Source organism: Thermobia domestica, chromosome 15 (assembly GCF_964235325.1).
Source record: "Thermobia domestica chromosome 15, izTheDome1.hap1.1, whole genome shotgun sequence".
Lineage (NCBI taxonomy): Eukaryota > Metazoa > Arthropoda > Insecta > Zygentoma > Lepismatidae > Thermobia > Thermobia domestica.
Genome location: NC_137468.1, coordinates 89,164,306 through 89,236,394, shown reverse-complemented (window position 1 = coordinate 89,236,394; position 72,089 = coordinate 89,164,306). Strand labels below are relative to the sequence as shown.

At 36.9% G+C, this 72,089-nt stretch overlaps 1 long non-coding RNA gene across 1 annotated transcript; it reads left to right on the top strand.

The window, feature by feature from the left end:
* Positions 1 to 41,299: 41,299 nt before the first annotated feature.
* LOC145671876 (uncharacterized) lies at positions 41,300 to 69,680 on the top strand. Its single transcript, XR_014128546.1, has 3 exons — positions 41,300 to 41,425; positions 53,422 to 53,547; positions 69,363 to 69,680. It is a non-coding gene; the product is annotated as an uncharacterized LOC145671876 (long non-coding RNA).
* Positions 69,681 to 72,089: the final 2,409 nt, after the last annotated feature.

Genomic DNA, 72,089 nt, shown 5'->3' with positions numbered 1-72,089 from the left:
GTAATGCTCCCGGAAGTACGTTTTTCGCGCGCTACTCTAGCCAGCTGGTTTACGCGCTATCCTAGCCAGTTGTTTTAAGTTGCTCACAAAATGTATATCATGGAGTACAAGGGGAACAAAACGAGCCCTATATCATGGAGTACAAGGAAAACAAAACGAGCCCTGCGGGGCTTCTAACCCGTTCCCACTACTACTACTACTTATCTACACAAAAGTAATTAAATTACTTTTGAGTATTATTTTCATATTATTTTAATTTAAAAAGTGTTATAAAAATGTACAAAAAACTTTTCTCGGGCCGGGTTTGAACTCACGCCAAAAGAGATTTTCGTTATTAGCATATAGCGCTAGTCCACTCGTCCACGAAGACCGACAGCAGCAATCGTTTGATTTCTGCTATTTGAATGCAATGTGGAAAGAAATGGATAACACCAACCAATCGGGATTGTGTTTTTCGTTCCCACTTCCGGGAGCATTACTTTCCTGAGCTAATCCTTTATACTTACTTTGGGCAATATAGTCAGCTATTCCCAGAGCAGCGTTGCCAGTTCATGATGTTGCGAAAATATCCTTTTTCATTTTTTTCTTTTTTTGTAATTCAACCCTTGAAAGGTTCCTGATTTTCCACTCTGCTTTATACTTTTGTTAATACTGAAGTATTCAGCTAAATTGAAATCTCAAATGATGCCATAACTTGAAATTAAATGATAATATACATTTTAAAGCCCGTTGTTTTCCATATAAAATATACAGGACCGGATTAACACCATTAGGGGCTCTGGAGCGGGGAATACAAGCGGACCTCACCAAAACTTTTATGATGGGCCCGCTCTCAACGTGTTCAAAAGGGTCCATGAATTATATAGGAGTAGCTCATGTTTTTTTAACTTTTATGCTGAAAATGTTTCCTGTGATTTTTAAAATTTTTGGGGTCCTTTTGGTCGCTGTCAATGAGAGGCGTAGCTAGAGATTTCGGCGCCCGGGACGAAGTAAAATTCGGCGATCTCCTCCCTTGCACTCACCTCATTAAGCTTTTCTTTTTATACATATAAAAGAAGCAGCTTTTGTCGTTATGCTACGATAAGTTTTTATAAACCTGCTTGGACAAACCATTGTAACACACAAAAGCGATCATTAGTATTCTTTTCAAATAAGAGCTTTTTTCAAGAGGCTTATATTAGTTACCTTTGGTTGTATACAAATCCATTTGAGGAACAGTTATGGAAACGTATAACTGTTTATCGATATAAACCGATAACAAATGAAATTTCAATGCATTAGAAACTATGTGCTTTTTAAAATGTTCGAAATGATTGACAGGATTAATTTTCAGTAAGAATTGTAAAATTTTAAAATTTTATTCTGTATGTGACCAAACAAATAGCATTTTAAATTTCGATTCTTTTACAGTAAAAATTATTTTGTGAAATGTATCGGAAATTCAGAAGAAGCCTTCTTTGTAAATTTCTCAATATTGATCGATGGAGATCAAAAATATATATATATAATGTTTCTCTTTAAAATCCAAATACAGTTTGGTTACTACATATGTTTGAAATTATAGTAATTACTTAATTTCAAAATGGGGCAGCGGTGGCTCAGTGGTAGAGCATTCACCTCTGGTGCTTGTTTTCCCGAGTTCGATCCCAGCCCCCGCCAAGTGAACTTTATGGTGGACAAACACCGTGTGCGTGGGTTTTCTCAGGGTTCTCCCGTTTCCTCCCACTTTCTTCATTCCACCATTTCATTCATTACTCATCGTCACCGTCTCCTTTAGCCTAGCCGGCATAACCGTGGGACGTAAAACTCAAAGATTTCATTTTTAATTTCTTAATGAATGAAAGTTCTGAATAACTAACATATTGAAAATACAGTAACATATACAGATGGTGATCAGAAAAATGGAAACACCTGTAGTTGGCAACACGTCAGATGTATGGGATGGCAGTGTTGTCGTGGCGACCGCAGCGCCGGACCGCTGGTGGTGGTGTGTTAGGTCGGTCTCCATACTACGTCAGGCGCAGTGGAACAGCAGTGTCCAGTTGCTGCAGCAGACGGAAGTAGTGTAAAATGGGAGACCTCTCAGATTTTCAAAGAGGGCAAATTGTTGGTGCGCGGTTATGTGGAGTGAGTAATACGGCAGTGGCTACTGTGTTAGGTGTGTCGCGTGGGACAGTGTCGAAGATGATGACGGTCTACACAACACACGGGAAAACCACATCGGGGAAGCGGAACAGTGGGCGTAAGAAAATCATGAGTGACAGGTCACACCGGGTATTAAAGCGCATTGTCACGCAGAACCGTCGTGCCACTGCGAAGCAAGTGACGGAGGAACTCAATCAGCACCTCCCCCACCCTGATTCGACAATCACAGTCCGCTGCGAACTATATGACATGAACTTACGGTGTCGTGTTGCACGGGCTAAACCGCTCATCAGGGACCATAACGCTCTCGCACGCCGCAAATGGTGCCGCGACCATGCAACTTGGACCGTTGAGGACTGGAAACGTGTTATATGGTCGTATGAGTCATCCTTCACCCTATTCCCAACCACGGGCCGTGTTTATGTGTGGAGAACGCCCAAAGAAGCTTATGATCTGCAGTGTCTCCGCCAAACTGTGAAACATGGCGGCGGCTCGGTGATGCTGTGGGCCGCAATATCATGGTTTCCATTGGGTCCTGTGGTCACACTTAGCAGACGAATCACTGCCAATGATTATGTCGCAATTTTAGGAGACCACTTCCATCCTATGGTCCGGATGTTGTTCCCGGACAATGACGCCATCTTCTAGGATGATAATGCACCCATTCACACCCTGGCGTTGTTGCAGCGTGGTTTGAGGAACATCGGGATGAAGTTCAACACCTCCCTTGGCCCGCCCAATCCCCAGATCTCAACATAGTTGAACATCTGTGGTCCGTCTTGGAAACACGACTCCGGCGACGATTTCCACCTCCATCCTCTCTCACAGAACTGGCTGATGCCCTGCACGAGGAATGGTGTAAAATTCCACTTGCTACCATTCGACCTCTATGCCTCCATCCCACGTCGCATCAAGGGTGTTCTGAAGGCGAAAGGTGGCCCGAGACCATATTAATCTGGTAAGTTGCAATTTCGTTCAGGTGTTTCCATTTTTCTGATCACCATCTGTATATACACATGTTAATATATATATTAACATGCGTATATTATATATAATGTGTGTATATGATTATATGCATTAGATGGATAAAAATATCACACAACTGGATACGTATGCACAAAAAAATATCCTGGCGAGTAGTTGATGGTGAAATTATCCTAATAAATTCCTTCAAATTGGAAGCATTTCATGCCAATGGAATAAAAAAAATCACTGGTAGTGATCAGTCTTTGAAAAAGACGAAATTCGTTAGGTTAAATTCTGACCTCTTAAGCCTAAAATATAGCTGTTTTCAACGAACAAACTACGTTTATAACATACAATCACTTTGTGTCCGTGGGTTTTCTCGGGGTTCCTTCAACTTTCTTCAGTTCACCATTTTTTCAAAGATACTACCTTATTACCGACTAATTTATTAGGAACCCTTAAATATAATTCCCGAGTATGTATTTTCATAATCGTTTAAATCCTATTTGAGGTTTTCTCGGGGTTCTATCGTTTCCTTCCACTTTCTTTAGTTCCCTATTTCATTTATTTCTGAAAAACTGCAACTTATTACTGCATAAGTGTATGCTAGCGCTGGTTTCAACAAACTAGGTTTGTACTAAATAATTACATTATAACCATAAGTTTTTCTCGGTGTTCTCCCATTTCCTCTCACGTTCTCATTCTACTATTTTTCAAAGATTATAACTTATTAGTTCGTAAGTGTGTGCTAACGCAGTTCTCAACAAACTAGGTTTGTACTAAATAATTACATTATGCCAGTGAGTTTTTTCGGGGTTGTACCATTTCCTCCCATTTTTTCATCCCACCACTTTTTCAAAGACTGCAACTTATTACTACCTAAACCCTATCTCAAACTAGTTGATAGGAAAACAAGAAAACTCCCCTACTCTCCTCCTCTTTCTCGCCGCAAGAGGGGAAAGCAGGTATACCACCTCTGACAGGGAAGGAAACGTTTGAGACATTCAGTATTGTTTAAAATCTAAATTTTCCACTCCACTACGCGCGCGCTTTCTGTCAATGTGAAGGAGTTTGCTGTTCCATTGCCGGACAACTTCAATTAATATGGTTAGTTTAAGAAAAGGATATAGCATTGTTTATGTATTTTATAGGACTAATAAATATTGATTTGACCATTTTTTTAAAAAAAGTATAACAACAGTTATTTATAAACCAAATTTATGCTGATTCTTTTATTTGGTGTTAGAAGGGGGGAGAGAGCTATGAGGAATGGTTGACATAGAAATAAAATATGTTCCCACTGTAAAGAAAGAAACAAAAATAGTTGTATATTCGATTGGACATCGAATACGTGGAATATCGCTGTGAAGATTGTATGAATTTAGCGTATGTGAACTTTGTAGTGTTTGAAAATACTGTAGTGCTTGTATATAGTAGGGAGTATATTAGTGGATATATGTGTAATACATACAAAATATATTTATTTATGTGTAACGTGTTTTTAGTGTGTGTGTGTGTTAAGCAAGATTCCAGAATGTCTTCCAGTTCCGTGATAAAACATAAACGCGGAAAAGCTTTGAGAAGTGGTGAGAGGCACTGCGTTTTGAATGTGCTTAATTCTTTGAGAGAACATCATCCTTATTTAAATGTAGAACAATTGGCCGACATGACTGCAAAACAGACAGGGGTGGGACAAGCAACTCTGTACAGAATCCGACGGGAGGCCAAATTTAATCTTCTATCAATACTTCCTTATCATTCATTTTCAATAATCATAGTCTCCTTTAATCTATATGGCATGCGTGCGAGACGTTAACTAAATATGTCCTTTCATTTTTTTATGCATATATTGGTGTATTAACAAAAAATAAACCTGATAAAATCATTGTGGCAACACAATAAATTGTGTGCAAGGTCCAACACTGCCATCAGTTGTAATGCGCACTCGAGTAGCAGACATAGTCAGCTATTCCAACGCTTCTGCACACCCCCGCCGTTTAAAATAATGAGCATACTAAAATTGAGTTGACAGTTACTTGTTAACCCGTTTTGGTTATTCCGTTTAATGTGTTAAGAACCAAGAAGTACGTACACTAGAACATGAGAGTTTCAATTCGTTGTTTACACACTGTTTTTTAAAAATATCTACATAGCAGCGAATGGGGGCTTGTATTGCTAAAGAGAACAGCAACACAACCCCCGTCTCAAACAGTAGCCAGCTAGCAGGTAGGTGGTGGGGATAGAAGTTCCTATCAACTTGTCTGAGATAGATTTTAGGTAAATCTTGAGTCAATTCTTGGTATGTATCCATATCTTAAAAAAGTAAGAAACTACAAAAAAAAAACTTAAATGTATCTTGTAACGCGGGGGAAAATTAAAGTTCAAATAAGCAATCATAGGAGAACAAAACAACACAGCAATCTGTAACACAGAATACTATCACATATTGGGATAAGGTAAATGTTAAAATTTATGTATCATTTTATTAAGAACAGGGCAGATCATTCATCCAACATCATTTAAAATTTTCTCTGCAAAAATGCATAAACGATTTCATACAAAATTGACAAGAACATGGCATTTTGGAATATTGCAATGTAGTTCTTTTTATTAAGATTTTAATGCATAAAGGAGGGAGGAATTTTATATCTTGATAAAAGCATTTAGATATTCACTTAAATTTTCAAGATGCGATCTACATAGGTTTTGGAATATTCCAGACTTGTATTTCAATTATTGGAATTGCGATTCGCAGATAGAGTGATTCTTCAGCCCGTACACTGACATTTCATTAAGATGGTATCACAATATGACCACAACAGCTGATAATGATATATACTGTAATTTGCTAATGCATTTAAGAAAAAATTATGTTCATCTAGTTTCAACGGACAATTTTCAATCAATCTCGTTCATCTCTTTATGAACAGGAAAGTTCCTCAGAACAGAGTGGAAAAGTATGTGAGCCACAAAAAAGAGAGGGGGAAGGAATAGGAGGAGTAACTATCTGCCTGGTCGCACCGTCGCTTTCTTCTAATTCGTACATCACATACTGTTAACAAGAAGACAGGGGGAAGCTGTCTGCATGCTCGCATCATAGTCGCTTTCTCCTTCTTCATTTTCACATCGCCCAGTTCAACCACACACACACACACATACAAGGAGAGAGAGAGGAAGCTGTCTGACCACTAGCGCCACCATCACCTTCTCCTTGGTGGACAGGGGATCATTTTTTACATTGGGGACCCAGGAGGGTCCTGATACCGTTGGAAAACATATTTCATGCTTGCATAAACCATTTGGGAAAACAGGGCCCATTCTTTCCTTCTGTGGGAACAAAGAGGGGTCCTAGAAGGGTCCTGGGAACCACTTTAACAATTAGTTTTTCATAGAGTACCTAGAACTGAAAATGGAAACTCAGGGAACAAGGCCTACTTTTTTATTACATTCACACATACTGTCCAAGTAAAAAAGAATCTTGTGGTAACCACAACGGGAGGGTTCTGAACGATACAGAATCACAGGGGCACTTTTCAGGGACCCTTCTCAAGCCAGGGACCACGCTCCTGCTGGCCACAGCAAGCATCAAAGGTCAATATCCACCATCAAATGTCATTGACACCTTTTAGAAATCGTTAACTACTTTTACTTATGTGGCAATTAACACGACATTGTTACCTTACACTTTAGTGTAATGTAACATGGTCCGAGAATTTGGAACATCCTATATATATTCGCAAGATTTTTATTAGTAGAGGTTCAAAATATATGTTTCAATTTATTGTAGAAATATATAAGTGAGTCGCAAAATTTGCGTAAATTCTGCCCCAAACAATAATATTCATTTACATTCCATAAAAATATATATGTAGTATTATGATTATGAGATAAATAATTTCATTTATTTAATCAAAAATATTGCATTATTTTAGGAAGTAAGAGTATATTTGATAGTTTTCGTGGGTTTTTAGTTTATTTTCAATGATATCTTGAAGTAAGGAATCCTCCAAAAAAATCAAAATTTTTATTTCGTATATTCTTCAAAAGTTTTAGTTCAGAAAAGTCAACCATAATGTCTTCTTGACACATCTCTTTGTTTCAGTCAGAATTATCTTTCATTGGATCATCCGCAATCACAGCTGCGTTTGAGATTGTGCGGTTCTTTTTATGTCTAGTAGGAAAACTAGCGTCCTATAGTTACGTCATAAAAAATATCCAATTAGGAATCTTTTCCCTATTATTTTGGTCTTTTACCAGAAGCTGTGTTGAAAGTTGGACGTGAAGCTAGCTTCGTCCGTATAAAAACGTAAGAGAATATAGATTTTGAAGAGTGACAACACAAAATAAGTTTAGGCTTTTCACATCTTTGAACAGTATAGGAATGCAGTGAATAGTTGTTGTGCTCAATGGACGGTGGATTTTCTGCACTGAGAGCAAACTTTCATGTCAGAACGTGAGCGGTTGACATAAGCCACTTTTTTGTGCATATCCAAGTTGTGTGGCCTAGAAGCAGTGGCCAGAAAATTTTATTTTTGGGAACACCGAACTAGCCAATCCGAGGATTGGTGGTGTAGTATATTTCTTTAAGAAGCTCTGCAGTGACTGACATGATAATCACTAAGTGAATATCTATTTTTCTTGGAAGATTTCAACAAGTCAGTGACGTAGAGGTAGTACAACCAAAATTTTCTTCAGGCAATTAAGCCTCCAAAATTATTGATGTTTTGACAGTGAATATGGTGTTCGTTGAGGAAGAATTTAATTGAATTATGTGGCACTAAGCTCCGTAGTTTTACTCAGAATTGTCCATATATAGATCCACAATGTGAATGTCTTGGGGGGGAAGGAGAAAATTTGTCATAGCGTCAGCAGCGATTATCATTAGAATAACAAATGTATGCACAGCTCTGTACATATATTTACCCAAAACATAAAGAAATTTTAGTTTATAATTGGAAATTAAAAAAAAAAAAACCTCGAAAGTACTGCTCGTAATGTGATTTAATTCTCTTTTTCTTTGCTTACATGTAAGAAACATAACCACTTCCGTTTAGGATTTCCCCGGCTCAAGTAGACAATATGGGTGTATTTCTTTGCTACCGGTAACATGAGATTTTCGTCAGTAGTTCGAATCTCAATCTGTATCTTGATACACATCCGAAGTTTTAGAATTTATTGAATAATAATAATTTATCGGAAATTTCAAATTAGAAAACACTAATAGTAATCAAAACTGATAACGAAATGTCCTTGTACGATAACCGAGAACAAATATTGTGATGTCATAAAATGGAAAATATTAGTGTATTTGTGCTTGTTGTCGTAGGTTAAGTTAGTTTAGCTAAGGTAGGTTAGTTTAGGTTAAGATAGGTTAGGTATGTTAGGTTACAAGTATGATGTTTATTGTTTTTCTTAACCCATTATCAGCCATTGTCCCTTTTTTGGGACGGTTTATTTTACTATTTTTTGAAAGTTTGGAAAGATATTCTTCCAATATTTCATTTCCTCTCATTTGTTCACAGTCTCTTCTGCATGATACAGAATTCACCTATTAAATTCCCTGCTTTTAGTCGACTTTATATCTCAAACAGTTATGAATAAACACATTTTATGACATTAACAACGATACAAGTGTTTGGCTGGTAATGGGTTAAGCAAGTTTGTAAAGTAAATGTCAGTGCGAGTCATAACATGGTAGGTTGAGAAGACCGTGTTGAAGCAAGAGGTAGCTAAGTAGGGCGTAAAATCCTCTGACCGGTCATCACCATGTAGAACTGACATCAATAGTAGAAAGTAATGAGAATGCGTAGAAATAGACTACCAGGAAATAAGAAAGAAAATGTATTAGGATTCAACTGTTATTGAAGTGTTGCAACCTCGATGCGATTTTATTTTCAAATGTTATATTTTGTCATTGTCGATTAATAAGATTAATATAGGTGGATTAAGTAAATGTGTTGAAAGTATCTTCTCAAACATTATTAATCTATATCGGAATGAAACTGTTCAAACCAGAGAAAAGTTTAATAATAATAATAATTTGTGATGTTGAATTCTAATGGGTATAATAATTAATGATATGTCAGATTGTTTTTAGACAACCATTTTCCTGAAAACTTTGTTATGAAAATTTCTACTGACTATAGAAATAAAGTGTATGAGCCGTGGATAGAATATTTGATTTTTCTTTCAAACAGAGAAACATTTTATTTAAGTTAAGTAATTGAGAATAGAGTAATGTGCAATGTGTATGAAATATTAATGAGGTTCAGAGCAGTACATGAACAATACACTCTCTACTAAAATTGAATAGTACAGCTGTGAAGAAAACAATTATTGAAGAAATTAATTATTTCAGTTTATAATCATTTTTCCTTTTTCCATAATTTCAGTTTGGAATATTTTTTTCGTTGCGCTAAATTCAGTTTGAGATTGTATTGAAAGTATTTTATTTTGTCTGGTAGGGCCATTACAGACTAAATTCAAGATTTCCATAGTCCTCATTGCCAACTCCACTGGGAGGTAGACTTCCTGTGTCGGTAGTTTGTGGTTCGCAACCTTTTTCTCGAAGGGTCGCGGATGACGGACTGGAGGCCTGGATGCCGAGCTGCGAGTTGAGATGGAAGAGGACCTGAAATGATATTCTTTGGGCAAAATTTGAGTTCTATTTTCCGGAGACAACTGGATCGGTGATTGTTGGTGGCATACCTGCACCGGGCCCAGTAGGTTCGCGGCCACCAGTCAGTGGTACATTTACGCAGTCCACAGTCCAAAGGAAAGGGAACATCATACACAGAATAAAAATACACATTATTCATTGCTTTCATTTAATTTATTTTAATTTTTTAAAAGTAAAAACATCACTTTCTCTACCTTCTAAACAGCTCCAAACCCATTACAAGTACCAAATTTTGCAAGAGCGGTTTTTTGTTTGATGTATAGAATCACGATTATTCCTATTAATAAGTTTTCAATAGTATGACAGTAGTACTTGCGGCAGATAAAAGTAGTACTTGCGAAAATACCGGTATTCCAGATTGAACAGGATCGAAAGTACATCCTGGGAGTAAAATGTCCGATTGGTCACTCCCTGAAATCATTATTGACTGCAGAACACGAAAACTATAATTTTATTTTATTTTATTTTATTTTATTTTATTCGAGCCTAAAATCTTTTTGTAGCTTCGCGTGATATATATCATAAATACAACATTTGTCCCTTTATATGCATAATTTAAAATCTATAAACTGGATAATATTGTTAACATGTATAACAATAGATATATTAAATAATTAATTAATATATACTGTATATATCGTTACCTAGTAATTTTCTTCAATTATCAGTTTGTTTACCCTACCTTTGCTATCATTCTCGGTACTTCGGGTCTTGGTTTGTCATACAACTTTGGTTTTGTCTGGTATTTAGCTTTGGTGTATTTCGGCGTACAAAACAGCATAGAAATGTAAGTAACTAAATTTGTGTATAGTAAATAAGTGTAATACTTCTACTACTACTACTTCTTCTTCTTCTTCCTCTTATTATTATTACTATTATTTGGTGAGCTTTTGTACCGCACAATGTGCAAGGATCATACTAAAAATAATGAGCAACAGTTTTTCACCATCTAAACTTTGATTTTATAAAACATTATACTGCATCTTATTCTACAGAATGCTCTTTAGTTTTGAAGTCTCTATTTCTTTGCACGTATTTCTCTTGGTTTTTCTTTTACCATACTTTCTATGTGTTAGCTGGGGTACAATTTCTTCTTCAACAATGTAGCACTATCTTATAACTTATTTCCCGTCTCCCTTAGCCTAAAACGGCATAATCATGGGATGTTAAACTGAAAGATGTCATGCCTTATTACGTATTTTTAGGTATATTCTTTTACCCCTATCATTATCAATATCCCTCATTGGTTTATCGTTCCAAGTTTTAACGTTTTCCTCAACACAAATTTCCGAGATGTGCAACATTTTTTGTAGTGTTTTTGTAATGCCTACGTTAATGGAATTTCTCATCTAAGTTTTTTTTTTTTTGTGACTCCATTACATAGTATCCTTTCATTACTATCTTCATAACCATTTTTAAAATATTTCACCATTTTTGCCATTGCAATCTATTTATCGGACACATTGAGATTTTTGTTAGTAATATTTCCTAGGCATTGAAGAAGAGACACCTTTTCTACTTAATTGCTCAGACGTCCATAATCGTCATAGTCTCAGTTGTATCATCCACCATTTCTTTAATCTTTTTCATACTTATTTTCATTCAAATTATTTTGAAAAATTTCTCTTATGATTTCTGGTTATCATATTAATTTCGATTCAGATTACGCAACAATAGCCATTACATCTGACACTCTTTGTGCTTCCCATTATATCAACCTGTTCCCTAATCAAACTTTTCTTCGCTACCCTTCTAAGTAGTAAACTATGTAATTGTAAAGCAAAACTTTTGTCAAATATTTCCTCGGATTGAATTAATTATTATTAAAAGGAAATATCTGTCATTTTTGCCGAAATTGAGTTAGGTATAGATTCGTAATGAATATTAGTAGATCTATCTATTTCGTCAATGATCAAATAATGTACCTATTTAATTTGCGACCCCATTTTACTAAGACTGAAATTCTAGGTAATTGTTAAAAAGAGATATGTTTTACACATATCCCCTTTTAACAATGAACGCGCATCACATTAGGTTTGAAATATCTATTTAAGGCTGGCCACGTGACTCAATCATTTTCAGTTATGGCATCACGCTCAAGGTCGCCGATCCTGCCCCCCTCAAAGCTCATGTGGGCCCCCTAGTGTATTTATATGAATATACAATATTTGGCATAATTTGAATGCAATTTGTCTTAACATCCTCATATGTACACGTTCTGCGTCTGAGTGAGCCTCCACAAATTTACGGAGAAATCGGCGACCTTGATCACGCTTGTCGTCACCTGTAAAATAACACATAAAATCAGGCACGTAACCAAGGGGGGGGGATCAGGGGGTCCGAACCCCACCTCCCTTCGAGACCAGAAATGTAAAAGTTAAGTAAGGATGAAGCAAAATGAAATGAGAAAAAGAAGGATCAGCGTTAAAAATTAAAAAAAAAAAAAAAAAAACTATAGGAAGGTTTTGGTTACTCTTTCTTATGAAGGGATTTGTATTACTTGCAATACATGGTGGCGAGGTGAGCGACATATCCTGGAAGAATCAGGGAATTTGAAATTTCTAGAAAAGTTACGGAATTCTCAGAATTTCTGCTACTAGTTAGGGAGATTTCAAGATTCAAAAACCATAGTGCCGTTGTGTAACAGCATGGACATTTTTTTATCATAATTTTTCATCATCGCATCCTTGCAGTATCAAACATGTTATCTCAAAAATAATTTACTATTGCTCCTTTAACCTGTCATTTGGAACAGACAGTAGTTGACGGAACAATAAAAACAACAAATAGTGTGAAGAAATTTCGGTTAACATTTGATTGAACAGAGAGAGGAACTCAGATAGTGTAAAATATTTTACAAGACATTATTGAGTATGTACTTTTTATAATAGTGAATATGTATTTTTTTTATAATAGTTGAGGTCGTAATGAAAGGAAAATTGTTATATTTGAATAAACAGACGAAAAACGTAAATACTTAATCTTTTTCAAGACGTTTGTTTTTTATTTTACTCGAGATTTCTTCATAGTTTGTTATTAAAATACTTACCAACATATCCTCATTTTATTGCCCTAACAAACCAATACATGTTGATAGTAAAGAAGTTCAGGTTGATCGAGCTCCTGGGCCTTCAGTATTTCATGTCACGCTCTCCCCCTCCTCCGCCGTTACGAAATCCTGGTTAAACGAACCAATATATGTTCCAGTAAAATAGTTTAGAATGATCAAAACCCGGGTGTGATGACCACAATATTTCATGTCACGGACCCCCCCCCTTCACGAAACCCTGGCTACGTGCCTGATAAAATGTCATAAAACGAAAACATACTCTTTCTCTGTTGTAGTTATCCAACCACGCACAACATACCGCGAATTCCTTCACCATATTGATTCTGTTCGAGATATCGATATTTATCATCATATTTTTGTTACTTACTTGGACGTAGTTCCATACTTCAAGAATCGGATCCACCTTTCCTAACAATGTCCAGGAATTCTTTATTTCCTGTGGGGAATCTTTACGTTTCAACTAAAAGATTTTGAATCAAGTACGTTTAATTAGAGCAGATTGCAAGTCTAAGGCGAAAAAAAAAAAAAAAACGCAACTAAGGATAATGCAGTGGCACTGATAATGAAAGTGTAACATTAGTGCTAGTTTTCATCAACGGAAAGAAGTTACCATAGATTATGTTGACCCAGTAAGCTTTTCTATTTACGCTATTGGTAACGATTTTTACTCCTAGTTACGATGGATAAAATTAGATGGGAAAGGAATTAAAGCCATATCTGGAACTAAATCACATAAAGTAAGTCATAGAAGATCAAGAGAAGCATTTATTTTGAAGTGATATTTATAAAAGATTGTGTTTTAAAATTTCAATGATTACTTTGCACAAACATAAACAATGGATTGTTGAAGATAAATCTACCATCCCTTGTTTCCTTCCCATGATTGTTCCTGATATCTGTTCACACTAAGAATGTCTTCTGTGGTATCGGGAGACCACAACAGTTAGGCGAATAATAATAGTTTTTATCTTCCTCTTTTAACTCCCAATATTTTCTCCTATCTTTCAAATAATCGATCAGCTAAGTTCTTCTTCCTATTCCTCGCTTCCCTTCCATCTTTCCTTCTATGGCGGTGTGAAGAAGACAATTTCTTTGCAAGATATGTCCAATCCAATTGACCTTTCTACGAAGGATCTTGGCTAGACGTGTCATCTTCTCTCCTATTCATTTTCAAACATCTTCGTTTGTTGCTCTCTCTGTCCATTTTATCTTCTCCATCCTCCTCCAACACCACATTTCGAAGAGCTCTGTAAATATTTTTTCTCTAACTTCTGTAATGTCCAAGTCTCTGAACTATATAGTCCAATGGTCCATAAATAGCATTTGACCAACTTCTTCTCAAGTCCAATATTGAGCCTGCTAGTTAAAAGTGATGTTTTCTTGTTGAATGCTTCTTTAGCTATGGCAATTCTTAACCTGATCTGTTTGGTGCAGTAAGCGTCTCTCGTCAAAATACTTCCCAGATACTTGAAATTCTCGACTTCTTCAAGTTCTCTTTGTTCTACTCTGATCCGTAAGGGCTTGTTTCCACGGGATATTCTCATTACTTTCGACTTTTCGATGTTAATTTCCATTCCATTCCATTTTCCAGTGTCAACTATTTTGACAATCATCTTCTGTAGTCCTCCTTCGGTTTTAGCTATTATAACGGTATCATCTGCATACCTGATCTTGTTAATGATCTGCCCTCCGACCTTGAAATATCCGATCCCCATTAATGCTTCCTTCATTAAACATTTACTGTAAATGTTGAATTGTTGAATAATTGAGGTGACAAACTACATTCTTGTCTGACTCTTCTTCTAATTTCCACGCTGTTGGTTTCTCCTTCGGTCGTCCAAGCAATACAGGATTTCCTCTAATTACGGTAGATTACCAGACTACCGTACATTACCAGAGCCAATGACTGATGTAGACTGTCTGCACAGACGGACTTGTTCATTTGAGAGCACAATACTCTCCTGGTAGGCCCTCCCAAGCAATACGGGGCTCTCTCTCTTTTACGTGTTGAGGCGCCACGAACACAATGAGATACTTGGTACCTCCTCCCGGATCCAATGTTAGGTGTAAGCCACCATGTGGGAGAAGGGCCGTGACCAAGTTATTATATATACTATATATAATTTAATCTATTTCGGGGGGGGGGACTTGAGACCAATAGCCATCCCCATAAATACGCCACTGACTACTACTACTACTACTACTACTAATAATAATAATAATATGGAAATAAAATATACGTATTAGTAAAATATACGTTATTATTCTCGTCTTAAGTAGACTACTGCAGACTCGAATTTAATTCCTTCAGGGACAATATAAGGCAAGTCTCATATCATCGTGACACATGGAAATCAAATAAAGAATACTTATTTCATGAGTAAAATTTTGACTAGCTTAAAGTTGCTTACTCAACGAAATAATCAAAATTGCCTAAGATGCAATACTCCTTGTATGTGAATTGGACAAAATTCTAGCTGAGTTCACGAAAAAACAACTTTTTCCTATTTTGCGTTATTGACAATTTCAACAATCGAACATAAGATATGAGGGGGGTGCGAAAGGTTCCTGGTTCGATTCAATACAATGTATATTTATGGTGGACAACATTGTATCCGTGGGTTTGTTATAGTTCTCCTGTTTCTTTGCACCAATTATTCCATTGTCATCAAAGCAAATTTAGGACTAAGGTCCCCTCCTTTAGCTTAACATGGCATTACTGCAGGAACTGGTGATTGCAAATTTTCTCCTGTAGTGCAGTAAATGATGCTCAAATTTTAATCAAGAAAGGAACAAATTAGTAACAAGCTGAAAATTGGTACAAATGTTGGGAATGATGTTCTAAACAACATACTAAAAGTCCCCTGAAATCTCAGGTCTCCTTCGCCCCCATATTGGAAAATGGCCGCCGGAAGTATCAAATGAACAATACCCAGATAAAAATAGCAATATCTTCGTTATGGTTGAACATAAAGAGATAAACTTAGTGTCGTTTTATAGAACATAGATAACACAATATTTTTTTTAAAAAAAGAAACAATTTTTCATAAAACGAATATTTTTAGAAATATTTAGTTCTAAATTCTAAAATTCCGGATTTAAAAATTTATTGAACTTAGGATGTAATTATTAACAAGTTAAAATTTGATATAGATGTTCATAAAGATTATTTAAATGACATACTAAAGTCCCACAACTTCTTCGTTCGCCATATTGGAAAATGTACAAATGTCCGAAGTAATTGAAAGATAATTTTTTTTGTTAATTGAAATACAAAATCTGGACCGGGCTACATATTAGAGAAACTATATATGCAGTAGATCCGAAGCCAATTGGAATCAATGGTGGTGCAAGGGGAAAACATTATGACGTATTTAAGGTTGTCTACGCCATCTTGGTGACCGCCATCTTGGAATCAACTTGTTTATTTTAAATAGCAACATTGTCGTGTGACATATTAAACAACATCCGCGTTCAAATAAAAATCCAATGGTAAGGTTATTTTTCCAAAACCTACAACTGTTTTGAAGTTGTGAATAGATTTAGGATATGTTATATGTGAAATGCTGTGAAATGTGCTGTGCAAAGTTTCGTATTGAAGGATAAAGATAAAGTAAAAAGCAAGCTTTGTAACTATCACATTACGTATTCTTTAATAATCAGGAAAAGAGAGAGTTAACACACATAAGACAATTACAATCACATGACATGTTCAGCATGCCCACCGTTCTGTTTTATGCGTATCCTTAACCTTGAGACACTCTGTTGTGCACTCTGCGAAGATAGTTGGTGATATTTGTTCACAGACAGTAATAATTCTCCTTTTCAGGTAGTCAATGTCAATAATTTTACACTGGTATACAATAGCTTTAAAGTGCCCCCAAAGATAGAAATCCAACAGAGTTAGGTCGGGGACCTTGCTGACCACTCAACTGGCCCATGCCGACCTACCCAACAAGTGGCAAAGTGTTCATTGAACCATCGATTACATTAAGACCATAATGCCGCGGTGCCCCATCTTGTTGCCAATATTGGTGAAATCACCCTTTCTTGTCTAACAAAAATGGCATAACAGTGTTTTCAAGCATATCTCCATATTATGCAGCATCCAGGGTCCCATCAATGAAAACACGTCCAAACGTTTTCACCCCATATTCTACAGCACACCATTACCTTACCTGCATTTTGCATCTTTGATACATCTATCCAATTAAGATTTGTATTATCACAGTAACGGACATTTTGGTTGTTAATCTCACCTATTACATAGAAATTTGCCTCATCACTAGAAACAATGTTATGAGGAAACACTCGGTTACGAGCTATCTGGACCAACACCTACTCACAAAACTCCATTGGTCTATCTAAATCATCCTCTGGCAGTTTTTGTTTCAATTTTAATTTTTAGGGGTGTCACTTTTTTCTTTTTAACTTTCTTTGAACACTTTTGACACTAACATTATGTTCACTTGATAGACGTTGCACACTGTCCATAGAATTTTTCACCAATACACTACAACACAGCTGCTGATGTGTCTGGATCAATTGCATTTCATGGTCGTCCTGATGGAGGTAAATCATCAACATTTTCCTTTGCCATAAATTTGCGGATTAGTTTTCGTACAGCACTGTCTAAAGCTATTGTATACCAGTGTAAAATTATTGACATTGGCTACCTGAAAAGGAGAATTATTACTGTCTGTGAACAAATATCACCAACTATCTTCGCAGAGTGCACAAACACTGTGTCTCAAGGTTAAGGATATGCATAGAACAGAACGGTGGGCATGCTGAACATGTCATGTGATTGTAATTGTCTTATGTGTGTTAGCTCTCTCTTTTCCTGGTTATTAAAGAATACGTAATGTGACAGTTACAAAGCTTGCTTTTTACTTTATCTTTATCCTTCAATACGAAACTTCGCACCACATTTCACAGCATTTCACATATAACATATCCTAAATCTATTCACAACTTCAAAACAGTTGTAGGTTTTGGAAAAATAACCTTACCATTGGATTTTTATTTGAACGCAGATGTTGTTTAATATGTCACACGACAATGATGCCATTGAAAATAAACAAGTTGATTCCAAGATGGCGGTCACCAAGATGACGTAGACAACCTTAAATACGTCATAATGTTTCCCCCTTACACCACCATTGATTGCAATTGGCTTCGGATCGACTGCATATACAGTTTCTCTAATATTTAGCCCGGTCCAGATTTTGTATTTCAGTTAACAAAAAAAAAAAAAAATCTTTCAGTTACTTCGGACATTTGTACATTTTCCAATATGGCGAACGAAGAAGTTGTGGGATTTTAGTATGTCACTTAAATAATCTTTGTGAACATCTATGTCAAATTTTAACTTGTTAATAATTACATCCTAAGTTCAATAAATTTTTAAATCAGTTTGACGGTAGTTTTCGGAATTTTAGAATTTAGAACTAATATTTCTAAAAGTATGCGTTTTATGAAAAATTTTTCTTTTTTTAAAAAAAAATATTGTATTATCTATGTCCTATAAAACGACACTAAGTTTATCTCTTTATGTTCAATTATAATGAAGATATTGCTATTTTTATCTGGGTATTGTTCATTTAATACTTCCGGCGGCCATGTTCCAATATGGCGGCGAAGGAGACCTGGGATTTCAGGGGACTTCTAGTATGTTGTTTAGAACATCATTCCCAACATTTGTACCAATTTTCAGCTTGTTACTAATTTCTTCCTTACATTTTGCTAATTTGACTGCACTACTGAAGGAGTATTCAATACGCGGCGGATGAAAGTAGTACTTGCGAAAATGCTGGTATTCCAGGTTGAACAGTATCTTAAATACGTCCCGGGAGGGAAATTTCCTATTGGGTCCCTCCCTGAAATCATCATTGACTCCAGAACACGAGAACTGTCGTTTTATTTTATATTTTTATTCGGACTTAAAATCTGTTTATAGCTTCGTGTGATATAACATATATACAATGTTTGTCCTTTTATGTGCATAATTTGAGATCTATAAACTGGACAATATTGTTAAAATGTTTAACAATAGATATATTAAATGAGTTATTAATATATATCGTTGCCTATTAACTTCACTTTTATTTTCATACTGTGCAGCACATTTTCTAGTTTACTCTCGGCACTTTGGATATCTTAGTTCCTAATTTTTGGTTCATCGAGATTTTAACCTACCATATATTTTTTGGCTTCATTTTGTATAGCTCTGTAGAAAAGTAAGTAACTAAGTATGTGTATAGTAAATAAATATAATACTTATTATTATTATTATTATTATCATTGTTGGGCTTTTGTATCGCACAATATACAAGAACCATAGTGAAAATAATGAGCAACAATTTTCACCGAGTTTTGACAAAACATCATACTACATCTTAATCTACAGAATGTTCTTTACTTTTTAACTCTTCTTTTCATTGCATGCAATTTTTTTCTGGAAGCTTGGAAGGAACCCTTGCGATAGAACTCTGTTGAAGTTGTTTACAAGCACTGATATACTGTTTGTAAGTTTTCCGATGTCTGGTAGCGTTTGTGTGATGGCTGGTCATGCACAAAACCGATCAAATAACAGTAGGATGGAGAGAGTGCAATATCGGGACTGTAAGGAGACTAAAACAGAGTTCCTCACTTTATTTTCCCAGGTTCCTTTCTTGTACATTAAACAGAGTGCGGGCGTGCATCATTCGGTTGAAAGATTATTTTCTTTCCATATCGTTTACTGCTCAGTGCACAACTGAGCTTGTGAAGTGTTTGCACCTAACGACGAGTATTCATTGTTTTCCCAGGTTCAAAGATATTAAACCAGAATGCACCTTTCCGCATCTCAAAATATGACGTCACGGAACTTTGCCATTAGACGGCACTGTGTTTGCCTTGAATTTGCCGGCGACGTATATCGGAGCTATTCCGTAGCCTGTCTCTTTTTTTCGGTTCATAATGATAAAACCAGTCTTTATCATCGATCACAATACTTAGTTTTTAAATGTTGTTTTATTACTTTCAATATTTCTGTCCCGTTTCGTCTAAACTTAACAAAGAAGAATATATACATTTGAGAGAAATTTTGTTGTAAATATTTTCCTGATACTTGAATGTAGCATCATTTGAAATAATTTTTATTTGCAATAGTATTATTTAATTTCAGTTGTATTGTTAGTATAGAAATCTGTTACTATAAGTACCACAATTGGGCCATTTCACTCAAGGACATACATTTAATAGTAAAGAAAGAAACAAAAATATAATCAAGTGACATAATTAAAATAATCCCGCAAACTTGTAGTGATAAACGTGAACCGTATTACACTAAAACATTTAAAAACCATATTCTATTTTATCTGGTTCGTAGATATTATACAGTATAGTATTGACAGAGTGTTTATCTCTAAATATAGTATAGTATATACCACTGAAAACTACTGTATATACCACGTACACGCAATATCGAGGCTCATAGTGGCCTGGTCTTTTGTAAATAGTTGAAAAGTGACCAAAAGCACACGAAAAGGTAACCAAAATCTCGTCATGCCCCTTTTTCCTTTGTCAATTCCTCCATCATCTCTCTCTTTGTTTGTTGTTTTGTTTCATATTTTCTTCTTTAATTATTCTTTTTGAGCTTCCTCCTTTCTTAGGTTTTCTAAGTATGCTTTGTAGTTACGGAAGTACACTTAGCAGATGTAAGAAGCTTCTGAGTAAGTGGAACCAGTTCTGGCCTATTTCCGAATTTCTTCATCCCAGACATTATATTTAACTTAGCATTGATAGTTTTCAAAGCCATGAAATATTCAAATTCATCACCTACTCTTAAGAAGGGCATACAAGAAGCATAACACAAGACGAACGTGATGAACCACACAAACACACACACACGCGCGTTGAGCGGAGCGTTAACTATTACGAGAGAAAACTAAAAGACTATTATGATAGAAAAAGAATAGACACAGAAGGGTTTTCAACCCCATCTTGAGAGCTTAAGCATCCAACAACCATCCACTGTGCTTTAGAAAGAATGAAAGCTGAAGTGAGGATAAAGCTGACTGTTTCACATGTGGCAGCAAGTACTGAAGCTCTCAGAAGAGTAATAAGTTTCTGCCTTTTCCATTTATTTTTATATTTTTCTTAGAAAACTGAAAATGCAGAACATAAATCACACGAAAAGTCACTTTAACTTCCAAAAAAAAGTAACTTTTAGCACTGGCGTCTCCGGCATGTAAATTTTGGGGGGGACATAAGAAAAAGCTATTTAAATGGTACTACCTAACCCAAGCTATGTATTATCTTCGATTCCATTTGTTACTTTCACGGACCCCCTGAGAACTCTGAACTGTTATAATCGTTTCACAGCCTGAATATTATATTCCAAATACGGTCGTTAGTAAATAAATTAAATTAGAATAAAATATGGAATATTTTGTACTTCAAAATATTGGGGGGACGCGTCCCCCTCTTCCCCCCCCGCCAGAGACGCCCATGACTTTTAGTGACCAACATGATAAAAACCAACTTCTCTAGTTTAAAAAAATGACTCGCTATGAGCCCTGCAATATATATACACACAGGGTGTTCATGAACTATACCGACAAACTGTAAGAAGTGATTCCTCGCATCAAAATAAGATAAAAAGTTCATATGGACCTATGGGGAAAAGTACATAGCTTCAGATCAAGGACTGTTCAAATTCGCGAAAAAGCTAAATTTCAACAGGGCCTATTTCTAATTCCAGAAACTCTGGATGCTGGTCTTTATCAATGTAAAGGAAGTCACGCATACACAATCCAAAAATGCATGTTTCATCAATTTTCAATAGGTGAACAGAGTATTCCCTACAGGGTGTAATACTCAGATATGCTCTCAATAGAGTTTGCAGCTATACGCTGATTTTAAGGAGGGTCCAAAGTAGGCAGGTGGTAAGCTTTGACAACAGTGGACATCCAATGCTTCGGAGGGAAATTTGAAGTGTTAGGAACCGGCAGTTGAATGCTTTTTTGTGTTGAGAATATCACGTGATGCGATATATTTAGTCACGGTATATTTCAACTTTTCTTCACTTATAAGCATGAAAGAAAACATCGCAGTATGCGTTTTCCCGAGTACGAAAGCATCGCAGTATGCGTTTTCCCGAGTACGAAAGATCGTGCTGCTGACGATCCTTAACACTTCCGACATCGCGCCAAAGAATTTCGTGTCCACGGCTATCAAGACTTATCATTTGCCTATTTTGGACCAATCATAAAGTCAGAGCATATTTCAAAATTCGGTTGATGGCATGTCTGGGAATTTCACACTGCAGGGACCCATTGAACATTAATGAAATGCGCAGTTTTGGACTGCGTATGCATGACTTCCTTTACGCTGATAAGGACCACCACCCACAGTTTCTCTAATTCGAATTAGGGCCTCTTGACCCTTTCGCGATCTTGGACAGCCCTAGCTCTAAAACTATGCACTTTTTCCCAACAGGTCCGTATGAACTTTTTCTCTCATTTTGATGTGAGGAATCTCTTCTTACAGTTTGTCGGTTTAGTTCTTTAACACCCTATTATATATTCTGCAGTTTACATCAAATGACATAATGACTTCAGCAATATATGTCCATCAAGTACTCCCAAACCTTCGCGATACCTAAGTGAAGATGATTTGCAAGATTCAACAGGAGTTTAGAAAGTGTTTAAATGGATTCAAAGATTGACGTATATCATCGAACAAGAACTCACATTACGGTAGTCCCTCAACAGTCCGGATTGAAACTGTAATTGATCAGATGACAACTAGTCATGCACAATCTTCGTATCACAGCCCGAGAACTTGCAACAGAGGTGAGCAGAAGCATGGTGTGAGTATATTCAAATTTGACCAAGGATTTGATTTTGAAGAGAGTCTGCGAATTTCGTGCCAGAGACAATGGAGCAGAAGCAATGTCGATTGGAGGTCACACGAGGCATTATGGACACCGTAGAAAATGATCTTGATTTCCTTAATACCGTGATTAGTGGTAATGAGATGTGAGCTTCTTAATATGGAGAAACGCAGATGCAACCCTCACAATAAGAACTTCCATTATCTCCAAGACAAAAGGCATGACAGACGGCAGTAGTGTGAAGGTAATGCTGTTTTCTTCGACTCCCGTAGAGCGGTGCATCAGAGTACCCATCACAAGCCACAACTATCACCACGAGGTCCTTCGTCGGGCTCGTGATGCTACATGCACAAAGGACTGGGTCTATGGGCAGCGAGAATTTGACATGATATTACAGTAGTGTCCTCGCCGATTTTCGCACCTGATTTAGACTTTCGTGGTCAAACACAACGTTCCCGGGGTTCGTCAGGCTTCCTACTCCCCCACCATGGTGCTATGTGATTATTGTATCTTGCCAAAATTGAAAATGCACCTGAAGGGGGCCCAATTTGACTTCAGAGAAGATGTTACGCGGAAAATGATGGCCAAGTCCAACACTATTCCAAAATGATGAGCTTCTGAAGCGTTTCCAACAAGGGATAAATTCCCAAGAGGACTACTTTGAAGAATATTAGAGTCACTGTATGTTAAAGTGTATTTTTTTTCTACCAAAGATTCGATATTTTTGAACACACCTAGTACATTGTACGTTCGAATAATAGATGTAGACATAGTTAGGTTCCCCTCGGAAATTTTAGAACTGAAATTGACTCATGATTAGAGGCATTTTTGGGACGAAGTTTTCTTTAAAAATAAAAAGCCCACGGTTTGGGGGGGGGGGGAAACCTGGAAAATTCTTGGTTTTTCATTTATTATTATTTCTTTATAAATATCAGCTTTGTTTTCCTGTAACGGACTCTACAATTAAAAATGTGTCTTTACAGTATTCAGTACCTGTGAGCTTTTTCCAATGCAACTTAGCATATGACAGGTGTTGTTTTGGTTGCCTAACCATCTTTCCAAGTACCTGAAAGATATACATCTTGTCGTATGTGTTTTACGAGTTGTATGTGCGTCTCTGGAATGTTAAAATTGATAACGTCTATAATGTTGGTAAACCTTGGCTAAATTTACATTGTGATGTAGCGGAAACTGCTTCTACCTCTACCAACAACATAGCTCCCTATGTAATTGCACGAACACTAAACGATCGATTGTTGAGAATCAATCTAAGATCCCGCGTTCCCTTTGCACGATTGCTCCTGATGCCTGCTTACCGCCAAGAACGTATTCGGTGGTATCCAGAGAGATTACAACAGCAAAGCGAATAGAAGATGGTGGTATTCAGCGATGGTAATAGTTTTTTTTTTTTTTTTTTTTATCCTGAACACAGTGACTGCCATATACACTTGCAGGTGATGGGGGAAATTACCGTGGGCCCAATTATCATATAAACCCACACTTGACTTTCTGTTAACTGGTGAGATAGGATTATGACTACATATCTTGCTCTTTTCTAATCTTAGTTCAAGGGAGTATCAATGGTATGTTGTGTCTTCGTGGCGTTATCAATCATGTCCTCCGAGTTTATCTGGACAGCTTATTTTCCAACAGCACAACACACTTCCTCATAGTGCCAGATGAACTCATCGTCTCGTACGTGGTATACGCCTTCTGCCTTGGACTGCTAGGTCTCTGGACTGAATTCTTATCAACTACTGTGGGGCGGTATCTGTTAGCCAGCCGGGCTGGACACTGAATTCAATGCAAAGAATGCGGAAAAGAAAAATAGAACAAGCAGAGTTGTATTACGCCAATAACAGTACTAACCTTAAAACAGAAAAAGACCTGTAGTAATTTAAATATAGCGGCTGACTCTGGCTTGGCAGTTGCGCAAGCTAGAGTAGGATATTAAGGCCTACTTGTAATAGTCTTGTTCTGATTATTTTTCGTTAAAAACGTGGACATATTACTAGTAACGTAGTGTAAGTTTCGAAATAATTAGGCTGAAATATTCCTCGGGAAGTACTGATCCATGTAATATACTCCTTTGTACAATGCAAGTCAGAACAATAACAATTGTTTTGTTTCTCATGGGGTATTACTGCTTCAAATAAACTTTTGACCATACAAACACACTTCCTATTCTCTTGACTCATCATAACATACAAGTATATAAACGTGGTAGTACAAAACATTACTATTGCAGAATGGGGCACAATAACTTATTCCCTTTAGCAACGAAATTCTCGAAAATGCTGAGAGACTTGTATGCTTATTCTTAGTGAAAAGTTTAAATACGAAAATTCTAATATTATAAAAATTGCCCCTTCTATCTCCTTAGACAATGAAATCACGTATTTCCTTATTTTAAATTAAGAGTTAAAACACTAAATTTCACAACCCCAACTTAAGTGAATCCTCACATTAGACATTTTCTGAAGAAGTAGTCGGAAATTTGGAAATTATAGCATTTGTACGGGATTTTCGAAAATGTTGAAATACATATTAACTTGTTTCTATTAAAGAGTTTATATACCAAGCTTCATTTCCCTAAAATCAGGGATTTATGAAATACTCTTTTCTTGCCAAAACCATTGAATCCCATTTACCTTCCCTCTACGATATAATTAAAAAAAAAATAATATCTTCTTATCCTTTGCTTTCGAGACAAAAGGCGTTTTCTGTTCAATTTACACGTTTGTATGTAGGGGTACTACGCTTTGGGGGTTGATGAACAAATCAGGTATACTCTTTTATACAGCCTAATAGCACAAATAGCTTTGACGGAAATAGCTACCTTTCCATTTACTATGATAGATGATGATAGTTCATTTGTGTATCAATAGTATCCATAATAATATTATTTTTATTCTGTCTCTTCTTCAGCGTTTAAAGGTTACTAAATGCAAATGTCTCTTTTCTTTTCCTTCTTTCTTTCCTTTTTTTTTTTTTAAATGTTCATATCTCAGCGGCGAAGGGGGCGCGGTGGCTCAGTGGTAGAGCGTTCACCTCTGGTGCTTGGGGTCCCGGGTTCGATCCCAGCCCCCGCCAAGTGAACTTTGTGGTGGACAAACACCGTGCTCGTGGGTTTTCTCGGGGTTCTCCCGTTTCCTCCCACTTTCTTCATTCCACCATTTCACTCATCTCTCATCATCACCGTCTCCTTTAGCCTAACCGGCATAACCGTGGGACGTAAAACTCAAAGATTTCATTTCATTTCATTTCATCTCAGCGGCGAACTACAAAAATAGTACGAAATTTCACACTTCCTCTTCTAAATGATATGTTTGGACTGTTCCTCGCGTTTGCCGAAGTTTCACGATAGACCAGTCTTAGCAATGTTCGTAGTTTGAGGGATATTTCCCAAAACTAGGAAAATTTCATAGGTAAATTTAGGAAAAAGGGAATTTTTCGATAAAATGCAGGGAAATCCTCGCACAACCTGATTGATCTCAATACAATTGATTAAATTTTTCCTTGTTGTTCAGAAATGAACCAATATAACAGCAATAGTTTGTGTGTGTGTGTGTGTGTTGAAGTAGCATAGTTTGCTGGTTATATTTGTGTGTTTAACAAAAGTGATGGAAAAAGTTTAATAAAGAAAGTGTGAATAAAACAAATATGGTTGCCCTTTTTTTAATATAGTTAAATTAATCATGTCACATTACTTTTGTCATAGGAATTGGACACTCAACAAAAGCTAAGAATATTTTGATAAGAAAGGGGAATTTTTGTGTCAGTCGAGGGATATTTTCTTACGGAAACCTACGAACACTGAGCCTTAGTTCGCTTGCTTTGTCTTCGTCGCTTTGCTCCGAATTTGTGTTTTGCAATTTCTTGGTGAAGTTAATGCAAATATCACCAAAATTTTTCACTTCTGGACACTAGTACGTCATTTTGTACAGTAGTTATGTATATATGAAGTAAGGAAAAATAACCGGTTGACACGTGTATAGAGGTCATGAACCCCTGTGGTGATGTAATCAAAATGGCCACCGTATCGAGAGACATAGGTCCGTAACTTTTCTTCTTCTTTTTTAAATAACACGAACGGTTAAGAAGTTTTATTGGCGAAAATTTGGAGTGATATGCTGGAGAACATTTAAAAAAACACAAACTAAAACGGTTTAAAAGGCATTTCTTGCGACATTTGGGCAATGTATATTATTTAAGAAAACATGAACCTGAATATTTATAAGTTGACTTTCGCTTTATTATGGCCAAAATCTAAGATGGCGGACAGAATGACTGCTGCATTAATTTATATTTCGAAATTGCTACAAATATTGCGTTACCTAGGTTTTCGGGATCAAGAAATCTATTCGTGACATCCGAATTTATAATCCGAACACCGGAAGTGGCTCAAACTACCATGAAAGCCTAGATGGTGACCAAATTCGACAAGAAATAAAAGTGCTGCATATTAGAGTGCGAAGCATTTTTTCGAGCTCAAGAATCTCATTGTTGTTACTTAAATTCTGATTCTGACATCGGAAGTTCTCAAAAAGACAAGATGGCTCTTAAATGGCTCAATTTATTGTACAATTTGCAATCAAATACAATAATAGCATAACTTCCTTCTGGAAATGAGCTGACTGTATCATTCTTCCCTGACTCCTTTTCTCTTACACAGGGGCGGATTCACCCCGAGCATAAATTTCCGAAATCTTCCCTTAAGTTGTCATATACCATCTTGAAAAATCTTGAATTAAGCTACAAAGAAGGCCATTTATTTATTTATACTTTTATTCAGACGAACGGCTTAGCAGTTATTGCGATAGCTTGAAAGGCAGTGAAAGAAACATATCTTATATGGTTGTGTTTTAATCTCTACATTGGGCCTCACAAGATAAAGTACAATTTAAGTTAAATTTTAGACATCGATAGCGATTGCACTTCTCTTGGGTTGACCTAAGGATGGGACCGACTAGGATGATATTAAGTCCTCTAGTTTGTCCCTACTGATGTAGGCATTAGCTGACCAAAGGGACTCGTAGTCATTTCCGACCTGCTTTTTTTTCCATCCTGACTCTCACGGATCCAGATTCTGAAATTATCTTTGGAGATAATTTGTCCACATAGACCACTGTAGAACAACTCTAGAAAACAGCATAACATTACTTGTTGGTGGAATGTTTTCAATTAGCCTGTTTTGTTGCGTAAAGAGAACCTGCATGGCCTCATTCACCGTCTCCAATGAACTTGAGGAATAGTACATTGGAACGACAAAGCGGTGAATGTGTAAGAATAATTGTGTAGTGGAAATGGAAAAGGCTGAAAGTGCCAAAAAATAAAAAATCGATTTTTTGCATGGAATGTGTTGTAAACGACATCGCCAATAACCTAGAGAAGGTCCAAAGTGCCAGAAAAATTCCCACTAGTTTCTAGAGCACTCGCAAGGAGCAGCACCTTAAAGAATAAAGTACAGTTTTAGGAAGTTTTTATTGAATACTGGAAATTTTACTTTGTGGCACTTTCAGCCTTTTCCATTTCCATTACACAATTCACAATCTTCAGAGATGTTCTTGGGAACTTCGCAATAGCCCGAAAAAGCTTTGTCTACATCTTGAAGTGTTATCCACGTTTTCCGTAAAGTATCTCTACCAATATTTCCAAACCAAGACACCGTGTCAGCTCCTACAAAGAGGTGGAAAGAAGGCAGAAAGTCTGAAACAATTTGAGAAACTTTATCCTGCAACAAGTGGATATGGGAATATATTAGAGATGTTTAGAGGGAATGGGATATAGTCGGAGATAAATATAATGCAAATCAAAGAGACGTGCAATCGTTATCGATGCGTTAAATCTGAGTTAAATTGTACTCTAGTTTGTAGCTTTGAGGTTCAATATAGAGATTAAAACACAACCATAGAAGACATGTCTCTTTTTCACTCTCTTTCAAATTGATGCAAGAATAACTGCTAAGTTCTTCATCTAACAAAATAAATAAATAAATAAGACGGCCTTCTTTTTCTTTTTCTTTTTTAGCTTAATTTAAGATCTTTCCAATGAAATATGAAAACTACAATATATTGCCCGTAACTTAAAATAAGATTTTGGGAATTTGAGTTGGGGCGAATATGCCTCTGTGTAAGGAAAGAGAAGTCAGAGGAGAACGATATGTACCATCAAATGATGTAATCAGTTTATTCACAGAAGAAAGTTGTGTTATTTCGTTTGATTTCAATTTTTTATTCATAAATTGAGCCTTTTTAAGGAGCCATCTTAAGTTTTATAATACTTACGATGTCAAAATTAGAATTAATTAACAACAATGAAAACCTTGGCCCTAAAAGCATGCTAAACGATACATCACACTCTAATATACATGATTATTTTTATTTTTCCTACTATCTTGGCCACTATCTTCGCTTTCAAGGTGACTTGACCACTTCCGTTGGTCGCATTGTAATTCGGAGGTTACAAATGGATTTTTGCGACCCGGAAAACTCAGGAAATCATATATCACTCGATATTTGTAGCTATTTCCAGAAACAAAATTATGCAGCAGCCATTTTGTCCGTCATTTTTGATTTCGGTCATAAGGAAGCGAAATTCGACTTGTAGACTTTCAGATTCATGTTCAGCAGGATCTCATTACCTTTAAAATAACACATGGCCCAAATGCCGCAAGAAATGCAATTAAACTCATTTTATAAAATGTTTTCCTGAAATGTTTCCCAATGTATCACTCACTCCCAAATTTTTGCCGGTATAACTTCTTAACCGTTCGTATTGCAAACAAAAAAAAAAGGTACTAAAACCTTTTTTTTATAGATTAATTCCAGGTTTTTCAAATGGTATATTGAAAGATCACAATATTATGGTTGGTAGTGGTGATATGATCATTTAAACGTATCTATATTTTTCGACACGGCGGCCATTTTGATGACGTCATCACAGGGTCTCACGACCTCTGATCATGAGTCTCCAGGCATGATATGTACATAAGCACTGTGCAAAATGTCACACTGGTGTCCGGAAGTGAAATATTTTTACGCTAACTCCACTGACTAACTGAACAGTTTCGTCTGGTGTGATCGATAATGAAGTGACAATGTTTTAGCCCATTCTCATGCGCTAAAGAATGGACTACGGAAAAATAAGTCCGCACAGTGCTCTTGGATGTCCTAAACTTCAAAATTACCACTTCTTGCTTCACATTTGTACGAAGCATTATTTTTTAAAAAAAAATCAAATATTAATAAAATAGAATGTATTAATGACCAGGAACTTTATTTTAAGTTTGATGTATACACATTTGGGTAGGCTTAGTCTTATTATCGTAATGGACCTTACGTCCTTGCATATTAGTATATTTTAGAAAGCCACTTGGATACATTTTCTAGAACATGACCAGGAAAAAAGAACATGACCAGGAAAAACGGTTCCTCTTTTAAAATATGGATTTTCCCGAAAATTAAAATATTTCTTTTTTGCATTTAAGATCAAAAGAAAGGTTGATAATGTTCGCTTATGTAGTCTATTTATATTTTCTTCCAGTTATAGAAGATGCAGCGGCGAAACAGAAAACAGCGATCTCAGCAGGTAAATTTATTCACTTTATCTGTGAACTGTATAAATAATTTTCTTTACTGAACACCTTATATATAAGTTATCATAAGATAAACTAAAATAACGTCTAAATTATATGATTTCATCGTTTAGATAAGAGATTCCCAATCTGGATGCGTGTCCTCCTGGGAGGGGGGGAGAAGCATGAAAAGCGATCGATGAGGGCCCACAACGTTGATACAAGTAAACTGGAATTATGAATGAAACACCGCTTGTAGTTATTAACTTATTTACAATTTCAAATTTTACATAGCAAATTTCACAGACGCTACATGTGTGACATTTTGTTTTTATTGTCGCTATTCAAAATGATTATTTGATCTACTTGCGATACTGAGTTTGGCATTCCTGTTCTACACGATACAAAAGCAGCCTAGGTACATGAGAACTACATGTAATATTTCAGAAAAATACGGGAAAAACTTTATAATAATATCATGATGACGATAGAAGGGATATCATTATTCAACTACCACTTTTGTTGTTACTTCTGAGTCCTATGGTCAATGAGAAACTGGCTCCCTTGATTAGTTTTCGACCTGCTTTGCATTATTTGCTCACAAAAGTATTATGCAACCCAAAGAGAACTAGTGTCGGTTTTGGATACCTAACCATTTTATCCATACCTGAAAGTGATACATCTTACCATGACAAAGAAACATTCACAAAGCCAATTTGTTTGGATATTACATTACTCTGCATCACATTTTTCGTGTGCGAACCACTTCAGAGGGTCCAATACTTCAGTAGTAATGCGCTCTCCTAAGAAGTGTTAGTGTCTCTGGTTCGATCCCAACTCGTGCTAAGAGCTCCAGGTTCTCCCGTTTCATTTCTCACTTTTCGTTCAAACATTTCTTTCATGATCATAACCACTTTCTCCCTTAATAGCAGCATAATTGTGGGACATAAAGTTATATAAAATAAGAACCTTCACTTTGAGCTTCAGATATTTTACACATTAGAATAACGCAATTTCAAATCTTTCTTGCAAAATTAAAATCATAAACGCCGATGTTTGCTTAAGAGCCTGTCTTACTAAAATAATACAAAATTTACCACTTTTCTTTTGCTTGTTTTACATAAGTGAAAGTAGATAATGAAATGCAACTTAGCACAATCGTAGATGATGACGAACTTGAAGAATTTTCAGTGTTGCTATCCATAGAAATTACAGTGTTGCCAGAATAACAATTCCCCAAAATCTAAGTTAAGGCGGAGACCAGATGAACGAACTCAACTGCATTTGATTACGTACCGTGTTGTCTTGGTATCCTGTCAACCACTTTTTAAATAACATTATTTTTTTTTTTAATAACTGTATGTTAAAAGTATTTTGTTTATTACAAACTAAGTACAACTATTATTTAAAAAGCTGTTCACAGGTTACCAACATGATACGTAATCAAATGCAGTTGAGTTCGTTCCTCTAGTCGGTGCCTTAACTTAGGTTTTGGGAAGTTGTTATTCTGGCAACACTGTAATTTCTATGGATAGCAACACTGAACATTTTTCAGGTTAATATTTTTTGTTGTAGAATAACATTATCTGTGATAAATTTTGTATTATTTTTTGTAAGTCAGGCTCTTAAGACGGTTGTAAAAGTTTATTACTAAGTGAATTTCCTCTTCTTCTCTTTCTGCTATATCATGCCAATCAGTTTGAAATGTGAAATTTGAGGAAAGCAACAAATTTTAATAAGACCTCTATAAATGAGATATGGGTCTACATATACATCTGTACTTGTTTGGTCATTGCTTGCACAAAAAGTGTCTTTAGCCACTACAACATGACACTCAATTGAAGTTTTAATTTATGATTAAATTATAAATGATAATTCTTTGAAGCAAAATTTAAACATTGATTTTCAATACAGAATAGATAATACTATTGTTTTTTTTTCTAAAATATGTATGATGTGTAATACTACTGTAACAGCTTTATAAACAACACTGCATCCGCAGATTTGCCCTTTTCCTTTGCTACGGAATAACTTACTTGATTTTATTCTAAAAATTTTCATTTTTTTTTCTTTGGCATATGTCCTAACTCCATCCACCTTGGCTCTAGAATGATTACTTCAATAATTAATACTTTTCTCACCAGAGTATCCGATGAAGATAACGTTACATTATAGAAACTGTTACGACTTATTTTTATCTAATATAAATAAAATAAGGAGTTTGTTTGTGTGTTTGTTTGTCTGTCTGCCTGTGTGCGCCCTGGGAACCAGACGAGTGGGTCGAGAGTTACGAAATTTTGATCACGGGTACTATGGTCCAGGCCCCAGGGCAAGACGAAGCGTTTCTTCTTCTTCTTCTTCTTCTTCTTTTTTTTAGTTTCGAACCAGGGGGACTCAGGGGGTGTTTACTGCAACATGTAAAAGTAGTAGAAAATGACCAATATTATTGACGAATTCATAGTTTTCGTGGTCGCTGAGATCAATGGTGCAACTCCGCTCGCATTCACCCCATTCGGCTGCGGGCCTGGGATCACCGGGGGGGAGGGGGAGAACGAGACATGTAAAAGTAATCCAAAATGACCGATATTAGTGTCAAATTCATAGTCTTCGCGGTCGCTGAGATCAATGGTGACACTTTCATTAACGATGACTTGGAAATTTAGCTACGATTGTATGCGGGTCGGGGTCAGCGGGGGGAGGCGATACCGAGACATGAAAAATTGGCCGAAAATGACCAATATTAGTGTCAAATCCATAGAAATCCATAGTTTTCGCGGTCGCTGAAATGAACGGTGATACTCCCACAGGCGCTGACTGCCAAATACAGGCTCCATGCGAAGAATGGGTATATTAAGCTAGTTTTAAATAAAGAAGTACATACTCTGGTCAGAAAAAGTATTAATTATTTATGGCATATGTCGGCTTTTGGGTGGGAGGTTCAGCATTTTTGGATACAAATTGTGACTATTCTGTTAAATATTGACTAATTTTGATTAGGTTAGTTTAAGTTAGGTTCGGTTTGGTATTTCACGGTAACTTAAATCTGTACATACCTTCGCGGTTTCAAAAACTTGTGTACTATATTTTCCTCCTTTACTGTACATCTAAATAGGTATTCGACCAAATATTCTTCCGTGTGCTAGTTCTTCTTCCCATTCCTCCTGTAAACAGCTTTTTAAAACCTAGTTTTGGTCCTTCAAAAGCCGACATAACACTTTCTTTCATTTTAAGAATATAGAAATTATAGTATTTATGTTTTTGCGTTATGATGGACAGAAATGGACAAGATGGACTATTATCCCCTTACCCAAATGGAAATGTTTTTGAAAAGTTCAAAATTTCTTTAAAAAAAAAAAAAAAAAAAAAGACATGGTAAGCTTTCTTCTCTAACTAACTCTATGCCCTACGGAACCCGGAGGTTCAATGCCACGTTCACAAAAGCTCTCCACGGACTTCTATCCTTAGGCAACTGGATCCAGCTTCTACTTTGTATTATTATTTCGGCGAGATCCATTTTAATATTGTCTTCCAATAATATTTGGTAAACGGTACAAATTATGTAGTTCCTCGTTATGAAGTTTCCGCCATTCCATATTCCAGTTCCTCTTGGGCCCAAATATTCGATTCAGGATCTTGTTCCCAAATACTTTCAGTATATTTTCTTCCTTCAGAGTAAACAACCATATTCCGCCAACCATACAGAACAACAGACATGATTATCCTTTTATATATTTTAAGCTTCAAATTCTTCAATAGAAATGAAATTTTTGAGTTTTACGTCCCACGTTTATGCCGGTTAGGCTAAAGGAGACGGTGATGATGAGTAATGAATGAAATGGTGGAATGAAGAAAGTGGGAGGAAACGGGAGAACCCCGAGAAAACCCATGCACACGGTGTTTGTCCACCATAAAGTTCAGTTGGCGGGGGCTGGGATCGAGCCCGGGACCCCAAGCACCAGAGCTGAACGCTCTACCACTTTTTTTCTTTTTTTTAAAAAAACTTCCTGACTTATTTTCTACTTCAACCACTTTTTCAGTACTACTAGACACGACAGGGACACGAACACAGAAACATCGAGGACAGTTAAAATTCCACCCTTGCTACTACAGAGGGACTCGAACCCCCAATGAGCTTCACCTCACGATCATCAGCCTAACGCCTCAGACCGCTCGGCTACACCCACCGGCATCACTGAGCCACCGCGGCCCTTCGATAGAATTCGCGACGACAAGAGATGTTGAACTGGTTTGCTTTGGTTTGATTTAGTTCAACATCTCATGACTATGCCTGCTAGGCTAAAGGAGACGTGGACTTACTGGTTATAATAGAATCCGAACCACTTTGGTCGTTCACGGTGGGTAAGTGGTAGATCGTTTATCTTTGGGGGTGGGCTCTGGTTCGATCCCCGGCCAAGTAAGTTTGTGGTGAACAACATCCTGTCCATTGGTCCTTTCCTCCTACATTATCATTCTACAAATTCTTCCATCATCATTCACTTGTCTCAATCACCCGTCTCCCTTAAAAAAAAAAAGAAAAAAAAACTTGTATAATCTTGGGACGTTAAACCGAATGATTTCATTTTGTGATTTATTTATGCGTGGAACGAAGTCTCATTTCATTAGGGACGATACAACATACAACTCCCAATTCAGTTCACCTAGTACGTAAGAATATTGTAAAACGTTTGTCTTTCTGCACATTTTATACTTAATATATATATTTTTTTGTATTACAGGAAAGAAAATTTTTCGAAATTATCCAGTTATTAAACAGTAAGTCTTCATTCTTTTATCAATACTCGTAAGCTAGGTTTTAGCTGTATGAATACTGACGAACTTTATTACATAACCAGCCTTCAGCTAGCTGGAGACCAACACCAGATCATCATATTAAGATCACCGACGGATTCGCATCACATATTTCAGCCTTTGTTTTCGTTCTTCGCATGGTAATAATAATAATAATAATAATAATAATAATAATAATAATAATAATAATAATAATAATAATAATAATAATAATAATAATAATAATAATAAGCTCGTCTGAAGAGTAAAGTGTATTTAAAATTTATTTCAAAAGGTTCACCCATTTTCTCGTAATTAGGAGACCGAGAACCTCGAAGTCGCTTTGATACAGGGTGTTTCAAAACAACATCGACAACGATTGTGAGTTGATTCCTGACACCAAGATCAGACAGAAAGTAAAAACCAAATGCTGGGAGTACAAATGCTTCTTTTCGGAGTTATAGGCTGCCGAAAATATGAAAGAATGAACTTTAAATGTCCATATCTCCAATACAATGGGACCTACCGTAGTCGGGTCGAGACTTCACTTAGAAAGTAATATGTGCACTATCCAAAAATACATGTTTCAGAATCCTAAGATACTCACGCAACAATTTTTATAGATTCAGTTTTGCCTGCTGTCATATAATTTGAAGTACTCACCAACTATCACTATATAAAAAAAGTTATGTAAGTACCGTAGGATTCTGAAACATGGATATTTTGATAGAGCATATACCAGTTCCTAAATGAAGTCGTGACCCAACTATGGTAAGTCCCATAGTTTTGGATCTATGGACCTTTAAAGTTCTTTTAATTTTCGCGTTTTCGGTAGGCTATAACTCCGAAAGGAAGCATATGTGCACCCAAGTTGGTCTATACTTTTCGTCTTATCTTGGCGTCAGGAATCACCTCCTAAACGTTGTCGTGTTGTTTTGAAACACCCTGTATATTGAGAAATATATAAAAATTGCTCCCTTCTCTCGTTGAAATCGGAATTTTCTGAAACGCTGTGATATATGCCCATTTATTCTGAATAAGGAGTGTGTTTCCATATTCCTAAAAAATCTTTAATCTTAAGGAATTTCGAGATATGGTCATCTTACTATAACAATTGCAACACTCTTTCTTTTCTCTTTGCCTTTTTTCTTCTCTTTTAACTGAAACTTCAAAAATCGCTGAAATACGTCTTTAATTATTTTAAATTAAAAGCCTAAATTCCAGTTTTTATGTCTAACTCTACAGAACGCACTGGCATTCCGGTAGAACAGTGAAATCTTTGATCTTTCCGAACTGTGCGTTCTTACTTTATTGGCAGAATTCACAGATTACAAGCACACAACAATAATAACACACACACAAACATATTAAAATAATTTTACATTTTAAACTTTGATCTCGAATAATATAAACGAATAAAATTACAATGGTTTTTAAATATAGATGATGATTCACGTACAAATAGGTATTCAATTTTTTGTAGTGATCTGAAATGTTGATTATGTATTTAACGTATTCTCTTTTCCCATTCTCTTCATTTTTTCAATTACTGACAATGATAATTAGTTACGTCGGAAACAAACAAATATTAACAAGTACCATATCCAACCTTTGTCAGAAAAGTTCTAGGACAAAGGTCGTAAAGAATAGAAAATTGCATTTACCAAGTAATGATCGTAGCTCCTATCAAAGTAGTCCCCTTGGCTATCTATACACAATTGCCAACATTTCTGGAGGTCTGGAAGCAAGCAGGGAAATCTTCAACTGCGATGCTTGTATGCTGTGACAGAAAGTTGGATGTCTGCGGTATCTTGATGAAGCTTTCCTTTCGGTCGTCTTTTCACTCGCGGAAACAAGAAAAAGTCACAAGGTGAAAGGTCGGACGAATATGGCAGATGTAGGATGGCAATAACAGAATGTCTGTTCAGATACTCGTTAACAGATAAAGCAGTATGTAGTCTTGCATTGGGATGCAGTAAGAACCAATCCTGAGAATGCCACAAATCAGGGCGGCGACGTCGAATTGCTTATCGCGAACGTTCCAAGACTTCGATGTAAGGAATTTGGTTCACTGTTTGACATGCAGAAACACACTCATGGTGAACCAATTCTTTATCATCAAAGAATGCGATCAACATTGCCTTTGTTCTCGAAGATTGTCGTTTGATTTTTTTCGAGGCTGCAGATCTCTGACTCCGCCATTCAGCACTTTGACGCTTCGTGTGAAGTACCACCAACTCTCATCCCCTCCAATAATCTTTGACACAAATGTGGTATCACGTCTGGCTCTATCCAATAGTTCAGCAGAAATTCTTCGTCTTTCCTCTTTCTGTTCGTCTGTTTGTGAGTTAGAGACGATTTTTGCATTAAGTTTCCGTTTCCCTAAATCTTCGCGTAAAATCTTATGACACACATCACGATTCAAATTCAGTTATTCTGATATCGTACGCACAGTTACACGACGGTCTTCTTGCAATAACTACCTTACACGCTCCACGTTTGTATCGGTATGTGCTGTATACCAGCTCTGTGATCGTCTTGCACTGAATGTCTGCCTTTACGAAATCTTTTGTGACATTAGAAAACACGACTTCTTGAAAGTGCCTCGCCTGCATACGCTTGCATAATCATGTCTCACGTTTCGGTAGGAGTTTTCCCCAGTTTAACGCAGAACTTAATGTTCACTCTTTGTCCACAATGAGCATCCACTGTGTCACCTTAACTAATGCAACAACAACCCGAACACTGTGTTGGGAAGCATAGCCCTGCCACCTAGTGAGTTTGCGCGGAAACATGGCCAAGGTCATGTCAAATTAGAATAGCCACGTGCCTTTATCAAGCTGGTAGATCACTGTCCACTAGTGTCTACCGCTGATTAGCCTTGTAGCCAGACTTTGATGAGAAGTTTGGCATGTGCTGCCGTGATTTTAACCACCCTTTCACATTATCCGGCGATTTGCCGGATCCGTTTCCGGCAAATTGCCGGACAAGGTAGAAAGACATTGCCAGCAATGGAGCTTTTTACATATGTGCGGCGGTCGCCGGACATTTATCCGGCAAGCAAAAACAGCCGGATCTCCCTGCTAGAATCTGGCGCGGCAGATCGCCGTGTATAGCCAGGAGGAACATTGCAAGCAATGAAGCTCATCACATATACGGGGCAAACTACCGGATGGGTGTTGGGTCTAGAAAGGAACTCAATTCATAATTTTTGACCTACATTCTGACCAAAGTTTGGTGATGGCTGACGAATTAATTCTAGAGATTTTTTGTCTCCTTGACGGACAGATATCGTAAATATATCAAAAAAGATTTGGGGGAAACTAAACTGTTTAGAAATCATTCTAAAATATTTTTTTAAAAAACCTATAATATACAGTGCCGTGCCGTGGAAAATCAGCACCCGGGGCGATAGTATACGACGGCGCTCGAATATGTATATATACTGTATATATATATATATATATATATATATATATATATATATATATATATATATATATATATATATATATATATATATGTAATGAGCTGACATAAATTAAAGGGGTACTTCCGGTTGACATGGAAAGTTAAAATTTGGCATGATTGTAGCTTTCCGAGACTAACCGACAGAAAAATTGTCAAATGTGAATATTTTTAATTTTTGAGGGGACTAAAGGAGGGATGAAGAATTTCCCCATGTTATTTAAATGGGTGTTTATTTGGACCTATAATCTCATGTTTTAGGTACTTGGAATTGAAAAAAAAAAACAAAAAAAAAAAAAAAAAAAAAACTTGAAATTCGGTATGCTTGTACGATTTCGTTGGTGTTAACTAAATAAATAAGTAAAAATAAAAATTTCCAACTGTAGAGTGGTTTTATGGGGAACTGAAAAATCTTTTCCATGTTATTTATATGGAACCTTTTACACCCCCAACTTATTGGCACTTCCTGTAGGGCTACAATGATTAAATTTGACATGATTGTAGGTTATTGGGACTAACCAACATGAAAGTTGCCAAAAGTGAATATTTTTAATTTTTAGGAGGTCTAAAGGGGAGATGAAGAAATTCCCCATCTTATTTAAATGAGCCCTTTTTTAGATCTATAATCTCATATTTTAGGTACTTGGAATTGGAATAAAAAACATGAAATTCTGTATGCTTATACGTTTTCGTTTGTGTTAACTAAGTAAATTGCTAAAGATAAAAATTTCCAACTTTAGAGTGGTTTTATGGACTACTGAAAAATCTTTCCCATGTTATTTATATGGGACATCTTCTACACCCTAAAATGTTTAAGCACTTCCAACAGGATTAGAATGATGAAATTTGGCATGATTGTAGCCTTCCGGGACTAACCTACAGGAAAATTGGCAAAAGCGAATATTTTTAGTTTTTATGAGTTCTAAAAAGGGGATGTAGAAATTCGCATGTTATTTAAATGGGCGTTTTCTTGGAATACAAAATCTTATCTTTTAGATAGTTGAAATAGGAAAAAAACTTGAAATTTGGTAGAATTGTGGATTTAAGAGGTGCGAGGCCGTAGACCGATTAAACGTGAGGGTCAGGGAGCGAAACCCCCAGCTGTGCCAAATTCAGGAAATGTAATTAAAGAGCAAATGCATACAATTCACTCTTGATGGGAAGGCTGATACCTAAGAGATGCAAGGCCGTAGGCCGAGCAAACGCGGGGGTCTGGGGGGAAACCCCCGGCTGGCCAAAGGCTAGTATATATATAAAAATGGTATGTTCTAAAAATGGTACTCACGGACCACAGAACGCTATTCTACAGGTCTGCTTTCGGTATAGCTTCCAGAGTCTCCTTCACCTGTTATATAGAATCAAAATGTACTATCTGGCAAAGTCGTGTATTAACTTTGAATAATTAGTATTGTTTTACGAATCCAACAAACAGTTAGATCGATTGTTACACTAATATAATGTGCTAGTGCAGGGGTGTGGTCTAGGAGGGGCCCGTCGTTTGTGAGGGGGGGACAACTACAATGTACAAAGCCAGCTGCTGATTTTGAGGTCTGAAAAAACTGAAAAATTTTTGTTTCCGTCCGGAAAGCTAAAAACACTGTTTCTTTTTTAGCTTTTTCTCTTTCTCTCCATAAGTATTATGTGCCAGGTAGTTTTTATTATGCTCAACCAGGAACTACTGGCCCGGACCAAACGTCATACCTTTGTGCATAACTATTTCAATTTAACCCCTTGTACACAGAACCTATCTACATAAGACTGATTTTCTTTGAAATTTCACTTAATTTCTTGAAGATTTCCTGACAAATATATTTATTTATTATTCGTGACTAAAAAAAACATCATAATTATTTTAGTAACAGATATATATTTCACTTTTTATTTTACACCAAGTAACAAAAAAAAAAAAAAGAAAAAAAAGAAAAGAAAAGAAAAGAAAAAGATGAATGAAATCCAAACTGAAAACTGAATAAAAACGTTTTTTTTTTCGCCAAATGTTTCATCTGCTTTTAAAACTATAGTTACAGCATATTAAAATATAATGTATTTAAAAATCAGATTATTATCTGTGCATTTGGTCATTCTTTACACGGAAGAGATAAGCCTATCATACTATTTGTCGATTAGGAAGGATCGGTAAATAATTTACCATAAATTATTAATTATATGTACTCTGGTACTATGTAATCTGTAATCTTACGATGATATTTTAAAAGCTTGTCATTTGGGGGGGAAGGAAATCACTTGGGGGGTTTGGCTCTGATACCCTCCCCCCGTGGCTACACCCCTGTGCTAGTGTCATCATCTACCGACCTTAACTGCCATCTGGAAAGAATCGATGTAACTATTTGATGGATTGATGTCTTTATATCTGTGACGTTTCCACATAGTGCAATTGACGTTTCCAGACGAGGGACCAAGAGGTATACGATTGTATGTATTTTGCGCTTTATTTTTGCTTGTAGAATAGTGTCTGTAGTCCGTGGGCGCCATTTTTAGAACATCAGGAAAGTTAACAGATCGCCTTAGTTTTTAGTGTGTTACATCTCACTTGTTATCCCACATAAAATTTGCAGTTTAATATCACTATACAATTCTTCTTCTTATATATATATTTGTTAATTTAGTTTTGACTGATATTATTATTATTACTTCTAGATCTTTGAGTATGTTCGTAAGAGTTAATTAAATAAGGTAAGGGATTAACAATTTCTTTCTATGGTTATAGGCCTCCGACGAGAGGTCCGGGATGCTGCCATCGCCCTGCAAGGTTATTCGATGATAGTGAGGAGCGTAGAAGATCAGCTGAGTGAGAGAAGAGGATTAACGAAATATGAGTCGATAGTCAAGAGGGTAATTAAAAATTAGACAGAATTTATTAGTAGATAATAGATGCTTAACACTTTCGATCCTAAGCCCGAGTCAGACTCGTTTTGTATGTTTATTCCAAAACGTCGAAGCCCGAGTCCAACTCGCTTTTTTTTTTTTTTAAACGTATTAGCCGCTATGTAACTGATTATGGGTTCCGGTCGGTTGTCTGCCGTATTAAATACCTAGTGGGACTCGGTTCTTGAAGAATTACTGTTCACCTGACAAACGAACTGTTGCAGGTTGATTGTTGTGATCAACTTTCTGCGTTTGACTGCAGCACGTTCGATAATATAGTGGGATATTTTCTTTCGAAAACTATCTAATTTTATAGAAGTTGTCTAGTTTGGAACAAGTAAAATGAATATAGAAGAAATATCAAAGCTTTTAGAACAGTACAGTTTAGTTCCCGTTCGTAAGGTGAAATTGATGATTTAGATTTAGATCCTGATTTCTCTCCCCCCCCCCCCCCCCGTACATATGAGTGAAGTCAACAGACTAGTCTCCAAGCGCAAGAAATTTTTCAAAAATAAACACTGCTTTTCCTTGATTTTGAGCACTTTTTATTACTTTTCGCTTCCATTTTATATAGCTATATCTTTTTTTACCCCCGAATTTTGCTCCCCTTTACTTCGGCTCCCGGGGCAGTCCCCCATTCGCGCCCTCCTACGACATGGTACTGTACATGAGAACACCCATATAAAAATATTTGTACGAGACCCATCCAGAAAGTAACTTTCCGACGCTTCCCATAGCTATGAAACCGTATGTGCAGTGTTGCCAGACCGATCAGTTGGAAAAGCAGAAGATTCGAACATAAAAAACAGGAGAAAGCAGTAGACACATAAAGTGGCGGCATTTGAGTGCAAATCCAGGGGAACCAAAAAAATTGCCATTATTAAGGGGACAGTGGTCAAAACAAGAGGTCCAGAATTCACTATTACTTTAATTTCAAAATAAAACAATACATACAAAACATAAATTTGAATTTTAATTACTTCAAAATAAGAGCTGACGATCGTGGAGAAGTGATACAACCAGGGGTAAAAGTGGTTCTGAAATAGTAGGGTGACGCATGATAGGCCGTAGGCCGTCCTCCTTGCCTATGTTTATTTACTGTAATTTTTTAGGAAGTGGGGGACGCCATAGATATTTTTGGAAGTGGAGTAACGACGTCCCCCCATCATACCCCTCACTTTTACCCTGCTTCCAACCCAAGTCCCAATCTAAACAACACTTACTCGTAAATCTTACAGTAAGTCATAAAGATCGCCAACCATCATACATATAGAAGATGACGCACAATTATATCCTTACAACTCTATAACGATATGCTTCTAGAGAGCTTTGTGTATGCATACAGAGAAATTTCCTCTTTTTATGTAAGGAAAAAATGAAAATTCATTATTAATAATAATATATTTCTTCAACTTCTCGAAGTAAGGAAAAAGCAGAAGATTGTTCACTTTTCATTTTCTTTCGCAGTAGATCAGTAGAACGTAGAAAAAGCAGATCTCCTGCAAAATCAGTAGCTCTGGCAACGCTGTGTATGTGGCGCGCAGCGACTGCGTTGACGTGAAAGAGCGCATGCGCCAGCGGAACTTTCCTAGTGCTCTCAGAACAGTGTTGCCAGATCTACTGATTTTGCAGGAGATCTCCTGCTTTTTCTACGCTCTACTGATCTACTGCGAAAGAAAATGAAAAATGAACAATCTCCTGTTTTTTCCTTACTTGGAGAAGTTAAAGAAATATATTATTATTAATATTGAATTTTCAATGTTTCCTCACATAAAAAGACGAAATTTCTCTGTTATAATACACAAAGCTCTGTAGAGCATATCGTTATAGAGCTTTACTGTATATAATATGAATCCAAAGAATACAACTGTACGTCGTCTTCTATATGCATTATGGTTAGCGTTTTTATGACTTTCTGTAAGATTTACAAGTAAATGTTGTTTAGATTGGGACTTGGGTTGGAAGAATGGCTTAGATCGTTTCTCCACGATCGTCAGCAAGAAATTGTCTTACGCCACAATCAGTGTGACTGCACCATATAGCTACGTTATCGCTACGTGCATGAAAAGACATTTTCCCACTCCACTTTGCTCTTTCACTACGTTTTACTTCACACATGTGTGTATCAAATATCAATATAAATCGGGACTTTTCTCTTTCATTTGCTCAACGTAGCTCATCGGAAATGAATTCTGGACTGCTTGTTTTGACTACTGCCCCCTTAATAATGGTAAATTTTATTGCCCCCCCCGGATTTACATTCAAACGCCACCACTGTATGTGTCTACTGCTTTCTCCTGTTTTTTTATCTTTGAATCTCCTGCTTTTCCAACTGACTGCTCTAGCAACACTGTCTCAGAAGCGTCGTGGTTGAAGATGGAAGTGATTTCCTATTCCAGCTCCTGCCGCGTGTAAAGTGCGAGCAGTTATATAGTTTTTAGAATAAACGCCGATTGAAATCCATAGCCAGCTGTGGACCTAACGTCATGAGCAAGCAGATGGTGCTTTGCTGGTGTAGACAATTTACAGCAGGACGCTAAAATGTGCATGATGAGGAGCAGTGGTGCCCACTCCCCCTTATGTCCATGACGCACCCCCCCAATTGTCTATCCGTAGGTGGTCTTCCATGAAAAAAATCTTCTTTTCGATTAATTTTACCCCTCCCCCATCAAACATATTTATATAGATTTTTAACCCCCCAAATATTTCAATGACGCAGTTTGCGTCATAGCCCCCCCTTGTGGGCACCCCTGATGAGGAGTGCACTGAGAGGTCAACCGTCATCACAGACAACTTTGTGGACCTTGTTTATGAAAGCATCATGCAGAATCATCAATTCACAATAACGGAACTCAGATGTCAGTTCCCGCAGATTTCCCCCTCCAAATTACACACCATTGTCACTGCTCGCACTTCACACGCAGAGGGAGTATTATTTTTCTATTGTAAAAAATGTTTTTCGTTCGTTCAAAAAGTACATATTTCAAACAGCAATGTAGCGAACTACTCCTTCTTACATCACCAAATTATATATTCATAATAAAATATAAAGTCCAAAACCTTGTTTCCAATGTTTTTAGTGTGTTTATTATTATTATTATTATTTAGCAATGTGCTATAATTTTATTAAAAAGGCCTAAACCCTCAGGATACTGGAATAAACAAGGTCAGATTAGTCCAGGATCGAAAGTGTTAATACACATTTATTTTATTTAAAATGTGTTTTTCCCTTTTAAACTAATAAATATAAGAAATTGAAATTTTGCATTATGCAAATACCATCAGAGGAACCTTGTTTGACATACCCTGCAATTCCAAATTAACAGTGTTTCCAACCCAACATGAAGTTGTATTTTTTACAAGGTATTACGTCCGATGTTTACATATTTCAAATGTGCATATTAAACGAAAACTTACACTATTAAATTAACGGGATGATCTACCTTTTCTCGGCACAAAAATTTTTTATATTGGACCTTATGGGGAGAACATGGCTACCGAATTTCCTCAGTTTTTAAGGAACTAGGTATCTCTAATGGGAAATAAAAATTTTGCAGCATTCTACAGAAGTTTATTAACGGGTTGAAATACTTAAATTGTATATTTGTCTGCTAGTTTAGCAGAAATAAATTATTAAAAAATAAATAAATTAGTTTCTTTTTATACAAATTATAATATGTCTAACTTTGGAACCAATTATGGTAGAAAGATCAACTTTTTTTTGTTTTATTCCTTGAGAAGAAACGACTCTAATAGTTTTAATCACAACCATATCTGATACGCCAATTAAAAGATAGTATTTTAATATAAGTATTAAAGTCCACCTGTCAAGAAGTTTGACGAGGGTAAGGCATCCGCGCCCACCCTTTTCTTCTGTTTTCGTCCCGAGAGATATGAAGGGACCGTTTTCACAGCAGGTGTCAATGCGAATGTAAACATCCTGTCCTCACGTTCAATAGCCCAAGTTCGGCCACTTTCTCTCCCTTCTCTCTCTCTCTCTCTCTCTCTCTCTCTCTCTTCCGAGGAGGTGTTTCTACCCTGTAAGAAAATTATAGATATGTAGAGAAAATGGTGATCAATTATTTCTGATAGCCAGATGATAGACAAGCATTCTAAAATGCCTTCGAATTCCAAAACTGTATCGAGCATAACTTTACCATCTGGTTATTTTCAGGAGGCAAATGTTATATTATTATTATTATTATTATTATTATTATTATTATTATTATTATTATTATTATTATTATTTGGAGTTAGAGTGCAAAGCCACTAAGATACAAATGGCTCTATTGGCTAAACATACACATAGCTACCCCCATTCAGAACATTCCTTTGTGCGTTAGAAAACATGCTATAACAATGCGCCCCTCGCAAAAATCTAATTCAACTCTTATTGACATCAGTAGCGCTTACTAATAGCGTAAATGCTATAAATCAGGCATTTGCAAGTAGGAACAGGAATTGGCCGAATTACAGAAATCTTACTGTCCTCACTGGCTGTAAAAGGTAATATATAACATTTTCACAAGAAATAATTATCTGATAATTTAATAACGGACAATTTCGCGGTCTGTATAAAAGAACTCGGCGTGTCAGATCCGGCCCGCGAACCGACGTTTCGATATGCCTGCGTAAACATTCAACAAAAATATTTCCCCCGTAGGACGCATCTTTGTATTGAAGAGAAGGCTAGTTCCGAGAAATGCCCAAACAATAGTAAGGAATTTGAATGTCAAGTTCTGACCACCAGAAATTCCCGCGAAGTGATAATCTTATACATCCCAGCTAATCATTCCAGTTAGTGACCAAGTACAGGTCAGATCTGTGTGGGAAGCGAAACCGAACTGTGAATTTGCGTAGTATAACACATTATGGAAAACGGACCAATAATGAAACGAAAGAAGAAGGGTCATTTTCCCTTATAATCATCCCTTATAATCAAGGAGTCCCTTGTTTGAGTCCCGATGAAGACACAAGTGGTTCGGATCCTACGTTAAGCTGTAGGTCTCACCCATAGGACGTCATCATTCTGAAAGTATGTTCTTTTCTGCGTATCCTGCTTCTTGTTTCAACTCTTTAGGATAAATCGAGACTAACTGACAGTGCGTAGTCTTAGCGGGGTAAGCGCGGAAAACGAAAAAGTCAAAGAAAATAGAGCTTTGCTCCCTTGTCCCCATATAACAATACATAGTATGGACACCGTTCCAAATGGGTCTTATAGGAGCTATCATGGCAACATTTTTGTATAAGACAATTGGTGTGTGTCGTCTGCAAGGTTGTCTGGGCACAAAAAAGGGCAAACATGTTTTTCAATGAATAAATAAATAAATAAATAAATAAAAGAAAACGTGCATTTTTCAATTCCCATATCCTCGTAGCGCAACGAGCCTAAACTTTAAATGCTTTGAAAGTTTTTTTTTTTTTTTTTTTTTGCTTTTTGCGTATCCTGCTTCTTGTTTCAACTCCATAGGACAGTGATGTTTTCAGGGTTGATTCTGGGGGGAATTCTCCCAAGAGCTACGAAATTCACCCTCGGGTGCTTGAGATCTTCGCAGAAATTTCTATGGAGCACGCAATTTTTAGTCGCTTTCCCCCCTGTGCGTGGTGCCTCCGGAGGAAATGATCTGAAATTAACACTCTTATAGGATAATTGGAGATTGGCTTACAGTGCTCAGTCTTAGCGAAGTAAGCACGAGAAACCAGAAATATCACAAAAAACAGGGCTTTTGCTCCGCTGTTCCCCCGTGAAAATGCACGGTTTACACACAATACAGATTGGATCTAACAGGGCTATTTAGAGAATGTCTTATAGAGCATTTGGTGTGCAGTGTTATCTGTGGACAAGGAGGCAAAACAGTGTTTTTCATTAAAAAATTGAGTATTTTAAATTTCCCTCGCCCCCTCATGAGACGCTTCTTCAATGAGACCGTATCCTGCCTCTTTCTCCTATTCTCTAGGCTCTAGGCCAATTAGGACTGACAGGCATTTGAATAAGTCCATTACTTGATGCCTAGTAATTAGCCATCATATTGGCTGCCATATTGGATTTAGACAAATGTTCTCTCATGTTACCATGTAAAATATGTCTTGTGATGAAAGCTACCAGAAAAAGTAGGTTTCGTTTAGTCCTAAGGAAGTGCGCTACATCCTAGAGTAATGCGTGCATATACGCATTTGTAACTTTGTACAGTTAATCGTTAGACAACAGTGTTGCCAGGTTGTAAGGTTTCTAAGTGGCAATAAACAATGCCATATTAAATTCATCGGCCTCAGAAACCTATAGTTTGACACCAAAATTATCTTTCTAAGTGCCTTGGTTCACGATCTCTCTTTATATATATATACGTAGGGCGGCGGCCATATTGGAAAATGACGGCTACCAGGAAAACACCTCAAATTTGCAATATATTCCCAAGACATTATTTTAAAAAGAACTTAGGGGACATTTTTTACGGACACCTATATATGGGGGCCAGGACTTTACATTGTCGGAATTCTGTGGGGGCACCCCTCTGCCCCCCTTCCCTTCGCCACTACTGTATGCTATAATATTTGTCCGGAAGGGAAAAAATTTCCCAAAATCCGCGCACTCTAGAATGCATCTTGATGAACTTCCAGTTCCAGAGGTAACGGGGAAAAGAGGATACTTCCACCACATCGTCCAGTCTCTTAGCATGGAACCATTTAGGGATATAAAGCTAACAGTATTTGGCAGCTGACAGGTAATCTCAGAAACTGATCGAGAACCTGTTTCATTCAGACATCCACTCCCTTCCCCCTCCATTTCACCAACCCCCGCCCTTTCCGCGGCCAAGCTTAGAGTGGGGCGTGACTTATCCTCGTCAAACTTTGACAGGTGGAATTTAATACTTATATTAAAATACTATCTTTTAATTGGCGTATCAGATATGGTTGTGATTAAAACTATTAGAGTCGTTTCTTCTCAAGGAATAAAACAAAAAAAAGTTGATCTTTCTACCATAATTGGTTCCAAAGTTAGACATATTATAATTTGTATAAAAAGAAACTAATTTATTTATTTTTTAATAATTTATTTCTGCTAAACTAGCAGACAAATATACAATTTAAGTATTTCAACCCGTTAATAAACTTCTGTAGAATTCTGCAAAATTTTTATTTCCCATTAGAGATACCTAGTTCCTTAAAAACTGAGGAAATTCGGTAGCCATGTTCTCCCCATAAGGTCCAATATAAAAATTTTTGTGCCGAGAAAAGGTAGATCATCCCGTTAACTATTCATTGTTACAAACTTAGAGCGCAACATTACCATAAGCTTTAGAGGATTCTAGAACAGCAATAACAAGACAATGCATATCCGACATACCTTAGTGTGAAATGTTGTGCTCATGATATGATGTATTTCAAATAAACAGAATGAAAGATGAGGGCCTGAAAATGTGAATTTTTTAAAAGAGAACTTTACTTCTAAAAACTCCTTTAAAAAGATTACGTCCGATCACAGAGCTGGTTTCCAATAGAAGTAAAGATCATTACTCTATGTAAAGCAATTTTGATATCTCAAACCGTTTCTGGGATTGTGGGAACTTTTCAAAATGATCGTAGTTTTCTTTTGCTTCTATAACATTACATCAATAGTTTTACATCACTTTAGAAAGCATTCGTACACATATGTATATTAACATAACATTGTTATTTTATGTTAATATACGCATTTATATATGGTTTAAGTCAAGAATATTTTTGTTACTTTATTTATGTTAGTAATATTATTTAGGGGAGAAAGATTCAAGGCTGGTGGCCAGCTCGATAGATGTTATCAGGAAAAGATTGGCAACAGGAGGCCTGAAAGTGAAAAGGAAAATAACAGGTGGTTTTCTAGACAAACAAGAGGGCATTGGCTCTTCACTTTTGGTTATATAACAGAGGTACATTCGCGAATCGTCCCCTCGGGATTCGTGTAAAATTGATTCAAATGCAAAGTTCTCCGCGGCTCAATGTGCATTGTATTAATTTTAACGGCCCATACCGGTAATTTACATATTTATGGGCCTTCATATATATCCGGAATTCGATCTTAAACTACTATAACGCTCGGACACAAAATTGCTTTTAGTTTCTTTAGATGTAACTGGACATGAACGTAGGCATATGCAAAACAAATTGGACCAAGTACTGCTACTCTGACACACGTTACCCATCCGTCCGCCATCTTGGATCCGCCATATTGAATTCAAGTTTCGGTTTTTCAAATGGGAATTGGTGCAAGTGATACATCAAATTCATGTACAGTTTTCTCGAAAATTCACTGGTGTAGTGAATTTTACCGTAGCTTGTACCGTTTGGAAAGTGTTGCATGTTAAATTCCTTGAGGCATTTTGCGAATAGACATTGCAGAGTAATATTATTTATTTATTTATTTAACAATCCCCAGATACAGAGCAGAGGCCACTTTACACTGGATATCTAAAAGCAACAATAACAATGTAAAGGATTTGGGAAGGTATGGGCCAGGGCCTGTTTAGTAGGTACCATCCCGACATTTGCCTGGTAGGACTGAGGAAAACCCTGGAAAACCCCAGTCTGGATGGATGGTTACCCTTACGTTTCAGATGTTGACAAATTTAAAAAAAAAATTCTGATTGGAAAAATACTGTAGATGTAAACAAACTATTTACAACATTGGTGTCATAATCTTATTACAATTCTTTGAGTGATTGTTAGTGCTCCATGTTATACAATAACAAGGAAGTATTGTATTACGGTCAAAATGCTTAATGTAAATCGAGATACGACCAGATTTGGGTGAATACCTACTATTTCTGTATTGATGTATGTGTCTGTAGGTACGTACGTTCAGAGAATATTTAGTCAACGATAACGTAGAAGATTATATATGTACACGGGGCCCTGCACAACTTTCTAATTGGTTCAATATTCGTAAAGTGCCTAACGTTTAACATGTAATACCTTGCAAATGATACAAGCTATGATAAAATTCTCTACACCAATGAATTTTCAAGAAAATTGTACATAAATTTGATGTATCACTTGCACCTATTCCCATTAAAAAAAAAAAAAAAAAAAAACGAAAGTTGAATCCAATATGGCGGCCGGGGTGGGTAACATGTATCAGAGAAGCAGTACTTAATCCAACTTGTTTTGCATATACCGACATTCATGTCCAGTTACATCTAAAAACAACCAAAAACAATTTTGTGTTCGAGCGTTGTAGTCGTTTATGATTGAATTCCGGATATATGTAGGCCCATAAATATGCAAATTACCGGTATGGGCCGCTAAAATTAGTGCAATGTACATTGGGCAGCGGAGAACTTTGCATTTGAATCAATTTTACACGAATCCCGAGGGGACACTTCGCAAATGTAACTAGGTATATTTTATGATGTTTCTTCAATGACCGTCTGAGAAGACATTTAACTCTATGTTGTCGGAACTGTAACACATTATTTTAATTTTAGTAAGTAAATGTATCATTCTGGTCAGAAAGTTTTTATTTATCTAATAAGTTTCAGAGTTGTATTGGATTGAATGGCATCATGATATTTACATTTATTGAAAAAGATAAGTGATTAGATTTGATACTTAAAAGAAATATTAAAAAGTTGTTGAAATAAAAGTTTTCGAAGAAAGCCCTTATAATGTTGTTCCCGTTACAAACTCATTATATGTTCGTACTATTCGAAAGTAAGGTACTTACGATGCGCATTACCATGTCCGTCTCACTCGCGCTGTTGATGTTTTAGAGGTCAAAATTTGTGATATACCGTAAGTTTTCATTTAATATATAGCTGTAATAATGTGAACTAGTACCATTTAAAAAAATACAACCGTATGTTAGGTTTTCAACATTGTTAATATGGGAGTACTGCAGAGCCAGTCAGATAATGTACTCCTACTGATATTAGTATTCTATAACATTTTAGGATATTTGTTCTATTAGTTGAAAAGTAACAAGGAGTTTTATAATAAATTATCCACTTCATATATGTATATGCTTATCAATTAAATGGAAATATCTAGAGTTGGAAATACGGCAGATGTCTTGATTGGCAGGCTCAAACGAGCATTACAGTACAGGGCTGCTTCTTGGTGGTGATGTGTTAGAGTATACTCCGTACACCATGAGGAGCAGTATATGTGCAGTGAACTGAGAAGATTGTGATAGTATAAAATCGTTGACCTCTCTGATTTCCAAAGAAGGCAAATTATTGGTACTCGGTTATGTAGTGAAAGCGTGACGAAAGTAGCAATTTTTGTTGGATGGGTCATGAAGAACAGTGTCCAAGATAATGACCTACAAAATTCACGACAAAATATCGGTCAAAGGAATAGTGGTCTAAAGGGAACACTAAGTGACAAGTCCAGTAGAGCATTAGAGCTGATTGCTACCCAGAACCGAGTGTGGTGCAGGTGACAGATAAACTCAAGCAGCACATGTCCTACAGCTTGTATCGACAATTTCAGTATGCTGCAAGTTGGATGACGGACATACGGGCTCGGATTGAACAAGCAAAACTGCTATTAAGGGTCCATAAAGTTCTAGCACGACCTAATAGTTCGCACACATATAACATGGACCGCTGATGACTAGAAACGTGTCAGATAAATCATCGTTCATTTTATTGTAATCCATGGGCCTTGTTTATGTGTGGCCGACGCTCAAAAAAGCGTATAATCCGTAGTGTTTCCACCAACCGTGAACCGGGGCTGGCTCTGTATTGGTATGGGAAGAATACTGAGTGCGTCCTATGGCCCAGCGTTTGAGTTGAATACTCCTCTCGACTCCTCAACAACGGACCTGGTCATAATTTAATATCTGTTGTCCGTTCTGGAGACACGTATCTGGTGCAGTTTCCCCTCCTCGATCCGTTCTCTCTGAGCTGGGTGATGCACTGCAACCAAAAAGTGGTAGATCTGGAGTGTTTTCAAAGTCAAACGAGCGATGGATTGTACTAGAGGTTAATAAAAACCCTAAAAGAAGTGTCCTAAACTGGTCAAAGAAGCGTCAGAACATTTTAATACAAGTGTGCATCTTGAAACAATAAGATTGGTTTTAAGAAGATGCAGTTTACATGGAAGAATAGTCCTTAAAATACCGTTTGTGAGCAAGTGCAATAGACAAAAGAGACTCAGTTTTGAAAAAAAAAAAAAAAAAAACTTATAAAAATAGATTTTTCGTTTAGGAGCATTGTGTTATTCGCGGACGAAAATAAATTTAATTTGTTCCACTCAGATGGTCAATGTTATATCTGGCGAAATCCTAATGAAGAACTCCGAGAGCGTAATCTACGATCCACTGTGAAACATAGAGGTGGCTTGGTAATGGTTTGAAGCTGTATGTTTGGTGTTGGTCCAGGCAAATTGTGTGTAATAAGTGGAATTATGGGCCAAACAAAGTATTTAAACATTCTGAAGCAAAATTTGGTACAAAGTGTTGAAACATTGGGAAAAAACAGAGAACTTGCACTACTATCAGGATAACGATTCCAATCATAAAGCTCTCAATGTGTGTTTGTGACTCCTGTCTAATTGTCCGCATGTGCTGGAAACATATCCGCAATTTCCTGATATTAATGTTATGGAGCACGTATGGGCATGAGGGCCCGAAGGGGGGAGGGGGCCCGGCCCACCTCTGGCTTACGAAAATTTATACCTAATATAGCAAACTACGTATATTAAATACAAGAAAATACCAGACGTAATACAGGAACCATGATACCCCCCTAGAAAAGAGCGACATCTCTTAGAGTCAGGTAGGAGGTTGCGGAACTGTTAGCAGTGTAACTGACATACTGAGATGTTATAATTATAATAAAGACTCTATAGAACGAGAGTCGGAGGATTTCTATTGCACTTTATAGGATAAACAGTATTTGCGTGTGTTTCTTATAAATACAGAAAAGTATTAGACAATTTTGTTCTTAATGTTTTTTTTTTTTTTTTTTTATTTTATTTTGAAGGCAACCTTGCAGGGCGATAGAAACAGATACATCAGAGTGATAGGACAACTTTTAGAGCAGCAACAGGCAGCACTCAGGAAAATTCAAACCTTGGAGAAGGAGAGAAAGTCCCTCGCCAGCTTGCTGGTAAGATAGCTACGTTTCATTTCTAGAAGTAAAAAATAAATATTATTTACTTAAACTTTTTCGATGTAATACTTTACCTTGCTAGTTTACTTTTGACTCACCATATTTTGGAAGATTTATAGATAAAATTCAATACTTATAGTATTTTCCACCGGCCGTGTATTTTTGCACATTGTACAGACGTTGTATTTTATGTTTACAAGTGGAGCGCTACTAGTCTGAAACCATGACAAGTGCTATTGCAACTCGTATTCTTGCCAAAACCCAGTTTTTTTTTCAGTACTGCTGTCGCTGATGCTCCTCCTCCCGCTGATGCACCCAGTTACTACCAGTTTGGCTCTCAGTTTCGCCAGGCCCTGACTCGGTTAGATAGCATTTCTGCGTTTTAATGGCCAGTTATCACAGGTTGGTTTGTGTTTTTTGCACAGAAGTTTTTATGCCACACATCCCGGCGCAGTATACAGGATGACTGATAATTCTACACATTCTTTGCAAGGGGATATTCTACAAGTACTTTGAAACGTTTATAGCTGTATGAACCAGCGGTCGCAAATCAATAGTTTCTGAATAATTTGCATATATAGTTTCTTGGAAATTTTCCTGGTGACAAAAAATTTTACCCTGAGCCGCTTTCACATATCGTAGAACTCTAAAATTTCGCATTTGCAATCCTGTATAACTAGATCATGTGATAATGTACAGCTCGTAACTCAGCATCGTTGCTGTGTTAGCTATGGGTCCGAAATGAAGTAATATGTAGTTGTCCAAAATCCATTACTGCACCTGAGAAAGCAGCATGGCAACATTGCAGATGTACTTACCCCTAGAAAATGACTGTGTGGTTGGGAAGAGGTGGAATGAAGATGGTGTGCGGTCAAGAGAAAACGCGAACTATGACGAATTTCATACACAGGGTTGTACATCTGTCTGGCCAATATTCGAGTAGCGAACGGGTGCATTGTTTTCTACGGGGCGGACACCTTTTGTCAGCATATCACACTCTGGGATTTCACAGAATTCCGGAACGCACGCAGCAGTAAGGCATAGTATATCCTAGTAATTGTGGTATCATTTGCCTTGAAAGCAAGTAGTAATATCCCATGTTGATCCCAAATAAACGTGATCATCACTTTGGTCGCTCAGAGTAGAACACAGTATTCCTTTTTTTTAGTGGTACGTCAGCACAATGTCATTGGTTTGACTAGGATTTCTCTGGTTTTCTTTACTCCTTCCAGACGAAGGCTGGGATGGTTCCTTCTACAAGGCCAGGGTCATTCCTTCCTAAGGCCAAGACCCACCTACAAGACCGATGTGACCCCTGAGTTGGAGGTCCGAACCCTTCCTTGAGTCATTCCCTTGCATAAATAAATAAATAAATAAAGAGCGAGCGAATATGCGGACGGACCACCACCAAAGGAAGACCCGTAGCCATCCCAAAAATTTAGGGGGGGGGCGGTGAAAGTTAGGGGGGCCCGACCCAATCATACTTCATCACCATATTATAGTTCATTTGGAAGCCTACCGTAAAATTTTATGGGGGGAGGCCAAAATTTTATGGGGGCTATCCCCCGTGGATACGGGCCTGCCGTGTTCTACTCTGAGCGACCAAGGTGATGATCACGTTTATTTGGCATCAGCATGCGGTACTACTACTTTGTTTCCACACAAAGGGTACAACAATTACCAGGATATACTATGCCTCAATGCTGCGTGCGTTGCGGGATTTTGTGAAATCCCAGAGTGTGGCATGCTGACAAAAGGTGTCCGCCTCGTAAAAAACAACACACCTGTTCACTGCTCAATGTCGGCCAGACTGATGCACGACCCTAAGTACGAAATTCGTCATAGTTCGCGTTTTCTCTTGACCACACACCATCTTCATTGCACCTCTTCTCAACCATGTAATCATTTCCTAGGGGCAAGTACTTCTGCGAAGTTGCCATGCTGCTTTCTGAGATTCAGTAATGGATTTTGGACATCTACACATTACTTCACGTTCGGATCTATAACACAGCAATGATGCAGAGTTACGAGCTGTACATTACCATATGATCTACATAGATATGTATAATTGCACATGCAAAATTTCAACGCTTTACGAAATGTGAAAGTGGGTCAGTTCAAAATTTTCTCGCGCTCTTCTCGTTAGCCGGCAATTTTGAAAATAATCACACATGTGCAAATTACTCAGAAACTATTGATTTGCGACCCTCAGTTCATATGAGAAAATCAGGGGTGTAGCCAGCAGGTTTGTGTAGGGGGGCCCGTTGTTTTTGAGGGGGGCAGCTACAAAGTACAAAACCAAAAAAAAATGTGTTGCTGCTAGTGTTTTTGAGGCCTGAAAGAAGGGTAAATTTTGGTTCCTTCTGGAAAACTAAAAACACTATTTTAGCTGATTATTATTATTATTATTATTATTATTATTATTATTATTATTATTATTATTATTATTATTATTATTATTATTATTATTATTATTATTATTATTATTATCCATAAATTATATTCAAGATAGTTTTTATTATGCTTAATCAAGAACTACTGCCCGAGACCAAACGCTATACTTTTGTGCATCACTATAAAGGTAACCAGAAAAGTTCTGTTCCTTTTCGTGGACGTCTGTGTTCGATTGGACCTCACACCGTGAGTTGAATGCGAGGGAGATAAGGCGAACGTCAGTTGTTGGTATGGATATATCCAACATACTACCTGGTTGTGGCAATTCAGACACACCGTGAACTTGTGTAAAGACAGAGGGAAAATGGGACATCCACAGAGCGTCATAAAAGCATGTATGCTCAACGAGTTCAAATGGAAGTCAAACGCTGCTCTAGCGGGACAGAAGATATGCCAGGCCTTTGGTGAGGGTGTCGTGACGACGCGGACATTGCAGCGATGGTTTAAGAAGTTTAAGGACGATGACGAAACACCCGAAAACACCACGTGCCAGAATACCAACACATATATAAAGAGGAACTGGGACTACAATTCAATGTGTGGAGAAACTATTCGGCAGCACATCCATCAACTTGTGAAGCACTACAAGTTGGGTCGATGGGTCTCACATATTTTGACTCCGGGCCACACTAGCGGATCCAGAAGGATCGTTTGGGAGGGGCGGTTCGCTTCCTGGAAGATGAACGTAGCCTCAATGTGGCCAGAATTCTAATTTGCAAGAAAGGGACACATATGAATCCAGGGCTGGAGGGGGTGTAAACCCGATTCCCAGATTCCATATTGGGACCCGAACTTGTATTGTTTTTTATATGAAAGTATATGCTTTCTGTAAATTTAAATTAAGTACGCACTTCCGTTTTGGAAGCGAGGTGGTGACATGATTCACTTCACACATCGTCACTGCAATATATCAGATGCACTGTCTTGCACAGCACTTACATAAAAGAAAATACTGTATTGACGATGGCCTTCATTTTAACGAAAGAGTGTATTGCTCTAATAATTTATATTTTGAATAACAATTGCGGGACAACAGTTGGGAAAAAAGACAGGCTCGATCTACGCAAAAGTAGATAACAAAAGTATACATGCATCAATAATGATACAAAATTCATCTATCTCTATATTTGTGGGGTCCACGAAACATAGTATAATTATAGCTATCCCTACAACAACAATAAAATTATATTATACTAGCCTTCGCTCAGGTGGGGCCTTGCCCTGAGACCCCCAATTTGCTCGGCTTACAGCCTCGCACAATATAGCAAATACTCACTGGCGCAAATCTGGAGGGCATGAGGAGGACACCCCTCTAATCTTGGAACTGGGGGAACTGGCCCCGCAATAATCCGATTTGAAATTTGTCTTTTGGGGAGAAATGTGATTATTTGTGTCCGATTGCCACAAAGGAAAGAGAGATGAAATTGATGTCCTCCTAGAATAAGCCTCAAATATGCCTGCCTCCCAATGTTCAAGAAAACTCTGCTCTCCAGAACCCTACACAGCATTGTTTTGCAACTTCACAAATATTTTGAATATAGCTTAAAAAAAAAAAAAAAAAAAAACTATGGGAACGGTCTTACCCATATTGAAGACAGATTTGCGCCGCTGCAAATGCTCCTACGTGATACTGTGGCACAATATTTCGCGTTCTTCCTTCTGTGTTTTCATATACAATTGATTTGAGCTAAAAATCTGTCATGAAATTCAAACACCTCGTAAGGCATTTTAGTGAACCACCTCCACCTCTTTTCCTTCCCTTCTACGTTAAGTGGCAAACAAACCCGCTCAAATACATTTTGAATTATTTTAAATAAAAAATCAAATTACCAACTTTCATATTTCTAACCATAAGGGATCCTGAGATATGGACACCTTATAATAATATTTCCCATCCCTTTTCTTCCCTTTTAGGTAAAATATCAAAAGCGCTGAAATTCGTGTTGAATTATTTTAAGTGGGAAGTCCATATACCAAATTCCATGTTTCTAACTTTCAAAGATTCTTAGATATTGATATCTTACTATAATACTTGCAACCCGCGCCCCTTTATCCTCTCACCTCTTGTTTTCTACATTGTACTATAGTATCAAGAAACGTTGAAACGCTTGTAAAATTATTTTAAATAAGAAATCCAAATACCAAATTTCAAGTCTCTAACATTAAGGGATTTGGAGAGATGGCCATCTTTTTAAAATAATTTCCACACCATCCTCCCTTCCTTTCTTCGAATTTCCAAAAACTCTTTCCTTAATGATGCCCTACGTCACAAATCTTAACAACTGTTGGAATTTCAAGTTCTAGCTTAAGCGGTTTGGCCTGTGCGATGATAAGTTATTCACTTAGGATTTCATCTTTTATATAAGAATTACAATAACAGCTTGTGTCATTTCCCAAGAAAAGATGAAATGCCATTAAAAGTCATAATGAATTCCTGGTTCTTTCCTAATGTTTACGCGTTGAACCCCAAAAATCACGGCTCTCTTTGTTGATCTAGTAGCTAGCGAACGCACCTTTGATCTTTGATATATGAGGTTCTGTGGTCAGTGCCGTGCCGTGGAAAATCAGCGCCTGGAGCGAAAGTATACGACGGCGCCCCCGTACTTATAAGTGAGGTCGAGAGATTAGCCGCGAAGCGCCACCATGTTTGGCGCGAATCGTAAGAAAATTTTCAAAAGTAAACCCTGCTTTTCCTGGTTTTTAAGCACATTTTTGTTACTTCTCTTCCTTCCATTTTATATACGTGCACAAGTATAAATCTGACCTCGGTGAAATTAAATATTAGATTGAAAAATACTGCTGTTGATCTAAAATATTCCAAGTAAGTTTTCCTCTCTTTTTTCCTTCTTTTCTTTTTGCTCCCGAATTTTGCGCCCCCTTACTTCGGCGCCCGGGACCGTCACCCTACTCCTCCCTCAACGGCACGGCACTGTCTGTAGTTTGATTCCGGGTGAGTGAGCATCGAACGTACTACAGTGGTTCAGATCCAACTTTAAACTCTAGTTATCGTTCTGTGAAGCATCGCTTTTGACAAACGACATTAATACATATCAATCAATCAACCAACCGAAAAGTCTCAGATTCGGAGAACTTTCCGTTAGGAGCGCTGAAGATTCTCTGTTTCTGTTTATTCAAGGTGAAGGTACTTGAAGTTTCGGGACCCGAATTCCATTTCCATATCCTTTTTCTAGGACACAATTTTAAAATATACCTTTTTAGTTCAAAGTTTTACCGTCCTTCCTACAACTGTTCGTCCAACGAGTGAATCATATTCTCGCTCCTTTGGGGCTTATGGTGACCGCCTTTAAGGAACTAGGGACAGAAGTAGTCACACTTCAAATATGTCTGTATTAAGTACTAGTAAGTACCACACATTTTGATTTGACTGTTGTAGGCTTGTCCCATAGTTTGGATAGGTCGGGAAAGACCTTCCCAATGGTGAATGCCGGAAGTAAATTTTTAAAAACCTTTGGAGGGGGCCGTCGCACCCTCCGCTCTCCCCGTGGATCCGCCAGTGCCGGGCCAGAAGGCCGGGCAGTCGCCTGTGTTTATTTACTGTTTCCGAGCCATTTCTGGACAGGGCGTTGACATATAATAAAAAGTGTGTCCTATACGAAGCTCCACGGCGCCGTCATCATTGGTTAGCATCCAATGAACCGATTTCAAAAAAGAAGAAACCAGCACTGTACTAGGAGAAGGTCCTTCTGTGTGTTTGGTGCATCGTGCATCGGGAACTGCTACCAGCTGGTCAGAGTATCAATGCAAGTGTGTAGTGTCAGCAGTTGAGCTGTGCTCAACAAAAACTCAAACCTCTGGAGCCATCACTTCTGAATTGCAAATGGGTCCTCGTTTACGGGACAACGCTAAGTCCCACGCGGCTAGGATGACTCAGGACACCATTTTCTGCCTTGGATGGGAAACAATATTGCAACCACTATATTCCCCGGGTATTGCACCGTCCGATTATCACCTTTTCCATTCTTTGGACAATCACCTTAGAGGACGCCAGTTCAAATCCCTAGTAAATGTCCAAAATGCACCTGATACTTTCTTCGTTTCACGGCCCACGATGGATTCCATGGCCTTCCAGAACGTTTTCAGAAGGTCGTCGATGCTGATGGGGACTATTTTTGATCTTCCAGGTTAGGTGACATATCGATGTTCGAAGATGGTGGGTGAAAAAGCAACAAAACTTTTCTTGGTTACCTTTATATTTAAATTTAAGACCTTGTATAGGCTACAGAACCTATCTACACAAGATTTATTTTCTTTGAAATTTCACTTAATTTCTTTACGGATTTCTGACATTGTTTCTTACCAAATTTTCCATCCTCTATGTCTTTAAAAACACTTGCTAAAGCATATAAAAATATACTGTATTTACAAATCAGTTTAGTATCTTTGTTTTATGGCTGTATTTGTAGTACCTTGTTAAAACGTTTGTCTTCAAACTGTCAAATATAAAGCGCAGTAAATTGTGTAATCTGCTGTCACAAAAAAGTATCCTATTTTTCGATCGGTATAACGAAGAGATACTATACTATTTTTCTATCGGTATGGAAAAACAATATTTCTCCATACTATTTTACCATAAATTATTAATTGTCAATAAACATTGTTACTTTTAAATGAATGAAGCGAGATAATTTTTCTATGATGTTATAAAAGCTGGTCATTTGTGGGGGAGGGCAGGAAACCATTTAGGGGGCTGGCCCCAATGGGCCCCGCCTTGGCTACACCCCTGGAGAAAATGTTCCAAAGTATTTGTAGAATATCCCCTTGCAAGGAATACATCGAATCACCAGTCATCCTGTATATATCAAATCGTAAAATAATTTTAATTTGTCGACATTTCTTATGGACCCCTTGAATTTTATCTATACCAAGTGAAATATTTTCATGTCGCCCAGCGCAAATCATTTTGGACACAATAAGAAGGAAATTAGGAAAGAATAATAATTTTTCAACAATTATTTGGAATAATGCGCGTATTCTACGTACTAGAATTTGTTACGGTTCAAACTTTCTGGGCATAACATACGGTATATATTTACATGTATATTTTTAAATTTCATTTGTTTTACTTAGATTTATTTGTTGCACACAATTGGAAAAGTTATGTTGATGCTTGTTACATTTCGAGACCATGAACACAAATTGGTGGATTAACTCAACAAACCACCATTTTTCCGTTTTCTTTAAAATGTATATGCGTGTGTAATTACCTTCTCTTTTTCTAATAAATTATGTGGTAATGTTTACAAAGATATCTCTTTCTTCTCTTTTAATTTCAAGAAGTACAGAGTTATTTCCTGTGAATTAGGTTATTAAGTTATTGATTAAAATAATTTCAACCAAAGAACATAATAATTCCAGAGAATGTCACAGACTTGTGCTGTTCACTAAACGGTTTATTTCAAATTTCTGAGTCTGGTGTAATGTATCAAGGATTGTGCAAGCCATTGTAGTCAATTGATAGTATGGTCATTTAAGAATTTGTGTCTTCCTATGCTGGGTTTATACTATAAACATCGATTAACCTAAAAATGTCTGAATCATCTCTAAAGTAGCAGTCAATGACAGTGTGTTTGTCTAAATGTGTTTTACTCATCAATGATTCTTATATCGCATTGGGGCCTTGTCTTCGCAAAGTCTCATTAGTACTGAATTCCATATCCGTTCATCATCAGTCTTCCTGTGAAAATCAACAAGTAGGCTTTCTGTAACAAGGTAAAATGGCTTTCTGTAACAAGTTTTGTTGTAAATTATCTCAATTAATGATTATCATCAGTAAATAAGTATACACCTGTTCACAAAAAGCTGGCAACTCGTTTAGAAACTAAGTCCGAAAAAGTGAGCCTAGATCTGTCACAATTCCCGCAGATCTATACACAGGGAATCACATTTTCCCTCCGTTCTTTATATAGATACTAGCTGCAAACCGTACTGTCATCTAAGCGATGTTAAAAAAAAAAAAAAAAAAATCAAACTACTTATTTCTGAGATTAATATTGATGCACACTTCATGCACAGCTCCAATATGCAAAAACAATCACTATCTTAAGTAGAAATTACTGAAAAGGACCGAAAATGACTATTTAAAACTATTTAAAAGTGTCACCTGCGCTTGGAGCGATACAATTATCAATACTATTACGCATTTCCTTCTAAGGGCTTCCGTAGCCAAGCGGGTTTAGTAATGCTGATTGAAATTTCTGAAGCGAAGGCCGACAGTTCGAGCCTCGGTGCGAAACTTCGTTTTTATTTCTTTCTTTTTATTTAAAATATATGGGAACATTGTTATAAATATACATTTCTACTTTGAAGTGCTTGGAAAAACAATCAGACGAACTGTCACTTTTCAAATCTCTGTTAGAGTTACTACTTACTAGCCCGCCATTTCCATAATTTACACCGTATGTATGAAAACGTTAACACAGACGTGAACAATGTAAATTATTCATGTTGCTGATATATATATATATATATATATATATATATATATATATATATATATATATATATATATATATATATATATATATATATATATATATATATATATAAATGTGTGTGTGTTGTGTGTCACACAACTCTGTAAAACTTCGTGAAAAATGCTGAACTATGAAAACATGACGTATGCCTTGTCACAGCAGACGAGTTTCTCCACTTAAGCCTACGAGTAACGAAATCACCTACAGCCAAACAGCTGCAATTGATTCATTAGTCATGGCTCATCGTGGTCAGAATGTTCGCGAGGAGCTTACTGCTCTTGTTGAATACGGTGGTATGAGTGTGAGACAAGCTAGTGAACGTCTTGGTTTTCCCTGTCCTGCTTGGTGGAAGAAATACTCAGAAACAGGTAACGTGTCTAGAAAACATGGCACTGGCCTTCAAAGGGTTTCAACCCTACAACAAGATCGTGCCCTAGTTGATGTAAGCCGTCGCAATCCTTTCATATCCCGGCAGTTAGTGATAGCGTCTCGTTTTCCTCGCTCCTTCCTCACCGCTCGGCGACGCCTTAAAGATGCAGGAATTCACGCATATCGAGCCGCGTGTAAGGAGCAATTGACGGATAGTCATAAAGTTGATCGACTAGCATTTGCTGAGGCAAATATTGGTCGTAACTGGGATCATGTAATCTTCACAGACGAAAAGATATTCTCTTCAGCAAATGATGGTCCTGGACTTGTGTATAGATAGACCCACAGGAAAACGTTGCGATCCACAGCCCATGCACAGAACGCATCGAATGGGGCATGTTACTATTCACTGCTGGGGATGGCTGTGTAAGGATACAGTTGGTGAATTACACCGTATAGAAGGCCGGTTGAACAACCAGAAGTATCTGGATATTGTGCAGTATGGCTTGCTCCCCGCTGCGAGAAATTTATTTGAAGAAGTTCAACAAGATCATAGCTCAATACATGATTCCCATCTAGTTCAAGCCTGGTTTCAAGAGTAACCCAATGTTGAGCTAGTCGACTGGGTTACAAGAGGATCTGACTGGAACCCAATGGAAAAACTATGGGCGAAAGTTACAGGACCTCTTACACGAAAATTGGCCTTTTCCCCCACCAATAACAGCTGACGCACTTTGGGAGCTAGTTTCTGACGCGCGTGGGAAGAAATAGCACAGGGACATCAATATGTCGCTAGCTTGGTTAACTCATTACCAAGAAGATTAAGATGCGTCATCGAAGCTAACGGCAATTATACGAGATATTAATACCTGAATAAAGATTTGTCTTCATACCCAGGTGACCTTCGAGCTCTTTCAAGACCTCACTAAGTTTTTCCATTTTTCCTTTAATATTGCTTTAATATTCATTGGGACGTTTGCGTTTCGTCGGAATGTGCAATATATATTTTTTCTGCTCCTTTGTTTACCCTACACAGATAGTCCAGTGGTAAGCACGTGTGCCTTTGGTGTACGGGGTACCGGATTCTATTCCCGCTGAGAGAGGCTTGTGTTTTTACCTATCTCTGATAATTCTGTATCATCAGTATACACCTGTTCTGATATACACCTGTATACTGGTATACACCTGATGATAATTCTGTGTTCGTGCCCCTGTTGTTAAAGAGGTACTGCTAAAACTATAAAACCGAGTAAAACAATTAAAAATTTAAAAAATCAGTTACTGAGGAACGTTCGGTGAGTCAGCTTTGTTTTAATATCTAATGCCTAGCGCGTTCGTTGTTGGGTCTTGTAGTCGCGGGTTCAGTTCCCGTTAAGATCCATTAAAAGTTTACTTGAACTAGAATTTATTTGCATGAATCACCCGTCTTCTTTAGCCTAAAGGACTTAAGCGTTGAGAAAAGTATATGGTAAAAGTGAAATAAATAATAAGACAGTAATAATGCTATTAATCTGTATCTATCTACATAGGATATAAATGAAAAAGACGTCGTCTATCAGAACAAAAAATGGCTTAACCGTTTGAAATAATTTTTATTAGTTAACACTTTCACCTACCTCTGACTCATGGGCACCCGAAGGGGGCAGGGTGGGCCGCCCTCTGACTTACGAAATGTACACAAACAGAAATACCAACTTAAAATCATACAAACATACTTAAAATCAATTTAACACTTACATTTTCTCAAAGTATTCACCATTACACTGTACACGCTTTTGCATCCTCGAAAACCACTTTTGGAAGCAGTGTTGCCAGTTCTTTTTCTTCAAGTGTTGAAAGTTCATTCTCGTAAGCCACTACAGCTTCTTCAGGGCTGCAAACTCTCTTCCCACGCATGCGATCTTTGATCCTGGGGAACAGAAAAAAAATCACACGGGGCTAGGTCAGGGCTATACGGCGGATGAATCGTAAGTTTGACCTCCGTAGATTCTAAAAACTTAATTGTAATGTTGGCCGTATGTGCGGATGCGTTGTCATGATGAAGCAGGATCCCACGCAATCCAGTTCTTGGACGCCGTTCCCGAAGCTTCTGGAACACTTTTGTTAGGCAAACAGTGGTGTACCACTGAGCAGTAACAGTACTTTGTTCTTCAAGTAGAACAGTTGCAACATGGCCAGATTTGGAGAAGAAAGTTGCCACCATCTTCTTACCCACACTTCGCGGTCGTTTCACTTTCGTGGGTGTATTTTCGTCTGGAAAGATTCAAACTGTAGACTGGCGTTTATTTTCAGGGTCAAATTGATAGATCCATGTCCTATCACCAGTAACAATGTCAGAGATGCGTCGAGAATTGCCTCCATCAAATCTTGCAAGCATTTCTTCACACCATTCCACACGCATGCACTTCTGCTGTTCAGTCAAAGTGTGAGGCACCCAACGAGACGAAACCCTCCTGAGCCGAAGATGATCATGAAGAATTTTTGTTACTGCTGGCGATCCAATATTAACTGTAGATTCAATGTACTTGAAAGTTGTTCGAGAATTTTCTCGAATCATTTGTTTCACAGCGGCAATGTTTTCATTTGACACAGCTGTTGCCGGACGTCCAGCTCTCTCTTCATCTTTAAGCGATGTCCGGCCTCTTCTGAATTCACCAAACCACCGAAAAATTGTAGCACGGGAAGGAGCAAGGTCCCCAAATGCCCCCTGCAAACGGTCAAGGCTTTGTGTCTCGTTCAAACCACTTTTGAAATCGTAAAGGATCATTACCCGAAAATGTTCCCTTTCGAGCTCCATTCTATACAGTCGAATACTGCTCACATCAACAAACAAGTGAAGGCGATACGGCTACGCCGATAAGCGAGGCGAGTTGAAATTTGCTTCGCTTCTTCGCTCTGGATACCACTACCGAACGCAATTGTTGAAATTCAAATACTGTGCCACAACAATGCGTATCTCAAAACTTCCGTAGTGACCCTCGTATCACATGTATGCGGACGATGTTCAATTGTATCTATCTTCTTCACCAAGGCAAATAGATACATGTATAACAAAGATGAACGAAGACTTGAGTAATTTGGCTAAATGGTCAGCAGATAATTGTTTGATTATAAATCCAGTCAAATCAAAGTCAATTTTAATTACTTCCAAACGTGCAACAACGTTAATAGATGCTTCACTTGTTCCCAATATAACTTTAAAAGACGTAAATATTCCATTCTCTTCCTCTGTGAAAAATCTTGGCGTCATACTTAAACATTTAACTTGGTCCGATCGAATTAACGCATCATGCAAGAAGGCTTTTGAAATTCTTCATTCTCTCAGCAAATTAAAAAAAAAAAAAAAACTTTTTACCAACACAGTTGTAAAAACTCTTGTTCAAACCCTAGTGGTACCACATTTGGAGTGCGGTGACACCGCCTTAACTGACGCTGATATACATTTACAAAAGCGTTTGCAGCGAGTACAAAATGCTTGTGTACGTTTTTTTTTTAAACTTAAAATTCTCCGATCATGTAACGCCATTCTTTGAAAAGCTACAATGGCTGAAGATGCAGCAACGGCGAAAATTGCACTCGTTGATACTGTTGTATAAAACACTTACTTTTACAGAACCTTCTTACCTTCTAATACACCTTAAATTTTTAAGCGATTTCCATGAGAGGGTCAGAGACCAACTTATTTCTCTAAGTCATAGATAATTTCAACGTGTCGTGATTGGAATACTTTGCCAACCTCGGTACGTGAGTCAAACTCTCTAGCATCTTTCAAAAAAGCAGTTTACAAGTTATTGTTATCGAAGCATGGTTGAATGGACACGAGACAGAAGAGCCAATAGAGAAGCTTGTCATAAAGATATAAAACTCAACATTTATTACATGTATGTACTTTAGTGTAAAACTATATTATATTTGTGTGTGTTATGTGTGAGTGCGTGTGTGTGTGTGTGTTCAAGTTCCTTGTTTTTTTTCTTACTTTCTAACTTTTTCTTTTGCTGTTGTTAACTATATTCTTTGCTTTTTCAATTTTGTATCATATTTAGGTGGTAGATAGGGTTTTATATAGCCTTAACCTCGACATATAAAATAAGTCGAAATAAATAAATAAATATTCTGGAATTCAATGTACATAACATGCCAGAAGACCAATAGCATGGTACGTACATTCACAACAACCCACTGCTGCCTAGCGTTTAAATTAAGAACCTCTGTATACCCGAATGGCTAAAGCTACAGAGAAAAGCAACAATACAGGGGAAGTATAATAGTTGCACAAACCGTCACACTAATACTAAACAAACTTCACACAACAAAGAATATTAATTTTTTATTATAAAATATAATTTCTATATTATTCTCAGGGTTCCCACTCTTCCTGGAAACCCTGGAAAACCTGGAAATGTCCTTGAATTGATTTTGTCCTGGAAACATCCTGGAAATGTTCTTGAAAATGCATTTCTCTCTTTGAAATTTACAGAAACACTGAATGTCAGATTTTTCATAATTATAATGAAGATTTTAATTAATTGCTATTTTTGTTTGTTATTCCTGTTTCTGTTCTGTATAATAATTTGTCATGATCCTGCATGTGTGGGTGATTGGCTGGGAGAACTCTCTTCTTTCTTCCACTAGTCTGTCAACCCATTCTTGGATGCTGTCTTCACTAGCAATATCCTCCAGAAACTGTGCTTTGTACTAGTATCAGTCCTCCATAGATTGTGTATAATACCATTTCCCATAAAGACCTTAGTTCAATCAACATCACGAAAAAATGCTACATCATGTCTTCCATGCAATTCAGCGCTATATGCCAGAACTGGAGAAAATAAGGACTGTTGAAAGAGAAAGTCAAGTGCAGAGCATGAGGAAAGAGATAAGTGAAAATGTAGAGCAACTGCAGAGAAATAAAAGGAAATTGATAGGAAACAAGTGACGCTTTGGAGACTGAAGCAAACCAGGTTGCACATGAAGCAGAGCAGAAGTAGTGCTTTATTGACAAAGTCAAATGCTATCCGTAGAGCAGCTTCGCTAAAGAAGAAAGATATTCCGCCTCATGCAGAGTCGTTTTGACGTATAATTAACGTCATACTAAAAGCCTGACTACTACGGGAACCTTATGTCAGTCGAACTCTTTAGTATGGCACTAATCACACGTCAAAATGACTCTGCATACGGCCCATTATGTCTATAGATGATAAAATTACATACTCAGTTGAAAAAACTTGTAATATAATTCGTGTTTTCTTCCTAGTTATATCTTCTCACTCTGTCACGCAATGAAGATGCCATGTACGAAAAATAGATTTTTATTGTTTGTAAATTTGTTAGTTGCACAATTAAAATGTCATGTACAAAGAATGAAAATACATGTGCTAAATGTGAGTGGATAAGATGGCTATAAGGGGAGTTGGTACGCAACCAAAAAGAAGGAAAGCAGCACATTGCGCTCCGCTTTGTCTATGAATGCTGTACTTGCATTAATGTTCACTGCATAAGCTACTGTACTTTTCATTTCACTGTTGTGAGCTTTCAACCTACAGTTGAATTCCGTTATACCTTCCTGTATCGAAGTCCTGGAAAATTGGTGATTTATCCTGGAAATGCCCTGGATTATTTTTGAAAAGAGAGTGGTAACCCTTTATTTTATTTTTTATGTACCATATGATGAGATACACAGGATGTTTCAGACTATATTGTCAAGTATTAAGATATATATTCATTTATATATAAATACTTTAACTACCATTGATTTTCTTTAAGCGTTATTTTCGATTCACATTTATATGCATTCCTAAGGCATTCCTGATTTGAAATGAATGTTAGAACATAGCATTAGGAAGGATCCGAACATTCGAAATAAGTAGTCAGTCATGCTCTGGCCAACAAGATCTTGTGTTCGCGTGATCTAGGAAAATGCGCGAAGACAAACATACCAAAATAATTTCACAGGATATAGAAAAAGTTTTTATAGAGAAGGTAAAAAGGACTCGGGCCTGTTTGTTTTAACTTGATAATTGTTTGATTGTTTGGTGGATGAGGAAAATAATTAATCAGAGAAGTCAGTGAAAGGACCTACGCGATAAACGCGATCTCGGATTGCACCTATGGTTGATTACAGGCCATTTTCAACCACAAATATGCTCTTAAAGATTTACCAGAAGCAGGATGCTAGATAGAGCTAATTGTCAAATCACTTCTGGGAGCTCTTCATTAAATTGACAAACTCAAACCATTATTTAGATAAAAAAAAATATTCTAATTGTTTTTTAATTGAAAATAATGACTTTTTTTATTTCGTGTGTTATTAATTGCCTGCCATTAGAGGAAACATGTGAAATTATTTAAGTACTAAATTTGGATCTTGCGTCCATCTAATATGGTATTTAAGTGTTTTCCTGTATAACAGAATGTACCACATTACAATATACTTGTAATAATGATGATGATGTTGGTAGTGTGAAATCATTTAAACAAAATAATAAAATTGTCTTACAGGAGGAGGAAGAGGAAGATGACGAAGAACAAGAACAACTAGTTCGTGAGTCGGAGGAGATTGACCCTTCGGTACCCAGTACCAGTGCTGGGTACCGGAGAAGAACAAGGGCAGCTAATGAGCCAATAGACCTGGCCCCTCCGTACTCTCCTTCCCAAGGTACAAGTGACAGGGACGGAGAAGATCTAGGGAAGAAAGGTCTGTATTATTATTATTATTATTATTATTATTATTATTATTATTATTATTATTATTATTATTATTATTATTATTATTATTATTATTATTATTATTATTTTAAGTTGAGAAGTGAAAATGAAGATATTAATTTGAATAGTAAAAGTTTTTGAAACGACTAAAGATTATAGTTTAGCACATTAAATTGTTCTCAAAATTCAGTCAGTGTCACACTAGCTTTGAAATACACGTTTTTTTTAACTTAACGCCTTCTGATGTTAGAAAACATTCAACTATGTCAGGAATAGTCTTTCCTCTGTCTGTATTATGTTAACATTCACAGTGCTCATTTTCTGTAAGCGAAACAGTTCACTGTACCCGTATCTGGTAGAAAGTGTATTCTCAATTTATTAGGGCTACTAAGTATTACTTTTATCATAAATGATTGGAGCGATTTCACAGCTGTATAATAACTGTAAGACTGTATGTGTTGCGATAATTTTTTTCACACACATAGAAAAACTTAAAAAAGTTTTTGTTAACAATTACAAATCTTTGATATGTTCCCCCTTAGTGAATCGACAGACATCAAGCCGAAAATCAAGTACTTCCCACACTCGGCGCAGCACGCCCCTATCAATAAGTTCAAAATCATTGCGGATGCTGGCTCGCAGTTCTGGCAGGTTTGCTGGTAGAGGAGGTGTGAACACTGAATCTTTCACGTAACCCCACGCAAAAATTCGCATGGGTTTATGGTCAGCAGAGCGTGGAGGATATAACATGAAATGCATTCTCGGCGCCAGTCGCCATCTTGCCTCACTACTCACTGTTGCGCTCTCGTAGGAGAAAACAGAAGTACACCTACAACAAACAAAACTTTTTGAGTTTTTCTACGTTACTGTTGAGTTTCGTTATAATATCTAAATTACTAGTATAGTGAATTTAGAATTAGCTTCCATCATTTATAATAACCCTGTATTACCAACGGGAACAATCTTTTCCTGTACAATTGTCTATACTCTCTTTCACTGTTTTCTACGTGTTAAAGACTTAATTGTCTACGTTTTCAGGGCTTCCGTAATTTTCTATTTGAATGAATATCTGCTTTAATGACAGTAGGTGTTGCAGAGAATGTTTCTTATAACGAATTTTGTTCTCTGAACGTATTTATCCTTTCTCGAATGCGGTTACTTTGTCAGAGAAAGAAAAATCTGTGTTAATATTGTTGTAGTGGAATATAAAAGGTAAGGGACAAAGAGAACCTGATGAACAATATTGAAGTAGGCAAAACAAAGGAACTAATGTATTGAAGCTCCAACTTACTTCTTATTTCTGATAATCATTCTCTGTATGAAACTGGAACATTCATGAAAACACCCTATATATATATATATATATATATATATATATATATATATATATATATATATATATATATCGGGTGTTTCAGAACAACACCGACAACGTTTGGGAGGTTATTCCTGACATCACGATAAGACAAAAAGTATAAACCAACCTGGATACACAAATACTTCTAAGTTATAGGCTGCCGAATACATGAAAACTAGAACTTTAAGGTCCATAGCTCCAATACTATGGGACCTACCGTAGTCGGGTAAAGACTTCACTTACAAACTAATATGTGCGCTATCCAGGAATACATGTTTCAGAATCCTAAGGTACTCACGCAACATTTTATATAGGTAATTGATGAGTACTTCAAATTATATGCCAAGGGGGGTCAAACGGGTCGACCGACCCCCCTGGAATCTAGTGAGTACAGGCTAATATCTCTAAAATAAGAAGCAACTTTCAAATAAAAAAAAGTATGTATTTTTTTAAAGAAAAATGAATGTTTATAAAACTGGAGCTTCATATTGTTTAAATACAAAAACATCTTATATACGCATTTCCACTTGTGTTCTAGTTTTTTTATATATATATATATATATATATATATATATATATATATATATATATATATATATATATATATATATAAATATATATATATATATATATATATATATATATATATATAGATAGATAGATAGATAGATAGATAGATATAGATAGATAGATAGATAGATAGAGAGAGAGAAAGATAGATAGACAGATATATATATAGAGAGAGACAGGAAGCGTCCTGGACCGTCCTCGAAGTGGGAGGCCGCCAACATCGCCTGCAACAGTGAGCAGGGTAAGGGAAAGCATCATCAACAGCCCACAGAAGTCGATTCCTAGACGGAGGTGTGGCGGTGAATGAACTGAGCTGGTGCAGATTACAGGTAAAAATTTAATCCTTCCGCTACCGTTTGTACTTTATTTGATTTCAATATGAGCATTTTTATGTAAATTACAAGCGAATTAAATCCGTCCATACTTTATGAAAACCCTGTATATATATATATATTCCTGCATTTTTACCTTTATGATGCTAGAATATTGTAACACTTATATTCAACGTTCCTGTCTTTGTCAGGTTCCAGTGGTATACCTGGTATACCACTGCGTTGGAGGCTACGCTATGCATGGAGAAAATTCTGGTCAGG